This window comes from Embiotoca jacksoni, unplaced genomic scaffold (genome assembly GCF_022577435.1).
Source record: "Embiotoca jacksoni isolate LCO1_2020_lvr unplaced genomic scaffold, fEmbJac1.0.p SCAF_48, whole genome shotgun sequence".
NCBI lineage: Eukaryota > Metazoa > Chordata > Actinopteri > Embiotocidae > Embiotoca > Embiotoca jacksoni.
Window position 1 is genome coordinate 2,670,379 of NW_027185401.1, and position 61,073 is coordinate 2,731,451.

Here is a 61,073-nt window from a genome sequence, read left to right on the forward strand (position 1 = left end):
AGAACACAGAGCTGTGAATGAGTCCTGTCACTGTGATCAGACTCCTCCTTCTAATCCACCAACTGAGTGCTGATGAAGACTAAACAGAGATCTCAGCTTTCTTTATAGCTGCTGGAGCTCAGAAGTTCCTCAACGCTGCAGATATGACGCCTCTGTTCATCTCAGTGCTGCTGGCTGCTGTGTGTCTTGGTACGAACACAACTCTGTTTCATTGACATCAATCCAACACTGATGATTCTTTAACAGCACGCTGATACTGTTTGTTGGTGTTTTACAGAATGCAGAGAACAAAAAGACAACGTGCTGCAACCAGGAGGAGAAAAGACTGCTGCTGCAGGAGAGACAGTAACACTGGATTGTCAATATAAGAGCAGTACGACAACTAGTTATCTGTTCTGGTACAAACGGGATGGAAACAACAACCCAGAATTCATCCTCAGTAAATTTACATTTGGTGAAGGGAACACAGCAAATAAGTTCAGGGAGAGATTTTCATCCACATTGAATTCCTCCTTCACATCAGTTCCTCTGAAGATCCAGAAGCTTCATCCGTCTGACTCTGCTGTGTACTACTGTGCTCTGAAGCCCACAGTGACAGGAAACACCAAAACTCTGTACAAAAACCTTTGGAGCAAAGACAACAGAATAAACTCCACAACATCCACTAGAGGGAGACACACTGATAAACTTCTATGACATGTTTTGATGTTTTCAGACAGTCTGGAATAACTGTTTCTCAGACATATGAGATAAACATGTTTTTCTATGGCTCCGCCCACCAATGTTCAACTTAGACAATCAGAGTATTTCTGTCTGCAGCACTAAAAGTACAGTCAGCTTGATGTTGAGGAGGAGGGCTGTGCAGCAGACAGGACTAGTTGTATTTCCATTCTGTTGCAGAAGAACTTTGTTCATCTGCTGTCTGACTTCAACAACTGAAAACATGTTGCTTTACCTGTTGTTACTTTTCTTTCACTTCATAGGTGAGTGTTGAAACTGAGACAAATGTCTAATTATAACAGTATTTTGTCCCATTTTCTCAAATGAATCTCATTATGATCACATATGAAAGAAAAAGTTCAGACCTCTGTTGAGTCTCTTGATGTTTCAGTCTCTCTCAGACTAACTGACATGAAGAACTCATTTTGCAGCCTTGGTCTCCATGAACAGCATAAAGCCGGACAGAACTGAACAAGTTGTTGCAGAGAGAACAAACATCAATCTGACCTGTAAATATGACGGTGCTATCTACAACATCCAGTGGTATCAACAACACCAGAGATCCAGACCAGAGTTCCTGCTCTACATCACAGAGGATGGATCGATTCATCCAACTCGTTCTGATTTCACAGCTCACATTGACAAAACACAGAAACGTGTTGATCTGGAGATCATCTCATCTAAACTGAAGGACTCTGCTCTGTACTACTGTGCTGTGAGGCCCACAGTGACAGGAAACCCACAGTCTCTGTACAAAAACACAAACCTGAACTCCACTTTTTACCTCCACTAGAGGGCGACATCATCAAGTAGGCGGTGCACTACTTCTGCACTGAGTTCAACCATCCTGTCAATAAGAACTGCTGCTGTGAAGAGAACAACTGTCAGACTGAATGTTGAACATCAGCTAGTTTCTCCTGTTCATTTAAACCTTGTTGTACACATGGAACATTGGCTGTGGATTATTCTTGCTGCTCTTTTCTTTGGTAAGATAGAAAGATCAACGTGTTGATTGATTGTTCTGATTTAATCAATCATCTTTATTGATTCATGTCTTCCTCTGAATGTTCTGTTCTTCCTCAGAGTGTAAAGGAGAAGACAAAGTGAACCAGACATCAGGACATGTCTCTGCTACTGAAGGAGACACAGTTACACTTGATTGTACTTTTGAGACCACTGACACAACTCCTTATTTGTTCTGGTACAAACAAGAAGAAAATGACTTTCCAAAGTATATTTTGCGGCGTCAAACCTACGGAGAAGGAGTTAATGCTCCAGAGTTCAACAAAGACAGATTTGACGCTAAACTCAATAAGACATCAGTTCCTCTGAAGATCCAGAAGCTTCATCTGTCTGACTCTGCTGTGTACTACTGTGCTCTGCAGCCCACAGTGACAGGAAACACCAAAACTCTGTACAAAAACCTTTGGAGCAAAGACAACAGAATAAACTCCACAACATCCACTAGAGGGAGACACACTGATAAACTTGTGTTTTTTAAAACATTGGACTGACGACAAAAACATCAGAGAAATACAGCAGTAAAGATCAAAGACTGAGATACATTAGTACGAAGGTATTTTTGTATCTTTATTATGCAAGTAAAAAAAACTGTTTTGAAAGTAAATTTTTCACATTGAAATCAAAAATTAAGCTGTAAGTCAAAATATATGAAATGAGAATAAATTATTTGCGTTGCAAACAAATTTGCTCACAGTTTTGTTAGTTTTTCTTATGAAATGAGACTTTTTGGCTGCAAATCAAAAACCTTTTCTCCCAAATCAAAAACCGAGGAGTCGAGTTGGATGTAGTGGGCGGGGCATACGCTGGAGACGGAGTTTCTATTGGTGGATTGACTCGGACTCACGCAGCATGGACACACCCTGCTGCTTCTGGAAACACCTGACATTTCAGGACTGACTTTAACAACACGGAGTGATGTTTGTGTTATATTCATCTTTTCCTATTGAAACGCTTTTAACTTTGGCAGCACAGCATTCACTTTGGTTGTATTTCATGCTGCCATCAGCATGTTGATCCCTTCAGCGGGACACGTAGCGGTATGCTGCTCGTATTTCCACCGGGACATATCGTTTCCCGTCCCGCTGGATGAAGAGCAGCCTGTTAGGAAACGTTTGTGTCTGTGAAAAACGAGCGGCACATGTCCCTGAAAGGATCTGCACCACTTGTGGAAAACTACAGTTGTAATCTTGTTCACTTTAACGACGTCGGAGACGGTACGTGCCGGTGGAAATACCGGCAGCCTCCCACCATATACTGCTCACGGCACCGGCGCCGGCATTGACAACGTGACAGATAACCAAAGTGAAAGCCGAGCTGTCACGTTTTAAAGCATTTCATCAGAAAAGAGTGATTTAACGTTAGCGGACCTCTAATGTAGATCAACACACGGTCCTCTGCTGTCGGAGGCAGCGAGCTGTGAGTCTGCAGCCGTGCTGTGACTCCGAGTCAATCCACCAATAGAAACTCCGTCTCCAGCGCATGCCCCGCCCACTACATCCAACTCCAATCGTAGGGTTTTAATTAAAAAGCAAAGGTTTTTGATTTGAGAGCGAAGGTTTTTGACTTGCAGCCAAAAAGTCTATTTTCATAAGAAAAACTAACAAAACAGAAATGCAAATGATTTATTCTCAGTTTAAATATTTCTTTACTTTCAAACTTCATTTTTGACTGCATTTAGAAATTTGCTTTAAAAACTGTTTTTTTGCTCGCATAATAAAGACACAAAAGTAATTTCATTCTGTGGAAGCAGAAAAGAAATGTATTGTTTGAGTTCAAAATCTGAAAAGAAAAATGTAAAGTAATAGGCTCCGCCCACTGAACTTCAGCTCATCCAATGACATTATTTCTTCCTCAGTCTGCTGCAGTGGAAGAACTTTGTTCATCTGCTGTCTGTGTGGCTTCAACAACTCCAAAGACATGTTGCTTTACCTCTTTTTGTTTTTATCTCCCTTCATAGGTGAGTTTAACAACAGGGATTCAACTTTTCTTTAATCTGCTGCATTAATCAAATATACAGACTGGATTTCACAACTTTTCTGGTTCCTTTGTTTTGACACGATGAAAAATATGTTGAGATCATCTTATTAATTAAAAAGAGTTGATGTTGTGAATGTCCACAGAGTAACTCTGTACAGGGGACATTTTCCACTGTCTTCTCCTCTCAGCCTCACAGACAATGTTCATCTAATGGCTTCATGTTCTCTACTTTTTCTAGGACGAATATCTGGAAACACAATCTCTCATGAAAAAGATGAAGTCAGAGGAATAGAAGGAAAAAAAATCTCACTCAAATGTAACTATCAGACGACTTCCACAAACGTTTACCTTTACTGGTACAAACATGATTCTGACCTTCAGGCTCCTCAGTTTATTCTCTGGAAAGGAGCCAAAGACAACACAGGTAAACATATTCCTGATAATCGATACGAGTCCAAAACAACAGCTACATCAACTGAACTGACCATCAGTAAACCAACCCTGGAGGACACAGCTCTCTACTACTGTGCTCTAGAGACACAGTGATACAAAGTGTGGAAGAGGCTGTACAAAAACCTGAACACAGATATGTGACGACTCTTCAAAGAGGAGGGAAGTGGTGTTCAAACCACAGCTTCATATCAGATGGATGCTGCTAATTCCTGTTTTATCAGCGTCACCGTGGTTACAGCTGCTGATCAAACACTGTGGGAGGATTCACATGAGCAGCAAATCCACATCAACGACAAACGGACTGGATGAAGCTTCAAAACACACGTTACCATGGAAACTGACGGACACTGACTTACTCATTTAATCCTCATTCAACATTCTTGGCCAATCAGCTGCTTCCATTATTCTTCATCCTCCAACATGTAGATCTTCACTCCAAATAGACCAGTAGTTTATATTGTCAGACATCAAACAGTAAAATCCCATTTTAACAGCTGAAGTTTCAACACTTACAGATTTTAAGTTTCCACAACAAATCCTCCATCTTTGTATTTGACGTCTTTCAGCTGCAGACGACCAAAAGATGATAAAACTACAATTTACCTTCGAGAGGAAAGAAATTCTGAGAAGAACATTAGAAGTTGCATCTTGTTCAAACGTTCATCTTCAGTTTTCCTGCAGTCTTTCTGCAGAAACATTAAAATGGTCGAAGCAGGTTCACAACAATCATCAGATTTTATATGTTGGAGAACAAAGTGAATCTGCACCAGGTGGAAAACAGGAAACACGTCACCTGAAATTAAAATGAGGACTACGTACGAACCAAGTTGTTCTTGGAAAGGAGAGCGACACAGAGATGTGTTGAGTGTAAAGTTGTCAGTAGGGGGAAGAACACAGAGCTGTGAATGAGTCCTGTCACTGTGATCAGACTCCTCCTTCTGATCCACCAACTGAGTGCTGATGAAGACTGAACAGAGATCTCAGCTTTCTTTATAGCTGCTGGAGCTCAGAAGTTCCTCAACTCTGCAGATATGACGCCTCTGTTCATCTCAGTGCTGCTGGCTGCTGTGTGTCTTGGTACGAACACAACTCTGTTTCATTGACATCAATCCAACACTGATGATTCTTTAACAGCACGCTGATACTGTTTGTTGGTGTTTTACAGAATGCAGAGAACAAAAAGACAACGTGCTGCAACCAGGAGGAGAAAAGACTGCTGCTGCAGGAGAGACAGTAACACTGGACTGTCAATATAAGAGCAGTACGACAGATAGTTATCTGTTCTGGTACAAACGGGATGGAAACAACAACCCAGAATTCATCCTCAGTAAATTTACATTTGGTGAAGGGAACACAGCAAATAAGTTCAGGGAGAGATTTTCATCCACATTGAATTCCTCCTTCACATCAGTTCCTCTGAAGATCCAGAAGCTTCATCCATCTGACTCTGCTGTGTACTACTGTGCTCTGCAGCCCACAGTGACAGGAAACACCAAAACTCTGTACAAAAACCTTTAGAGCAAAGACAACAGAATAAACTCCACAACATCCACTAGAGGGAGACACACTGAGAAACTTCTATGACATGTTTTGATGTTTTCAGACAGTCTGGAATAACTGTTTCTCAGACATATGCTATAAACATGTTTTTCTATGGCTCCGCCCACCAATGTTCAACTTAGCCAATCAGAGTATTTCTGTCTGCAGCACTAAAAGTACAGTCAGCTTGATGTTGAGGAGGAGGGCTGTGCAGCAGACAGGACTAGTTGTATTTCCATTCTGTTGCAGAAGAACTTTGTTCATCTGCTGTCTGACTTCAACAACTGAAAACATGTTGCTTTACCTGTTGTTACTTTTCTTTCACTTCATAGGTGAGTGTTGAAACTGAGACAAATGTCTAATTATAACAGTATTTTGTCCCATTTTCTCAAATGAATCTCATTATGATCACATGTGAAAGAAAAAGTTCAAACCTCTGTTGAGTCTCTTGATGTTTCAGTCTCTCTCAGACTCACTGACATGAAGAACTCATTTTGCAGCCTTGGTCTCCATGAACAGCATAAAGCCGGACAGAACTGAACAAGTTGTTGCAGAGAGTACAAACATCAATCTGACCTGTAAATATGATGGTGATATCTACAACATCCAGTGGTATCAACAACACCAGAGATCCAGACCAGAGTTCCTGCTCTACATCACAGAGGATGGATCGATTCATCCAACTCGTTCTGATTTCTCAGCTCACATCGACAAAACAAAGAAACGTGTTGATCTGGAGATCATCTCATCTAAACTGAAGGACTCTGCTCTGTACTACTGTGCTCTGAGGCCCACAGTGACAGGAAACCCACAGTCTCTGTACAAAAATACAAACCTGAACTCCACTTTTTACCTCCACTAGAGGGCGACATCATCAAGTAGGCGGTGCACTACTTCTGCACTGAGTTCAACCATCCTGTCAATAAGAACTGCTGCTGTGAAGAGAACAACTGTCAGACTGAATGTTGAACATCAGCTAGTTTCTCCTGTTCATTTAAACCTTGTTGTACACATGGAACATTGGCTGTGGATTATTCTTGCCGCTCTTTTCTTTGGTAAGATAGAAAGATCAACATGTTGATTCATTGTTCTGATTTAATCAATCATCTTTATTGATTCATGTCTTCCTCTGAATGTTCTGTTCTTCCTCAGAGTGTAAAGGAGAAGACAAAGTGAACCAGACATCAGGACATGTCTCTGCTACTGAAGGAGACACAGTTACACTTGATTGTACTTTTAAGACCAGTGACAGAGCTCCCACCTTATTCTGGTACAAACAAGAAGTGAACAGTTATCCAAAGTACATGCTGAAATGTATCTCAGAAGATGTATATAAGGCTCCAGAGTTCAACAAAGAAAAATTTGACGCCAAAATCAACGAGAAATCAGTTCCTCTGAAGATCCAGAAGCTTCATCCGTCTGACTCTGCGTGTACTACTGTGCTCTGCAGCCCACAGTGACAGGAAACACCAAAACTCTGTACAAAAACCTTTGGAGCAAAGACAACAGAATAAACTCCACAACATCCACTAGAGGGAGACACACTGATAAACTTGGATGGTTTGTAAGGATCCAGCCTCCTCTAGATACTCTGCATTCTTTGTGGTGATCATAAAACATCAACAAAAGCTATAACTTAGTTAACTAGGTTGTAAATAAGTAAAAACCAAATATTGTTTAGAAGTGTGAGTTGAGGTAGGAAGAGATTCAGAGAAGAAATTTAGGATTCGTGAAAACTGGGTTATTACATGTGAAGTTCTGGTGTTCCAGCTCTTCCTTTAATTGAATAAACAGAGAATCAGTTGTTTCTTAACTTCTGTAAACCACCTCAAATAAAATGTGTCTAAACTGTCTGTTGATGTTCATCTTACTGCTCACAGAATCTGGAAAAATATTTGAATCTGAGTTTTCCTTTTATTATCATCTGACTCAAACAATTCTGTCATTGAGTCCTTGTGTTGGCCAACATTGATTAAAAAAAATGATCCATGTCTTTATTTTGTGTTATAAAACAATCATAAATAAACTAACCTCCCTCCTCACAGTGATTCAAAGTGCTGCTACCAGTCTGTTAACCAGGAAGAAGAGTAACTGAGAGAAGTGAAACTACAGTTCAAAGAGGAGATGGAGAGATTCAGGGAGGAGCTGAGCTTTTACTGAACTATAGAAGAGAGACAAACTTCCATTTTCAATACACAAACATGAACTGGAGTCAACATGGACTATTATGTACTTTCTCTACTGATCATCAACATTCTAACAGGTACTCTATAATCTGCATATTCAAGAAAAAGCAGCAAATGTTTTATGAAAATCATAATTTTTTACAGAATTTTATCAAATAGTATAAAACTGATTTCTCTTCTTTCAGGTGTCAGCTGTGAAGAACTCACTCCAGACAAGAATGAAGAGTCCAGTTTAGAAGGCAGCACTGTTCAAACCACAGCTTCATATCAGATGGATGCTGCTAATTCCTCTTTTATCAGCGTCACCGTGGTTACAGCTGCTAATCCAAAACTGTGGGAGGATTCACATGAGCAGCAAATCCACATCAACGACAAACCGACTGGATGAAGCTTCAAAACACACGTTACCATGGAAACAGACGGACTCTGACTTACTCACTTAATCCTCATTAAACATTCTTGGCCAATCAGCTGCTTCCATTATTCTTCATCCTCCAACATGTAGATCTTCACTCCAAATAGACCAGCAGTTTATATTGTCAGACATCAAACAGTAAAATCCCATTTTAACAGATGAAGTTTCAACACTTACAGATTTTAAGTTTCCACAACAAATCCTCCTTCTTTGTATTTGACGTCTTTCAGCTGCAGACGACCAAAAGATGATAAAACTACAATTTACCTTCGAGAGGAACGAAATTCTGAGAAGAACATTAAAAGTTGCATCTTGTTCAAACGTTCATCTTCAGTTTTCCTGCAGTCTTTCTGCAGAAACATTAAAATGGTCGAAGCAGGTTCACAACAATCATCAGATTTTATATGTTGGAGAACAAAGTGAATCTGCACCAGGTGGAAAACAGGAAACACGTCACCTGAAATTTAAAATGAGGACTACCTACGAACCAAGTTGTTCTTGAAAAGGAGAGCGACACACAGATGTGTTGAGTGTAAAGTTGTCAGTAGGGGAAAGAAAACAGAGCTGTGAATGAGTCCTGTCACTGTGATCAGACTCCTCCTTCTAATCCACCAACTGAGTGCTGATGAAGACTGAACAGAGATCTCAGCTTTCTTTATAGCTGCTGGAGCTCAGAAGTTCCTCAAGGCTGCAGATATGAAGCCTCTGTTCATCTCAGTGCTGCTGGCTGCTGTGTGTCTTGGTACGAACACAACTCTGTTTCTTTGACATCAATCCAACACTGATGATTCTTTAACAGCACGCTGATACTGTTTGTTGGTGTTTTACAGAATGCAGAGAACAAAAAGACAACGTGCTGCAACCAGGAGGAGAAAAGACTGCTGCTGCAGGAGAGACAGTAACACTGGACTGTCAATATGAGAGCAGTGCAGCAAATAGTTATCTGTTCTGGTACAAACAGGATGGAAACAACAACCCAGAATTCATCCTCAGTAAATTTACATTTGGTGAAGGGAACACAGCAAAAAAGTTCAGGGAGAGATTTTCATCCACATTGAATTCCTCCTTCACATCAGTTCCTCTGAAGATCCAGAAGCTTCATCCGTCTGACTCTGCTGTGTACTACTGTGCTCTGCAGCCCACAGTGACAGGAAACACCAAAACTCTGCACATAAAACTTCGGAGCAAAGACAACAGAATAAACTCCACAACATCCACTAGAGGGAGACACACTGACAAACTTCTATGACATGTTTTGATGTTTTCAGACAGTCTGGAATAACTGTTTCTCAGACATATGCCATAAATGTGTTTTTCTATGGCTCCGCCCACCAATGTTCAACTTAGCCAATCAGAGTATTTCTGTCTGCAGCACTAAAAGTACAGTCAGCTTGATGTTGAGGAGGAGGGCTGTGCAGCAGACAGGAGTTGTTGTATTTCCATTCTGTTGCAGAAGAACTTTGTTCATCTGCTGTCTGACTTCAACAACTGAAAACATGTTGCTTTACCTCTTGTTACTTTTCTTTCACTTCATAGGTGAGTGTTGAAACTGAGACAAATGTCTAATTATAACAGTATTTTGACCCATTTTCTCAAATGAATCTCATTATGATCACATATGTAAGAAAAAGTTCAGACCTCTGTTGAGTCTCTTGATGTTTCAGTCACTCTCAGACTAACTGACATGAAGAACTCATTTTGCAGCCTTGGTCTCCATGAACAGCATAAAGCCGGACAGAACTGAACAAGTTGTTGCAGAGAGAACAAACATCAATCTGACCTGTGAATATGACGGTGCTATCTACAGCATCCACTGGTATCAACAACACCAGAGATCCAGACCAGAGTTCCTGCTCTACATCACAGAGGATGGATCGATTCATCCAACTCGTTCTGATTTCTCAGCTCACATTGACAAAACACAGAAACGTGTTGATCTGGAGATCATCTCATCTAAACTGAAGGACTCTGCTGTGTACTACTGTGCTCTGCAGCCCACAGTGACAGGAAACCCACAGTCTCTGTACAAAAACACAAACCTGAACTCCACTTTTTACCTCCACTAGAGGGCGACATCATCAAGTAGGCGGTGCACTACTTCTGTACTGAGTTCAACCATCCTGTCAATAAGAACTGCTGCTGTGAAGAGAACAACTGTCAGACTGAATGTTGAACATCAGCTAGTTTCTCCTGTTCATTTAAACCTTGTTGTACACATGGAACATTGGCTGTGGATTATTCTTGCTGCTCTTTTCTTTGGTAAGATAGAAAGATCAACGTGTTGATTGATTGTTCTGATTTAATCAATCATCTTTATTGATTCATGTCTTCCTCTGAATGTTCTGTTCTTCCTCAGAGTGTAAAGGAGAAGACAAAGTGAACCAGACATCAGGACATGTCTCTGCTACTGCGGGAGACACAGTTACACTTGATTGTACTTTTGAAACAACTGACAGAACTCCCACCTTATTCTGGTACAAACAAGAAGTGAACAGTTATCCAAAGTACATGCTGAAATGTTTCTCAGAAGATGTATATAAGGCTCCAAAGTTCAACAAAGACAGATTTGATGCTAAAATCATCAAGAAATCAGTTCCTCTGAAGATCCAGAAGCTTCATCCGTCTGACTCTGCTGTGTACTACTGTGCTCTGCAGCCCACAGTGACAGGAAACACCAAAACTCTGTACAAAAACCTTTGGAGCAAAGACAACAAAATAAACTCCACAACATCCACTAGAGGGAGACACACTGATAAACTTGGATGGTTTGTTTTAATAAAACTATTTCCCTTAATAGTTTGTAATTTTAAGAGAAATCAATAAGAGTCAGTAAAACACACCAATGAATTTTCTTATCAACATCCCTCTGACTATTTAAAAACAAATCTGTCCTGTATTTTTTTTTCTCCGTAATAAAGGCGGAAATTATTTCAGATAACATTTTCTAAGTTAAATTTATTGATCGTCTTTTAAATCAATCAATTCACCAACAATTACTGTCTTCCTCTGCTTGTTCCGTTCTTCCCCACAATGTAAAGCAGAAGAAAAATTCTGTCTCAAATTACATAATTGAGGATATAAAAATGTTTTTTGTGGTTATTTTATTGAATCCTGTTGGTTTCACTATGTCACTGTTGCATCAAGAGGAGGAGGAGCTTCCTGAACAGTTGGGGGACGCCTGGCTGTCACCATCAGAAAGTGTTCAGACTTCACAGAGTTTAGTTTGAGAATTATTGAGCAGGTTTTGTTGAAACATGACGTTTTTAATATCAGTGCTGCTTCTCCATTTATTCACTGGTAAGTCAGATTTATTATTTATCACTTTCAGCTCTATTCAGTGGCAGGTACATTCATATCTGATCCTTTGATCACAGCTTCTTCAGTTACAGGACGTGAAAACTTGTTGACTAACTTAATGATTCAACTTCTTTCTTGTAGATGTCAGCTGTGAAGAACTCACTCCAGTCAACAATGAAGAGTCCAGTTTAGAAGGCAGCACTGTTACTCTGTCCTACAGATACTCCAAAGAAGCAGCTAGAAGTGATGCGTTTTACTGGTATAAACAAAATCCAGGAAAACAACCAGAGCTCCTGATATCTCATTTAGGAACAGGAGAACTAATGTCAGATCCAAACCCTCGACTGTCTGTTAAAGTAAATAAAAACCAAATGGATCTTCAGATCTCCTCTGCTGCAGTGAAGGACTCTGCCGTGTACTACTGTGCTGTGACGCCCACAGTGACAGGAAACCCACAGTCTCTGTACAAAAACCTTTGGAGCAAAGACAACAGAATAAACTCCACAACATCCACTAGAGGGAGACACACTGATAAACTTCTATGACATGTTTTGATGTTTTCAGACAGTCTGGAATAACTGTTTCTCAGACATATGCCATAAAAGTGTTTTTCTATGGCTCCTCCCACCAATGTTCAACTTAGCCAATCAGACTATTTCTGTCTGCAGCACTAAAAGTACAGTCAGCTTGATGTTGAGGAGGAGGGCTGTGCAGCAGACAGGACTAGTTGTATTTCCATTCTGTTACAGAAGAAGTTTGTTCATCTGCTGTCTGACTTCAACAACTGAAAACATGTTGCTTTACCTGTTGTTACTTTTCTTTCACTTCATAGGTGAGTGTTGAAACTGAGACAAATGTCTAATTATAACAGTATTTTGTCCCATTTTCTCAAATGAATCTCATTATGATCACATATGAAAGAAAAAGTTCAGACCTCTGTTGAGTCTCTTGATGTTTCAGTCTCTCTCAGACTAACTGACATGAAGAACTCATTTTGCAGCCTTGGTCTCCATGAACAGCATAAAGCCGGACAGAACTGAACAAGTTGTTGCAGAGAGAACAAACATCAATCTGACCTGTAAATATGACGGTGCTATCTACAGCATCCAGTGGTATCAACAACACCAGAGATCCAGACCAGAGTTCCTGCTCTACATCACAGAGGATGGATTGATTCATCCAACTCGTTCTGATTTCTCAGCTCACATCGACAAAACAAAGAAACGTGTTGATCTGGAGATCATCTCATCTAAACTGAAGGACTCTGCTCTGTACTACTGTGCTCTGCAGCCCACAGTGACAGGAAACCCACAGTCTCTGTACAAAAACACAAACCTGAACTCCACTTTTTACCTCCACTAGAGGGCGACATCATCAAGTAGGCGGTGCACTACTTCTGCACTGAGTTCAACCATCCTGTCAATAAGAACTGCTGCTGTGAAGAGAACAACTGTCAGACTGAATGTTGAACATCAGCTAGTTTCTCCTGTTCATTTAAACCTTGTTGTACACATGGAACATTGGCTGTGGATTATTCTTGCTGCTCTTTTCTTTGGTAAGATAGAAAGATCAACATGTTGATTGATTGTTCTGATTTAATCAATCATCTTTATTGATTCATGTCTTCCTCTGAATGTTCTGTTCTTCCTCAGAGTGTAAAGGAGAAGACAAAGTGAACCAGACATCAGGACATGTCTCTGCTACTGAAGGAGACACAGTTACACTTGATTGTACTTTTGAGAACAGTTATGGAACTCCTTATTTGTTCTGGTACAAACAAGAAGAAAATGACTTTCCAAAGTATATTTTGCAGCGTCAAACCTATGGAGGAGTTAATGCTCCAGAGTTCAACAAAGACAGATTTGATGCTAAACTCAATAAGACATCAGTTCCTCTGAAGATCCAGAAGCTTCATCCGTCTGACTCTGCTGTGTACTACTGTGCTCTGAAGCCCACAGTGACAGGAAACACCAAAACTCTGTACAAAAACCTTTGGAGCAAAGACAACAGAATAAACTCCACAACATCCACTAGAGGGAGACACACTGACAAACTTGGATGGTTTTTTTTAATAAAACTATTTCCCTTAATAGTTTGTAATTTTACGAGAAATCAGAAAGAGTCAGTAAAATACACCAATGAACTTTCTTATAAACATCCCTCTGAATATTTAATGAAAAAAAAAAATCTGTCCTGTATGTTTTTTCTCCGTAATAAAGCCGAAAATTATTTCAGACAACATTTACAAATTAAATTTATTGATCGTCTTTTAAATCAATCAATTCACCAACAATTACTGTCTTCCTCTGCTTGTTCCGTTCTTCCCCACAATGTAAAGCAGAAGAAAAATTCTGTTTCAAATTACATACTTGAGGATATAAAAATGTTTTTTGGGTTATTTTATTGAACTCTGTTGGTTTCACTATGTCATTGTGACATCATGAGGAGGAGGAGCTTCCTGAACAGTTGGGGGACTCCTGGCTGTCACCATCAGAAAGTGTTCAGACTTCACAGAGTTTAGTTTGAGAATTACTGAGCAGGTTTTGTTGAAACATGACGTTTTTAATATCAGTGCTCCTTCTCCTTTTATTCACTGGTAAGTCAGATTTATTATTTATCTCTTTCAGCTCTATTCAGTGGCAGGTACATTCATATATGATCCTTTGATCACAGCTTCTTCAGTTACAGGATGTGAAAACTTGTTGACTAACTTAATGAGTCAACTTCTTTCTTGTAGATGTCAGCTGTGAAGAACTCACTCCAGTCAACAATGAAGAGTCCAGTTTAGAAGGCAGCACTGTTACTCTGTCCTACAGATACTCCAAAGAAGCAGCTAGAAGTGATGAGTTTTACTGGTATAAACAAAATCAATGGAAAACAACCAGAACTCCTGATATCTCATTTAGGAACAGGAGAACTAATGTCAGATCCAAACCCTCGACTGTCTGTTAAAGTAAATAAAAACCAAATGGATCTTCAGATCTCCTCTGCTGCAGTGAAGGACTCTGCCTTGTACTACTGTGCTGTGAGGCCCACAGTGACAGCAAACCCACAGTCTCTGTACAAAAACCTTTGGAGCAAAGACAACAGAATAAACTCCAGAACATCCACTAGAGGGAGACACACTGATAAACTTTTATGAGGTGTTTTGATGTTTTCAGACAGTCTGGAATAACTGTTTCTCAGACATATGCTTCAGATGTGTTTTTCTATGGCTCCGCCCACCAATGTTCAACTTAGCCAATCAGAGTATTTCTGTCTGCAGCACTAAAAGTACAGTCAGCTTGATGTTGAGGAGGAGGGCTGTGCAGCAGACAGGAGTTGTTGTATTTCTATTCTGTTGCAGAAGAAGTTTGTTTATCTGCTGTCTGACTTCAACAACTGAAAACATGTTGCTTTACCTGTTGTTACTTTTCTTTCACTTCATAGGTGAGTGTTGAAACTGAGACAAATGTCTAATTATAACAGTATTTTGTCCCATTTTCTCAAATGAATCTCATTATGATCACATGTGAAAGAAAAAGTTCAAACCTCTGTTGAGTCTCTTGATGTTTCAGTCTCTCTCAGACTAACTGACATGAACAACTCATTTTGCAGCCTTGGTCTCCATGAACAGCATAAAGCCGGACATAACTGAACAAGTTGTTGCAGAGAGAACAAACATCAATCTGACCTGTGAATATGATGGTGCTATCTCCAACATCCAGTGGTATCAACAACACCAGAGATCCAGACCAGAGTTCCTGCTCTACATCACAGAGGATGGATCGATTCATCCAACTCGTTCTGATTTCTCAGCTCACATTGACAAAACACAGAAACGTGTTGATCTGGAGATCATCTCATCTAAACTGAAGGACTCTGCTCTGTACTACTGTGCTCTGCAGCCCACAGTGACAGGAAACCCACAGTCTCTGTACAAAAATACAAACCTGAACTCCTTTTTACCTCCACTAGAGGGCGACATCATCAAGTAGGCGGTGCACTACTTCTGCACTGAGTTCAACCATCCTGTCAATAAGAACTGCTGCTGTGAAGAGAACAACTGTCAGACTGAATGTTGAACATCAGCTAGTTTCTCCTGTTCATTTAAACCTTGTTGTACACATGGAACATTGGCTGTGGATTATTCTTGCTGCTCTTTTCTTTGGTAAGATAGAAAGATCAACGTGTTGATTGATTGTTCTGATTTAATCAATCATCTTTATTGATTCATGTCTTCCTCTGAATGTTCTGTTCTTCCTCAGAGTGTAAAGGAGAAGACAAAGTGAACCAGACATCAGGACATGTCTCTGCTACTGAAGGAGACACAGTTACACTTGATTGTACTTTTGAGACCACTGAAAAAAAATCGTTATTTGTTGTGGTACAAACAAGAAGAAAATGACTTTCCAAAGTATATTTTGCAGCGTCAAACCTATGGAGGAGTTAATGCTCCAGAGTTCAACAAAGACAGATTTGATGCTGAGCTCAAAGACCAATCAGTTCCTCTGAAGATCCAGAAGCTTCATCCGTCTGACTCTGCTGTGTACTACTGTGCTCTGCAGCCCACAGTGACAGGAAACACCAAAACTCTGTACAAAAACCTTTGGAGCAAAGACAACAGAATAAACTCCACAACATCCACTAGAGGGAGACACACTGATAAACTTTTATGACATGTTTTGATGTTTTCAGACAGTCTGGAATAACTGTTTCTCAGCCATATGCTATAAACATGTTTTTCTATGGCTCCGCCCACCAATGTTCATCTTAGCCAATCAGAGTATTTCTGTCTGCAGCACTAAAAGTACAGTCAGCTTGATGTTGAGGAGGAGGGCTGTGCAGCAGACAGGACTAGTTGTATTTCCATTCTGTTGCAGAAGAACTTTGTTCATCTGCTGTCTGACTTCAACAACTGAAAACATGTTGCTTTACCTGTTGTTACTTTTCTTTCACTTCATAGGTGAGTGTTGAAACTGAGACAAATCTCTAATTATAACAGTATTTTGTCCCATTTTCTCAAATGAATCTCATTATGATCACATGTGAAAGAAAAAGTTCAAACCTCTGTTGAGTCTCTTGATGTTTCAGTCTCTCTCAGACTAACTGACATGAAGAACTCATTTTGCAGCCTTGGTCTCCATGAACAGCATAAAGCCGGACAGAACTGAACAAGTTGTTGCAGAGAGAACAAACATCAATCTGACCTGTGAATATGACGGTGCTATCTCCAACATCCAGTGGTATCAACAACACCAGAGATCCAGACCAGAGTTCCTGCTCTACATCACAGAGGATGGATCGATTCATCCAACTCGTTCTGATTTCTCAGCTCACATCGACAAAACACAGAAACGTGTTGATCTGGAGATCATCTCATCTAAACTGAAGGACTCTGCTCTGTACTACTGTGCTGTGGAGACCACACTGACAGGAAACCCACAGTCTCTGTACAAAAATACAAACCTGAACTCCACTTTTTACCTCCACTAGAGGGCGACATCATCAAGTAGGCGGTGCACTACTTCTGCACTGAGTTCAACCATCCTGTCAATAAGAACTGCTGCTGTGAAGAGAACAACTGTCAGACTGAATGTTGAACATCAGCTAGTTTCTCCTGTTCATTTAAACCTTGTTGTACACATGGAACATTGGCTGTGGATTATTCTTGCTGCTCTTTTCTTTGGTAAGATAGAAAGATCAACGTGTTGATTGATTGTTCTGATTTAATCAATCATCTTTATTGATTCATGTCTTCCTCTGAATGTTCTGTTCTTCCTCAGAGTGTAAAGGACAAGACAAAGTGATCCAGACATCAGGACATGTCTCTGCTACTGAAGGAGACACAGTTACACTTGAGTGTACTTTGAGACCACTGAAAAAAATTCGTTATTTGTTCTGGTACAAACAAGAAGAAAATGACTTTCCAAAGTATATTTTGCGGCGTCAAACCTACGGAGAAGGAGTTAATGCTCCAGAGTTCAACAAAGACAGATTTGATGCTAAACTCAATGAGGAATCAGTTTCTCTGAAGATCCAGAAGCTTCATCCGTCTGACTCTGCTGTGTACTACTGTGCTCTGCAGCCCACAGTGACAGGAAACACCAAAACTCTGTACAAAAACCTTTGGAGCAAAGACAACAGAATAAACTCCACAACATCCACTAGAGGGAGACACACTGATCAACTGGTGTTTTTTAAAACATTGGACTGACGACAAAAACATCAGAGAAATACAGCAGTAAAGATCAAACACTGAGATACAGTAGTACGAAGGTATTTTTGTGTCTTTATTATGCAAGTAAAAAAAACTTTTTTGAAAGCAAATTTTTCGCATTGAAATCAAAAATTAAGCTGTAAGTCAAAATATATGAAATGAGAATAAATTATTTGCTTTGCAAACAAATTTGCTCACAGTTTTGTTAGTTTTTATTATGAAACGAGACTTTTTGGTTGCAAATCAAAAACCTTTTCTCCCAAATCAAAAACCGAGGAGTCGAGTTGGATGTAGTGGGCGGGGCATACGCTGGAGACGGAGTTTCTATTGGTGGATTGACTCGGACTCACGCAGCATGGACACACCCTGCTGCTTCTGGAAACACCTGACATTTCAGGACTGACTTTAACAACACGGAGTGATGTTTGTGTTATATTCATCTTTTCCTATTGAAACGCTTTTAACTTTGGCAGCACAGCATTCACTTTGGTTGTATTTCATGCTGCCATCAGCATGTTGATCCCTTCAGCGGGACACGTAGCGGTATGCTGCTCGTATTTCCACCGGGACATATCGTTTCCCGTCCCGCTGGATGAAGAGCAGCCTGTTAGGAAACGTTTGTGTCTGTGAAAAACGAGCGGCACATGTCCCTGAAAGGATCTGCACCACTTGTGGAAAACTACAGTTGTAATCTTGTTCACTTTAACGACGTCGGAGACGGTACGTGCCGGTGGAAATACCGGCAGCCTCCCACCATATACTGCTCACGGCACCGGCGCCGGCATTGACAACGTGACAGATAACCAAAGTGAAAGCCGAGCTGTCACGTTTTAAAGCATTTCATCAGAAAAGAGTGATTTAACCTCAGCGGACCTCTAATGTAGATCAACACACGGTCCTCTGCTGTCGGAGGCAGCGAGCTGTGAGTCTGCAGCCGTGCTGTGACTCCGAGTCAATCCACCAATAGAAACTCCGTCTCCAGCGCATGCCCCGCCCACTACATCCAACTCCAATCGTAGGGTTTTAATTAAAAAGCAAAGGTTTTTGATTTGAGAGCAAAGGTTTTTGACTTGCAGCCAAAAAGTCTATTTTCATAAGAAAAACTAACAAAACAGAAATGCAAATGATTTATTCTCAGTTTAAATATTTCTTTACTTACAAACTTCATTTTTGACTGCATTTAGAAATTTGCTTTAAAAACTGTTTTTTTGCTCGCATAATAAAGACACAAAAGTAATTTCATTCTGTAGAAGCAGAAAAGAAATGTATTGTTTGAGTTCAAAATCTGAAAAGAAAAATGTAAAGTAATAGGCTCCGCCCACTGAACTTCAGCTCATCCGATGACATTATTTCTTCCTCAGTCTGCTGCAGTGGAAGAACTTTGTTCATCTGCTGTCTGTGTGGCTTCAACAACTCCAAAGACATGTTGCTTTACCTCTTTTTGTTTGTATCTCCCTTCATAGGTGAGTTGAACAACAGGGATTCAACTTTTCTTTAATCTGCTGCATTAATCAAATATACAGACTGGATTTCACAACATTTTGTTGTTCCTTTTTTTTGACACGATGAAAAATATGTTGAGATCATCTTATAACTTAAACAGAGTTGATGTTGTGAATGTCCACAGAGTAACTCTGTACAGGGGACATTTTCCTCTGTCTTCTCCTCTCAGCCTCACAGACAATGTTCATCTAATGGATTCATGTTCTCTACTTTTTCTAGGACGAATATCTGGAAACACAATCTCTCATGAAAAAGATGAAGTCAGAGGAATAGAAGGAAAAAAAATCTCACTCAAATGTAACTATCAGACGACTTCCAGAAACGTTCGGCTTTATTGGTACAAACATGATTCTGACCTTCAGGCTCCTCAGTTTATTCTCTGGAAAGGAGCCAAAGGGAGAACAACTAAACATATTCCTGATAATCGATACGAGTCCAAAACAACAGATACATCAACTGAACTGATCATCAGTAAACCAACCCTGGAGGACACAGCTCTCTACTACTGTGCTCTAGAGACACAGTGATACAAAGTGTAGAAGAGGCTGTACAAAAACCTGAACACAGATATGTGACGACTCTTCAAAGAGGAGGGAAGTGGTGTTCAAACCACAGCTTCATATCAGATGGATGCTGCTAATTCCTGTTTTATCAGCGTCACCGTGGTTACAGCTGCTGATCAAACACTGTGGGAGGATTCACATGAGCAGCAAATCTACATCAACGACAAACCGGCTGGATGAAGCTTCAAAACACACGTTACCATGGAAACAGACGGACACTGACTTACTCACTTCATCCTCATTAAACATTCTTGGCCAATCAGCTGCTTCCATTATTCTTCATCCTCCAACATGTAGATCTTCACTCCAAATAGACCAGTAGTTTATATTGTCAGACATCAAACAGTAAAATTACATTTCAACAGCTGAAGTTTCAACACTTACAGATTTTAAGTTTCCACAACAAATCCTCCATCTTTGTATTTGACGTCTTTCAGCTGCAGACGAACAAAAGATGATAAAACTACAATTTACCTTCGAGAGGAAAGAAATTCTGAGAAGAACATTAAAAGTCACATCTTGTTCAAACGTTCATCTTCAGTTTTCCTGCAGTCTTTCTGCAGAAACACATTAAAATGGTCGAAGCAGGTTCACAACAATCATCAGATTTTATATGTTGGAGAACAAAGTGATTCTGCACCAGGTGGAAAACAGGAAACACGTCACCTGAAATTTAAAATGAGGACTACACCGCGTGTACAACTATTAGACAAGTTGTATTTTTTGAGGATTAATTTTATTATTGAACAACTACAGTGCTCTCGGTCAATCCAAATGTTAATAAACATCAAACCTGAATATTTACGAAAGTAAAAGTGAGGTTTTGGCTTTCTCAGAATATCAACTTATCAACAATTATTGGGCAACTAAATGAAAAACGAAAATTGTCCCATCTCACTTGCTTATTTTCAACTGTTAAAGGTGAGAATAAAAACAAAATGACTCAAAATGTACAAATAAACATTTAAATAAAAAAAATAAATAATAATAATAATTTAATAAATAAATCAGTGACCAATATAGCCACCCTTCTTTTCAATAACAGTAATAAACCTTCCATTAATGGATTCTGTCAGTTTCTTGATATGTTGACGATCAACTGTTTGTGCAGCAGCAACCACAACCTCCCAGACACTGTTCAGAGAGGTGGACTGTTTTCCTTCACCGTAAATCTCCCGTTTAAGAACGGCCCACAAGTTCTCAATAGGGTTTAGTTTCCAGTTGAGGAAGGGGGCCATGTCATTATTCTTTCATCTTTAAGGCCTTTACTGGCTAGCCGCCCAGTGGAGCACTTCAATTCATGCGATGGGGCGTCGTCCAGCATAAAAATCATGGTCTTCTTGAAAGATGCAGACTTTTTCCTGGACCACTGCTTGAAGAAAATGTCTTCTAAAAACTGGCAGCAGGTTTGGGAGTTGATTTTGAGTCAACCTTCAACCTGAAAAGGTCCAACTAGCTCATCTTTAAGAATACCAGCCCATACCAGTACCCAAACTCCACCGTGCTGGTATCTGAGTGGAAGTGGAGCTCTGTGCCCGTTACTGATCCGGCCACTGTCCCGTTACTGATCCGGCCACGGGCCCGTCCATCTGGTCCATCAAGAGTCACTCTCATCTCATCAGTCCAGAAAACCTTTGAACAATCTGTCTTCAGTATTTCTTGGCCCGGTCTTGACGTTTCAACTTAAGTGTCTGGTTCGGTGGTGGTCGGGTTTCAGCCTTCCTCACCTCGGCCATGTCTCCGAGCACTGAACACCTTGTACTTCTGGGGGCTCCAGGTAGGTTGCAGTTCTGAAATATGACAGAACTGGAGGATAACGGCTTCCTGGTAGCTTCACGTTTGATTCTTCTCAAATCTTTGGCAGTTAATCTGCGTCCTTTTGTCGCAACACGTTTCTTGCGACCCTGTTGAATATTTGCAACAAAACATTTGATGGTTCTGTGATCACGCTCCAATATCTTAGCAATTTCAAGAGTGCTGCATCCTTCTAAAATACTTTTTACAATTTTTGACTTTTCAGAGTCAGTTAAATCTCTTTTTTGGCCCGTTTTGCCTGAAGAAAAGAAGCTGCTGAATAATTATACACACCTTGATAGAGGGTGTTGATCTCCTTAGGCCACACCCTCCCTCAATACACAAATACACATCACCTGATATGCTTAAATCCAATAGGTATTCAAGTTTACACAGCCAGGAGTTGGAAAATATGCATAAAAATGATGATATGGAAAAAAATACTCACATTCCCAATAATTGTGAACACACGAGCCAAGTTGTTCTTGGAAAGGAGAGCGACACAGAGATGTGTTGAGTGTAAAGTTGTCAGTAGGGGGAAGAACACAGAGCTGTGAATGAGTCCTGTCACTGTGATCAGGCTCCTCCTTCTAATCCACCAACTGAGTGCTGATGAAGACTAAACAGAGATCTCAGCTTTCTTTATAGCTGCTGGAGCTCAGAAGTTCCTCAACGCTGCAGATATGACGCCTCTGTTCATCTCAGTGCTGCTGGCTGCTGTGTGTCTTGGTACGAACACAACTCTGTTTCATTGACATCAATCCAACACTGATGATTCTTTAACAGCACGCTGATACTGTTTGTTGGTGATTTACAGAATGCAGAGAACAAAAAGACAACGTGCTGCAACCAGGAGGAGAAAAGACTGCTGCTGCAGGAGAGACAGTAACACTGGACTGTCAATATAAGAGCAGTATGACAACTAATTATCTGTTCTGGTACAAACAGGATGGAAACAACTACCCAGAATTCATCCTCAATCGCTATAAACTGGATGAAGGGAACACGGCAAATAAGTTCAGGGAGAGATTTTCATCCACATTGAATTCCTCCTTCACATCAGTTCCTCTGAAGATCCAGAAGCTTCATCCATCTGACTCTGCTGTGTACTACTGTGCTGTGAGGCCCACAGTGACAGGAAACACCAAAACTCTGTACAAAAACCTTTGGAGCAAAAACAACAGAATAAACTCCACAACATCCACTAGAGGGAGACACACTGATAAACTTCTATGACATGTTTTGATGTTTTCAGACAGTCTGGAATAACAGTTTCTCAGACATATGCCATAAATGTGTTTTTCTATGGCTCCGCCCACCAATGTTCAACTTAGCCAATCAGAGTATTTCTGTCTGCAGCACTAAAAGTACAGTCAGCTTGATGTTGAGGAGGAGGGCTGTGCAGCAGACAGGACTAGTTGTATTTCCATTCTGTTGCAGAAGAACTTTGTTCATCTGCTGTCTGACTTCAACAACTGAAAACATGTTGCTTTACCTGTTGTTACTTTTCTTTCACTTCATAGGTGAGTGTTGAAACTGAGACAAATGTCTAATTATAACAGTATTTTGTCCCATTTTCTCAAATGAATCTCATTATGATCACATATGAAAGAAAAAGTTCAGACCTCTGTTGAGTCTCTTGATGTTTCAGTCTCTCTCAGACTAACTGACATGAAGAACTCATTTTGCAGCCTTGGTCTCCATGAACAGCATAAAGCCGGACAGAACTGAACAAGTTGTTTCAGAGAGAACAAACATCAATCTGACCTGTAAATATGACGGTGCTATCTACAGCATCCAGTGGTATCAACAACACCAGAGATCCAGACCAGAGTTCCTGCTCTACATCACAGAGGATGGATCGATTCATCCAACTCGTTCTGATTTCTCAGCTCACATCGACAAAACACAGAAACGTGTTGATCTGGAGATCATCTCATCTAAACTGAAGGACTCTGCTCTGTACTACTGTGCTCTGCAGCCCACAGTGACAGGAAACCCACAGTCTCTGTACAAAAACACAAACCTGAACTCCACTTTTTACCTCCACTAGAGGGCGACATCATCAAGTAGGCGGTGCACTACTTCTGCACTGAGTTCAACCATCCTGTCAATAAGAACTGCTGCTGTGAAGAGAACAACTGTCAGACTGAATGTTGAACATCAGCTAGTTTCTCCTGTTCATTTAAACCTTGTTGTACACATGGAACATTGGCTGTGGATTATTCTTGCTGCTCTTTTCTTTGGTAAGATAGAAAGATCAACGTGTTGATTGATTGTTCTGATTTAATCAATCATCTTTATTGATTCATGTCTTCCTCTGAATGTTCTGTTCTTCCTCAGAGTGTAAAGGAGAAGACAAAGTGAACCAGACATCAGGACATGTCTCTGCTACTGAAGGAGACACAGTTACACTTGATTGTACTTTTGAGACCAGTTCCGGAACTCCTTATTTGTTCTGGTACAAACAAGAAGTGAACAGTTATCCAAAGTACATGCTGAAATGTATCTCAGAAGATGTATATAAGGCTCCAGAGTTCACCAAAGAAAAATTTGATGCTAAAATCAATGAGAAATCAGTTCCTCTGAAGATCCAGAAGCTTCATCCGTCTGACTCTGCTGTGTACTACTGTGCTCTGAAGCCCACAGTGACAGGAAACACCAGAACTCTGTACAAAAACCTTTGGAGCAAAGACAACAGAATAAACTCCACAACATCCACTAGAGGGAGACACACTGATCAACTTTTAATTTTAGATTCAGTTGACTGATGGAACAGAAAACCATTTTATTGGTTGAGTTGAAAAGCTGAATATAATGTAAAGAAGTAATAGGCTCCGCCCACTGAACTTCAGCTCATCCAATGACATTATTTCTTCCTCAGTCTGCTGCAGTGGAAGAACTTTGTTCATCTGCTGTCTGTGTGGCTTCAACAACTCCAAAGACATGTTGCTTTACCTCTTTTTGTTTGTATCTCCCTTCATAGGTGAGTTTAACAAAAGGGATTCAACTTTTCTTTAATCTGCTGCGTTAATGAAATATACAGACTGGAATTCACAACTTTTCAGGTTCCTTTGTTTTGACACGATGAAAAATATTTTGAGATAATCTTATAAATTAAAAAGAGTTGATGTTGTGAATGTCCACAGAGTAACTCTGTACAGGGGACATTTTCCACTGTCTTCTCCTTTCAGCCACATAGACAATGTTCATCAAATGGCTTCATGTTCTCTACTTTTTCTAGGACAAATATCTGGAAACACAATCTCTCATGAAAAAGATGAAGTCAGAGGAATAGAAGGAAAAAAAATCTCACTCAAATGTAACTATCAGACGACTGACAGAAACGTTTACCTTTACTGGTACAAACATGATTCTGACCTTCAGGCTCCTCAGTTTATTCTCTGGAAAGGAGCCAAAGAGGAAACAGGTAAACATATTCCTGATAATCGATACGAGTCCAAAACAACAGATACATCAACTGAACTGACCATCAGTAAACCAACCCTGGAGGACACAGCTCTCTACTACTGTGCTCTAGAGACACAGTGATACAAAGTGTAGAAGAGGCTGTACAAAAACCTGAACACAGATATGTGACGACTCTTCAAAGAGGAGGGAAGTGGTGTTCAAACCACAGCTTCATATCAGATGGATGCTGCTAATTCCTGTTTTATCAGCGTCACCGTGGTTACAGCTGCTGATCAAACACTGTGGGAGGATTCACATGAGCAGCAAATCCACATCAACGACAAACCGACTGGATGAAGCTTCAAAACACACGTTACCATGGAAACAGACGGACACTGACTTACTCACTTAATCCTCATTCAACATTCTTGGCCAATCAGCTGCTTCCATTATTCTTCATCCTCCAACATGTAGATCTTCACTCCAAATAGACCAGCAGTTTATATTATCAGACATCAAACAGTAAAATCCCATTTTAACAGATGAATTTTCGACACTTACAGATTTTAAGTTTCCACAACAAATCCTCCATCTTTGTATTTGACGTCTTTCAGCTGCAGACGACCAAAAGATGATAAAACTACAATTTACCTTCAAGAGGAAAGAAATTCTGAGAAGAACATTAAAAGTCGCATCTTGTTCAAGCGTTCATCTTCAGTTTTTCTGCAGTCTTTCTGCTGAAACTTTAAAATGGTCGAAGCAGGTTCACAACAATCATCAGATTTTATATATTGGAGAACAAAGTGAATCTGCACCAGGTGGAAAACAGGAAACACGTCACCTGAAATTTAAAATGAGGACTACGTACGAGACAAGTTGTTCTTGGAAAGGAGAGCGACACAGAGATGTGATGAGTGTAAAGTTGTCAGTAGGGGGAAGAATACAGAGCTGTGAATGAGTCCTGTCACTGTGATCAGACTCCTCCTTCTAATCCACCAACTGAGTGCTGATGAAGACTAAACAGAGATCTCAGCTTTCTTTATAGCTGCTGGAGTTCAGAAGTTCCTCAACGCTGCAGATATGACGCCTCTGTTCATCTCAGTGCTGCTGGCTGCTGTGTGTCTTGGTACGAACACAACTCTGTTTCATTGACATCAATCCAACACTGATGATTCTTTAACAGCACGCTGATACTGTTTGTTGGTGTTTTACAGAATGCAGAGAACAAAAAGACAACGTGCTGCAACCAGGAGGAGAAAAGACTGCTGCTGCAGGAGAGACAGTAACACTGGACTGTCAATATAAGAGCAGTGCAGCAGATAGTTATCTGTTCTGGTACAAACAGGATGGAAACAACAACCCAGAATTCATCCTCAATCGCTATAAACTGGATGAAGGGAACACGGCAAATAAGTTCAGGGAGAGATTTTCATCCACATTGAATTCCTCCTTCACATCAGTTCCTCTGAAGATCCAGAAGCTTCATCCATCTGACTCTGCTGTGTACTACTGTGCTCTGAAGCCCACAGTGACAGGAAACACCAAAACTCTGTACAAAAACCTTTGGAGCAAAGACAACAGAATAAACTCCACAACATCCACTAGAGGGAGACACACTGATAAACTTCTATGACATGTTTTGATGTTTTCAGACAGTCTGGAATAACTGTTTCTCAGACATATGGTATAAATGTGTTTTTCTATGGCTCCGCCCACCAATGTTCAACTTAGCCAATCAGAGTATTTCTGTCTGCAGCACTAAAAGTACAGTCAGCTTGTTGTTGAGGAGGAGGGCTGTGCAGCAGACAGGAGTTGTTGTATTTCAATTCTGTTGCAGAAGAACTTTGTTCATCTGCTGTCTGACTTCAACAACTGAAAACATGTTGCTTTACCTGTTGTTACTTTTCTTTCACTTCATAGGTGAGTGTTGAAACTGAGACAAATGTCTAATTATAATAGTATTTTGTCCCATTTAGTCAAATGAATCTCATTATGATCACATATGAAAGAAAAAGTTCAGACCTCTGTTGAGTCTCTTGATGTTTCAGTCTCTCTCAGACTAACTGACATGAAGAACTCATTTTGCAGCCTTGGTCTCCATGAACAGCATAAAGCCGGACAGAACTGAACAAGTTGTTTCAGAGAGAACAAACATCAATCTGACCTGTAAATATGACGGTGCTATCTCCAACATCCAGTGGTATCAACAACACCAGAGATCCAGACCAGAGTTCCTGCTCTAGGTAGGTAGGTAGGTAGGTAGGTAGGTATATACTTTATTAATCCCTGAGGGGAAATTTTTTTCGCCACAGCAGCATACATACAGAAGCAATAATAGAAACAATAGAATAAAATAATAGAATAGAATATATAATAGAAAAGCAATCAAATAAAATAGCAGTAAATAGCAGTAAAAAATATAAATATAAAATATAAAATGCACAGTATATATACAGTACAGTATATATCTATATATATTATATACAACAAACCAATAAACACAGTCAACATATATATATATATATATATATATATATATGTATATATATACATACAGTTCAGTATATATCTATATATATATAATATACATACAATATACAAGCAACCAAGAAACACAGTCAACAGTGTTATTGTTACGTGATGGATTTTGCCAGGGGTGAGTTATTGTAAAGTCTTATGGCAGTGGGCAGGAATGATCTCCTGTATCTGTCCTTGTGACAGCGGAGCTGGAGAAACCTTTTAGAGAAAGTGCTCCTCTGTCCCTGCAGCTGGTGGTTGAGAGGGTGGACAGGATTATCCAAGATGGACAATAGTTTGTTCAGCGTCCTCCTCTCCACCACCTTTTCCAGTCAGTTGTGTACAAGGTGAACAGAAAGGGGGACAGAACAGTCCCCTGTGGAGCTCTAGTACCACTGACCACCGTATCAGACAGCACACTGCCCAGACGGACAAACTGTGGTCTGCCTGTCAGGTAGTCACTGATCCAGGAGACGGTGGGCGCGTCCACCCCCACCACCCGCAGCTTCTCACTCAGTAGCAGTGGTTGGATGGTGTTGAATGCACTGGAGAAATCAAAGAAAGTGATTCTCACAGATTCACCGGTTCCATCCAGGTGAGACTGAGCTCGTTGCAGCAAGTAGATGATGGCATCGTCCACTCCCACATGAGGCTGGTACGCAAATTGCAGAGGGTCCAGAGAAGATTTCACCAGCGGCCTGAGGTGGGCCAAGACCAGCCTCTCCAGCACCTTCATCACATGAGATGTGAGGGCAACCGGTCGGTAGTCGTTGAGGCCAGATGGAGTCTTCTTCTTGGGGACAGGAACCAGACAGGACGTCTTCCACAGCACCGGGACCTCCTCCTGCTTCAGGCTCAGGTTGAAGAGGTGTTGTAGGACCTCAGCCAGCTGGACGGCACAGGTCTTCAGGACCACGGGGCTGATGCCGTCAGGTCCTGCAGCCTTGCGCTGGTGGATTCTCTCCAGCTGTCTCCTAACCTGGCCAGTCGTCACAGAGAGGGGGGTGAGGGGTGTGTGTGGGGGGGTCGAGGTGTCGATGGAGGAAGAGCCCTTTGAGATTGAGGGCTCTATGCAGTTCACCAGGGGGCGCAGAGGGGGGAGGGGGGGAGGCAGCAGAGGTGTTTTGGAGGTGTGAGGTGTGGAGGAGACAGATGAGGGTGGTGAACTAAACCTGTTGAAGAAACAGTTTAGCTCATTTGACCTCTCCAGGGAGCCCCCTGGTTGTCTCTCTCGCCCCTTGAACCCAGTAATCTCCTTCATTCCGGTCCACACCTCCCTCACGTTGTTCTGCTGGAGTTTGGCCTCCAGCTTCCTCCTGTAGGAGTCCTTGCACTCCCTCATCTTCTCCTTCAGGTGGCGCTGCACTCTCCTGAGCTCCTCCCTGTCCCCAGACCTGAAGGCTGCTTTCTTCTTATTAAGAAGAACTTTCGTGGTGATCCACGGTTTATTATTGGGGGAGCATTTTACAGTCCGGGATGGTACGGTGGTGTGTTCACAGAATTTGATGTATTCTGTGATACAGTCCGCCATCACAAAGGATGGATCGATTCATCCAACTCGTTCTGATTTCTCAGCTCACATCGACAAAACACAGAAACGTGTTGATCTGGAGATCATCTCATCTAAACTGAAGGACTCTGCTCTGTACTACTGTGCTCTGCAGCCCACAGTGACAGGAAACCCACAGTCTCTGTGCAAAAACACAAACCTGAACTCCACTTTTTACCTCCACTAGAGGGCGACATCATCAAGTAGGCGGTGCACTACTTCTGTACTGAGTTCAACCATCCTGTCAATAAGAACTGCTGCTGTGAAGAGAACAACTGTCAGACTGAATGTTGAACATCAGCTAGTTTCTCCTGTTCATTTAAACCTTGTTGTACACATGGAACATTGGCTGTGGATTATTCTTGCTGCTCTTTTCTTTGGTAAGATAGAAAGATCAACATGTTGATTTATTGTTGTGATTTAATCAATCATCTTTATTGATTCATGTCTTCCTCTGAATGTTCTGTTCTTCCTCAGAGTGTAAAGGAGAAGACAACGTCATGCAGACATCAGGACATGTCTCTGCTACTGAAGGAGACACAGTTACACTTGATTGTACTTTTAAGACCAGTGACAGAGCTCCCACCTTATTCTGGTACAAACAAGAAGTAAACAGTTATCCAAAGTACATGCTGAAATGTATCTCAGAAGATGTATATAAGGCTCCAGAGTTCAACAAAGAAAAATTTGACGCCAAAATCAACGAGAAATCAGTTCCTCTGAAGATCCAGAAGCTTCATCCATCTGACTCTGCTGTGTACTACTGTGCTCTGAAGCCCACAGTGACAGGAAACACCAAAACTCTGCACAAAAACCTTTGGAGCAAAGACAACAGAATAAACTCCACAACATCCACTAGAGGGAGACACACTGACAAACTTTTAATTTTAGATTCAGTTGACTGATGGAGCAGAAAACCATTTTATTGGTTGAGTTGAAAAGCTGAATATAATGTAAAGGAGTAATAGGCTCCGCCCACTGAACTTCAGCTCATCCAATGACATTATTTCTTCCTCAGTCTGCTGCAGTGGAAGAACTTTGTTCATCTGCTGTCTGTGTGGCTTCAACAACTCCAAAGACATGTTGCTTTACCTCTTTTTGTTTGTATCTCCCTTAGTAGGTGAGTTTAACAACAGGGATTCAACTTTTCTTTAATCTGCTGCATTAATGAAATATACAAACTAGATTTCAAAACTTTTCTGGTTCCTTTGTTTTGACACGATGAAAAATATGTTGAGATCATCTTATAAATTAAAAAGAGTTGATGTTGTGAATGTCCACAAAGTAACTCTGTACAGGGGACATTTTCCACTGTCTTCTCCTCTCAGCCTCACAGACAATGTTCATCTAATGGCTTCATGTTCTCTACTTTTTCTAGGACGAATATCTGGAAACACAATCTCTCATGAAAAAGATGAAGTCAGAGGAATAGAAGGAAAAAAAATCTCACTCAAATGTAACTATCAGACGACTGACAGAAACGTTTACCTTTACTGGTACAAACATGATTCTGACCTTCAGGCTCCTCAGTTTATTCTCTGGAAAGGAGCCAAAGGATACACAACTAAACATATTCCTGATAATCGATACGAGTCCAAAACAACAGATACATCAACTGAACTGATCATCAGTAAACCAACCCTGGAGGACACATCTCTCTACTACTGTGCTCTAAGAAACACACAGTGATACAAAGTGTAGAAGAGGCTGTACAAAAACCTGAACACAGATATGTGATGACTCTTCAAAGAGGAGGGAAGTGGTGTTCAAACCACAGCTTCATATCAGATGGATGCTGCTAATTCCTGTTTTATCAGCGTCACCGTGGTTACAGCTGCTGATCAAACACTGTGGGAGGATTCACATGAGCAGCAAATCTACATCAACGACAAACTGGCTGGATGAAGCTTCAAAACACACGTTACCATGGAAACTGACGGACACTGACTTACTCACTTAATCCTCATTAAACATTCTTGGCCAATCAGTTGCTTCAATTATTCTTCATCCTCCAACATGTAGATCTTCACTCCAAATAGACCAGTAGTTTATATTGTCAGACATCAAACAGTAAAATTACATTTTAACAGCTGAAGTTTCAACACTTACAGATTTTAAGTTTCCACAACAAATCCTCCTTCTTTGTATTTGACGTCTTTCAGCTGCAGACGACCAAAAGATGATAAAACTACAATTTACCTTCGAGAGGAAAGAAATTCTGAGAAGAACATTAAAAGTCGCATCTTGTTCAAACGTTCATCTTCAGTTTTCCTGCAGTCTTTCTGCTGAAACATTAAAATGGTCGAAGCAGGTTCACAACAATCATCAGATTTTATATGTTGGAGAACAAAGTGAATCTGCACCAGGTGGAAAACAGGAAACACGTCACCTGAAATTTAAAATGAGGACTACACCACGTGTACAACTATTAGACAAGTTGTATTTTTTGAGGATTAATTTTATTATTGAACAACTACAGTGCTCTCGGTCAATCCAAATGTTAATAAACATCAAACCTGAATATTTAAGAAAGTAAAAGTGAGGTCTTGGCTTTCTCAGAATATCGACTTATCAACAATTATTGGGCAACTAAATGAAAAACGAAAATTGTCCCATCTCACTTGCTTATTTTCAACTGTTAAAGGTGAGAATAAAAACAAAATGACTCAAAATGTACAAATAAACATTTAAATAAAAATAATAATAATAATAATAATTAAATAAATAAATCAGTGACCAATATAGCCACCCTTCTTTTCAATAACAATAATAAACCTTCCATTAATGGATTCTGTCAGTTTCTTGATATGTTGACGATCAACTTTTTGTGCAGCAGCAACCACAACCTCCCAGACACTGTTCAGAGAGGTGGACTGTTTTCCTTCACCGTAAATCTCCCGTTTAAGAACGGCCCACAAGTTCTCAATAGGGTTTAGTTTCCAGGTGAGGAAGGGGGCCATGTCATTATTCTTTCATCTTTAAGGCCTTTACTGGCTAGCCGCCCAGTGGAGCACTTCAATTCATGCGATGGGGCGTCGTCCAGCATAAAAATCATGGTCTTCTTGAAAGATGCAGACTTTTTCCTGGACCACTGCTTGAAGAAAGTGTCTTCTAAAAACTGGCAGCAGGTTTGGGAGTTGATTTTGAGTCAACCTTCAACCCGAAAAGGTCCAACTAGCTCATCTTTAAGAATACCAGCCCATACCAGTACCCAAACGCCACCGTGCTGGTATCTGAGTGGAAGTGGAGCTCTGTGCCCGTGACTGATCCGGCCACTGTCCCGTTACTGATCCGGCCACGGGCCCGTCCATCTGGTCCATCAAGAGTCACTCTCATCTCATCAGTCCAGAAAACCTTTGAACAATCTGTCTTCAGTATTTCTTGGCCCGGTCTTGACGTTTCAACTTAAGTGTCTGGTTCGGTGGTGGTCGGGTTTCAGCCTTCCTCACCTCGGCCATGTCTCCGAGCACTGAACACCTTGTACTTCTGGGGGCTCCAGGTAGGTTGCAGTTCTGAAATATGACAGAACTGGAGGATAACGGCTTCCTGGTAGCTTCACGTTTGATTCTTCTCAAATCTTTGGCAGTTAATTTGCGTCCTTTTGTCGCAACACGTTTCCTGTGACCCTGTTGAATATTTGCAACAAAACATTTGATGGTTCTGTGATCACGCTCCAATATCTTAGCAATTTCAAGAGTGCTGCATCCTTCTAAAATACTTTTTACAATTTTTGACTTTTCAGAGTCAGTTAAATCTCTTTTTTGGCCCGTTTTGCCTGAAGAAAAGAAGCTGCTGAATAATTATACACACCTTGATAGAGGGTGTTGATCTCCTTAGGCCACACCCTCCCTCAATACACAAATACACATCACCTGATATGCTTAAATCCAATAGGTATTCAAGTTTATACAGCCAAGAGTTGGAAAATATGCATAAAATTGATGATAGGGTCAAAATACTCACGTTCCTAATAATTGTGAACACACGAGCCAAGTTGTTCTTGGAAAGGAGAGCGACACAGAGATGTGTTGAGTGTAAAGTTGTCAGTAGGGGGAAGAACACAGAGCTGTGAATGAGTCCTGTCACTGTGATCAGGCTCCTCCTTCTAATCCACCAACTGAGTGCTGATGAAGACTAAACAGAGATCTCAGCTTTCTTTATAGCTGCTGGAGCTCAGAAGTTCCTCAACGCTGCAGATATGACGCCTCTGTTCATCTCAGTGCTGCTGGCTGCTGTGTGTCTTGGTACGAACACAACTCTGTTTCATTGACATCAATCCAACACTGATGATTCTTTAACAGCACGCTGATACTGTTTGTTGGTGTTTTACAGAATGCAGAGAACAAAAAGACAACGTGCTGCAACCAGGAGGAGAAAAGACTGCTGCTGCAGGAGAGACAGTAACACTGGACTGTCAATATAAGAGCAGTGCAGCAGATAGTTATCTGTTCTGGTACAAACAGGATGGAAACAACAACCCAGAATTCATCCTCAGTAAATTTACATTTGGTGAAGGGAACACAGCAAATAAGTTCAGGGAGAGATTTTCATCCACATTGAATTCCTCCTTCACATCAGTTCCTCTGAAGATCCAGAAGCTTCATCCATCTGACTCTGCTGTGTACTACTGTGCTCTGAGGCCCACAGTGACAGGAAACACCAAAACTCTGTACAAAAACCTTTGGAGCAAAAACAACAGAATAAACTCCACAACATCCACTAGAGGGAGACACACTGATAAACTTCTATGACATGTTTTGATGTTTTCAGACAGTCTGGAATAACTGTTTCTCAGACATATGAGATAAACATGTTTTTCTATGGCTCCGCCCACCAATGTTCAACTTAGCCAATCAGAGTATTTCTGTCTGCAGCACTAAAAGTACAGTCAGCTTGATGTTGAGGAGGAGGGCTGTGCAGCAGACAGGACTAGTTGTATTTCCATTCTGTTGCAGAAGAACTTTGTTCATCTGCTGTCTGACTTCAACAACTGAAAACATGTTGCTTTACCTGTTGTTACTTTTCTTTCACTTCATAGGTGAGTGTTGAAACTGAGACAAATGTCTAATTATAACAGTATTTTGTCCCATTTTCTCAAATGAATCTCATTATGATCACATATGAAAGAAAAAGTTCAGACCTCTGTTGAGTCTCTTGATGTTTCAGTCTCTCTCAGACTAACTGACATGAAGAACTCATTTTGCAGCCTTGGTCTCCATGAACAGCATAAAGCCGGACAGAACTGAACAAGTTGTTGCAGAGAGAACAAACATCAATCTGACCTGTGAATATGACGGTGCTATCTACAACATCCAGTGGTATCAACAACACCAGAGATCCAGACCAGAGTTCCTGCTCTACATCACAGAGGATGGATTGATTCATCCAACTCTTTCTGATTTCTCAGCTCACATCGACAAAACAAAGAAACGTGTTGATCTGGAGATCATCTCATCTAAACTGAAAGACTCTGCTCTGTACTACTGTGCTCTGCAGCCCACAGTGACAGGAAACCCACAGTCTCTGTACAAAAACACAAACCTGAACTCCACTTTTTACCTCCACTAGAGGGCGACATCATCAAGTAGGCGGTGCACTACTTCTGCACTGAGTTCAACCATCCTGTCAATAAGAACTGCTGCTGTGAAGAGAACAACTGTCAGACTGAATGTTGAACATCAGCTAGTTTCTCCTGTTCATTTAAACCTTGTTGTACACATGGAACATTGGCTGTGGATTATTCTTGCTGCTCTTTTCTTTGGTAAGATAGAAAGATCAAGGTGTTGATTGATTGTTCTGATTTAATCAATCATTTTTATTGATTCATGTCTTCCTCTGAATGTTCTATTCTTCCTCAGAGTGTAATGGAGAAGACAAAGTGAACCAGACATCAGGACATGTCTCTGCTACTGAAGGAGACACAGTTACACTTGATTGTACTTTTGAAACAAATGACAGAACTCCCTCCTTATTCTGGTACAAACAAGAAGTGAACAGTTATCCAAAGTACATGCTGAAATGTTTCTCAGGAGATGTATTTAAGGCTCCAGAGTTCAACAAAGACAGATTTGATGCTAAAATCATCAAGAAATCAGTTTCTCTGAAGATCCAGAAGCTTCATCCGTCTGACTCTGCTGTGTACTACTGTGCTCTGCAGCCCACAGTGACAGGAAACACCAAAACTCTGCACAAAAACCTTTGCAGCAAAGACAACAGAATAAACTCCACAACATCCACTAGAGGGAGACACACTGATAAACTTGGATGGTTTGTTTTAATAAAACTAGTTCCCTTAATAGTTTGTAATTTTACAAGAAATCAATAAGAGTCAGTAAAACACACCAATGAACTTTCTTATCAACATCCCTCTGACTATTTAAAAAAAAAAATCTGTCCTGTATTTTTTTTTCTCCGTAATAAAGGCAGAAATTATTTCAGATAACATTTTCAAAATTACATTTATTGATCGTCTTTTAAATCAATCAATTCACCAACAATTACTGTCTTCCTCTGCTTGTTCCGTTCTTCCCCACAATGTAAAGCAGAAGAAAAATTCTGTCTCAAATTACATAATTGAGGATGTAAAAATGTTTTTTGTGGTTATTTTATTGAATCCTGTTGGTTTCACTATGTCACTGTTGCATCAAGAGGAGGAGGAGCTTCCTGAACAGTTGGGGGACGTCTGGCTGTCACCATCAGAAAGTGTTCAGACTTCATAGAGTTTAGTTTGAGAATTAGTGAGCAGGATTTGTTGAAACATGACGTTTTTAATATCAGTGCTGCTTCTCCTTTTATTCACTGGTAAGTCAGATTTATTATTTATCTCTTTCAGCTCTATTCAGTGGCATGTACATTCATACATGATCTTTTGATCACAGCTTCTTCAGTTACAGGACGTGAAAACTTGCTCACTAACTTAATGATTCAACTTCTTTCTTGTAGATGTCAGCTGTGAAGAACTCACTCCAGTCAACAATGAAGAGTCCAGTTTAGAAGGCAGCACTGTTACTCTGTCCTACAGATACTCCAAAGAAGCAGCTAGAAGTGATGAGTTTTACTGGTATCAACAAAATCCAGGAAAACGACCAGAGCTCCTGATATCTCATTTTGGAACAGGAGAACTAATGTCAGATCCAAACCCACGACTGTCTGTTAAAGTAAATAAAAACCAAATGGATCTTCAGATCTCCTCTGCTGCAGTGAAGGACTCTGCCTTGTACTACTGTGCTCTGAAGCCCACAGTGACAGGAAACCCACAGTCTCTGTACAAAAACCTTTGGAGCAAAGACAACAGAATAAACTCCACAACATCCACTAGAGGGAGACACACTGATAAACTTCTATGACATGTTTTGATGTTTTCAGACAGTCTGGAATAACTGTTTCTCAGACATATGGTATAAATGTGTTTTTCTATGGCTCCGCCCACCAATTTCAACTTAGCAAATCAGAGTATTTCTGTCTGCAGCACTAAAAGTACAGTCAGCTTGATGTTGAGGAGGAGGGCTGTGCAGCAGACAGGACTAGTGGTATTTCCATTCTGTTGCTGAAGAACTTTGTTCATCTGCTGACTGACTTCAAACACTGAAAACATGTTGCTTTACCTGTTGTTACTTTTCTTTCGCTTCATAGGTGAGTGTTGAAACTGAGACAAATGTCTAATTATAACAGTATTTTGTCCCATTTAGTCAAATGAATCTCATTATGATCACATATGAAAGAAAAAGTTCAGACCTCTGTTGAGTCTCTTGATGTTTCAGTCTCTCTCAGACTAACTGACATGAAGAACTCATTTTGCAGCCTTGGTCTCCATGAACAGCATAAAGCCGGACAGAACTGAACAAGTTGTTGCAGAGAGAACAAACATCAATCTGACCTGTAAATATGACGGTGCTATCTCCAACATCCAGTGGTATCAACAACACCAGAGATCCAGACCAGAGTTCCTGCTCTACATCACAGAGGATGGATCGATTCATCCAACTCGTTCTGATTTCTCAGCTCACATCGACAAAACACAGAAACGTGTTGATCTGGAGATCATCTCATCTAAACTGAAGGACTCTGCTCTGTACTACTGTGCTGTGGAGCCCACAGTGACAGGAAACCCACAGTCTCTGTACAAAAACACAAACCTGAACTCCATTTTTTACCTCCACTAGAGGGCGACATCATCAAGTAGGCGGTGCACTACTTCTGCACTGAGTTCAACCATCCTGTCAATAAGAACTGCTGCTGTGAAGAGAACAACTGTCAGACTGAATGTTGAACATCAGCTAGTTTCTCCTGTTCATTTAAACCTTGTTGTACACATGGAACATTGGCTGTGGATTATTCTTGCTGCTCTTTTCTTTGGTAAGATAGAAAGATCAACGTGTTGATTGATTGTTCTGATTTAATCAATCATCTTTATTGATTCATGTCTTCCTCTGAATGTTCTGTTCTTCCTCAGAGTGTAAAGGAGAAGACAAAGTGAACCAGACATCAGGACATGTCTCTGCTACTGAAGGAGACACAGTTACACTTGATTGTACTTTTGATACCAGTGCAACATATGTTTATTTGTTCTGGTACAAACAAGAAGAAAATGATTTTCCAAAGTATATTTTGCAGCGTCAAACCTATGGAGGAGATAATGCTCCAGAGTTCAACAAAGACAGATTTGATGCTAAACTCAACAAGACATCAGTTCCTCTGAAGATCCAGAAGCTTCATCCGTCTGACTCTGCTGTGTACTACTGTGCTCTGCAGCCCACAGTGACAGGAAACACCAAAACTCTGTACAAAAACCTTTGGAGCAAAGACAACAGAATAAACTCCACAACATCCACTAGAGGGAGACACACTGACAAACTTGGATGGTTTGTTTTAATAAAACTATTACCCTTAATAGTTTGTAATTTTAAGAGAAATCAAAAAGAGTCAGTAAAACACACCAATGAACTTTCTTATCAACATCCCTCTGACTATTTAAAAAAAAAAAATCTGTCCTGTATTTTTTTTTCTCCGTAATAAAGGCGGAAATTATTTCAGATAACATTTTCTAAATTAAATTTATTGATCGTCTTTTCAATCAATCAATTCACCAACAATTACTGTCTTCCTCTGCTTGTTCCGTTCTTCCCCACAATGTAAAACAGAAGAAAAATTCTGTCTCAAATTACATACTTGAGGATATAAAAATGTTTTTTGTGGTTATTTTATTGAACCCTGTTGGTTCCGCTATGTCACTGTGACATCATGAGGAGGAGGAGCTTCCTGAACAGTTGAGGGACGTCTGGCTGTCACCATCAGAAAGTGTTCAGACTTCACAGAGTTTAGTTTGAGAATTAGTGAGCAGGATTTGTTGAAACATGACGTTTTTAATATCAGTGCTGCTTCTCCATTTATTCACTGGTAAGTCAGATTTATTATTTATCTCTTTCAGCTCTATTCAGTGGCAGGTACATTCATACATGATCTTTTGATCACAGCTTCTTCAGTTACAGGACCTGAAAACTTGCTCACTAACTTAATGATTCAACTTCTTTCTTGTAGATGTCAGCTGTGAAGAACTCACTCCAGTCAACAATGAAGAGTCCAGTTTAGAAGGCAGCACTGTTACTCTGTCCTACAGATACTCCAAAGAAGCAGCGAGAAGTGATGCGTTTTACTGGTATAAACAAAATCCAGGAAAACGACCAGAACTCCTGATATCTCATTTTGGAACAGGAGAACTAATGTCAGATCCAAACCCTCGACTGTCTGTTAAAGTAAATAAAAACCAAATGGATCTTCAGATCTCCTCTGCTGCAGTGAAGGACTCTGCCTTGTACTACTGTGCTGTGAGGCCCACAGTGACAGAAAACCCACAGTCTCTGTACAAAAACCTTTGGAGCAAAGACAACAGAATAAACTCCACAACATCCACTAGAGGGAGACACACTGACAAACTTTTAATTTTAGATTCAGTTGACTGATGGAGCAGAAAACCATTTTATTGGTTGAGTTGAAAAGCTGAATATAATGTAAAGAAGTAATAGGCTCCGCCCACTGAACTTCAGCTCATCCAATGACATTATTTCTTCCTCAGTCTGCTGCAGTGGAAGAACTTTGTTCATCTGCTGTCTGTGTTGCTTCAACAACTCCAAAGACATGTTGCTTTACCTCTTTTTGTTTGTATCTCCCTTCATAGGTGAGTTTAACAACAGGGATTCAACTTTTCTTTAATCTGCTGCATTAATCAAATATACAGACTGGATTTCACAACTTTTCTGGTTCCTTTGTTTTGACATGATGAAAAATATGTTGAGATCATCTTATTAATTAAAAAGAGTTGATGTTGTGAATGTCCACAGAGCAACTCTGTACAGGGGACATTTTCCACTGTCTTCTTCTCTCAGCCTCACAGACAATGTTCATCAAATGGCTTCATGTTCTCTACTTTTTCTAGGACGAATATCTGGAAACACAATCTCTCATGAAAAAGATGAAGTCAGAGGAATAGAAGGAAAAAAAATCTCACTCAAATGCAACTATGAGACGACTTCCAATTATCCTGAACTTTACTGGTACAAACATGATTCTGACCTTCAGGCTCCTCAGTTTATTCTCTGGAAAGGAGCCAAAGGGAGAACAACTAAACATATTCCTGATAATCGATACGAGTCCAAAACAACAGATACATCAACTGAACTGACCATCAGTAAACCAACCCTGGAGGACACAGCTCTCTACTACTGTGCTCTAGAGACACAGTGATACAAAGTGTGGAAGAGGCTGTACAAAAACCTGAACACAGATATGTGACGACTCTTCAAAGAGGAGGGAAGTGGTGTTCAAACCACAGCTTCATATCAGATGGATGCTGCTAATTCCTGTTTTATCAGTGTCACCGTGGTTACAGCTGCTGATCAAACACTGTGGGAGGATTCACATGAGCAGCAAATCCACATCAACGACAAACCGACTGGATGAAGCTTCAAAACACACGTTACCATGGAAACAGACGGACACTGACTTACTCACTTAATCCTCATTAAACATTCTTGGCCAATCAGCTGCTTCCATTATTCTTCATCCTCTAACATGTAGATCTTCACTCCAAATAGACCAGTAGTTTATATTGTCAGACATCAAACAGTAAAATTACATTTTAACAGCTGAAGTTTCAACACTTACAGATTTTAAGTTTCCACAACAAATCCTCCATCTTTGTATTTGACGTCTTTCAGCTGCAGACGACCAAAAGATGATAAAACTACAATTTACCTTCGAGAGGAAAGAAATTCTGAGAAGAACATTAAAAGTTGCATCTTGTCCAAACGTTCATCTTCAGTTTTCCTGCAGTCTTTATGCTGAAACATTAAAATGGTCGAAGCAGGTTCACAACAATCATCAGATTTTATATGTTGGAGAACAAAGTGAATCTGCACCAGGTGGAAAACAGGAAACACGTCACCTGAAATTTAAAATGAGGACTACATACGAGCCAAGTTGTTCTTGGAAAGGAGAGCGACACAGAGATGTGTTGAGTGTAAAGTTGTCAGTAGGGGGAAGAACACAGAGCTGTGAATGAGTCCTGTCACTGTGTTCAGACTCCTCCTTCTAATCCACCAACTGAGTGCTGATGAAGACTAAACAGAGATCTCAGCTTTCTTTATAGCTGCTGGAGTTCAGAAGTTCCTCAACGCTGCAGATATGACGCCTCTGTTCATCTCAGTGCTGCTGGCTGCTGTGTGTCTTGGTACGAACACAACTCTGTTTGTTTGACATCAATCCAACACTGATGATTCTTTAACAGCATGCTGATACTGTTTGTTGGTGTTTTACAGAATGCAGAGAACAAAAAGACAACGTGCTGCAACCAGGAGGAGAAAAGACTGCTGCTGCAGGAGAGACAGTAACACTGGACTGTCAATATAAGAGCAGTGGGACAGATAGTTATCTGTTCTGGTACAAACAGGATGGAAACAACAACCCAGAATTCATCCTCAGTAAATTTACATTTGGTGAAGGGAACACAGCAAATAAGTTCAGGGAGAGATTTTCATCCACATTGAATTCCTCCTTCACGTCAGTTCCTCTGAAGATCCAGAAGCTTCATCCATCTGACTCTGCTGTGTACTACTGTGCTCTGAGGCCCACAGTGACAGGAAACATCAAAACAATGTACAAAAACCTTTGGAGCAAAAACAACAGAATAAACTCCACAACATCCACTAGAGGGAGACACACTGACAAACTTCTATGACATGTTTTGATGTTTTCAGACAGTCTGGAATAACTGTTTCTCAGACATATGAGATAAACATGTTTTTCTATGGCTCCGCCCACCAATGTTCAACTTAGCCAATCAGAGTATTTCTGTCTGCAGCACTAAAAGTACAGTCAGCTTGATGTTGAGGAGGAGGGCTGTGCAGCAGACAGGACTAGTTGTATTTCCATTCTGTTGCAGAAGAACTTTGTTCATCTGCTGTCTGACTTCAACAACTGAAAACATGTTGCTTTACCTGTTGTTACTTTTCTTTCACTTCATAGGTGAGTGTTGAAACTGAGACAAATGTCTAATTATAACAGTATTTTGTCCCATTTTCTCAAATGAATCTCATTATGATCACATATGAAAGAAAAAGTTCAGACCTCTGTTGAGTCTCTTGATGTTTCAGTCTCTCTCAGACTAACTGACATGAAGAACTCATTTTGCAGCCTTGGTCTCCATGAACAGCATAAAGCCGGACAGAACTGAACAAGTTGTTGCAGAGAGAACAAACATCAATCTGACCTGTGAATATGACGGTGCTATCTCCAACATCCAGTGGTATCAACAACACCAGAGATCCAGACCAGAGTTCCTGCTCTAGGTAGGTAGGTAGGTAGGTAGGTATATACTTTATTAATCCCTGAGGGGAAATTTTTTCGCCACAGCAGCATACATACAGAAGCAATAATAGAAACAATAGAATAAAATAATAGAATAGAATATATAATAGAAAAGCAATCAAATAAAATAGCAGTAAATAGCAGTAAAAAATATAAATATAAAATATAAAATGCACAGTATATATACAGTACAGTATACATCTATATATATTATATACAACAAACCAATAAACACAGTCAACATATATATATATATATATATATATATATATATGTATATATATACATACAGTTCAGTATATATCTATATATATATAATATACATACAATATACAAGCAACCAAGAAACACAGTCAACAGTGTTATTGTTATGTGATGGATTTTGCCAGGGGTGAGTTATTGTAAAGTCTTATGGCAGTGGGCAGGAATGATCTCCTGTATCTGTCCTTGTGACAGCGGAGCTGGAGAAACCTTTTAGAGAAAGTGCTCCTCTGTCCCTGCAGCTGGTGGTTGAGAGGGTGGACAGGATTATCCAAGATGGACAATAGTTTGTTCAGCGTCCTCCTCTCCACCACCTTTTCCAGTCAGTTGTGTACAAGGTGAACAGAAAGGGGGACAGAACAGTCCCCTGTGGAGCTCTAGTACCACTGACCACCGTATCAGACAGCACACTGCCCAGACGGACAAACTGTGGTCTGCCTGTCAGGTAGTCACTGATCCAGGAGACGGTGGGCGCGTCCACCCCCACCACCCGCAGCTTCTCACTCAGTAGCAGTGGTTGGATGGTGTTGAATGCACTGGAGAAATCAAAGAAAGTGATTCTCACAGATTCACCGGTTCCATCCAGGTGAGACTGAGCTCGTTGCAGCAAGTAGATGATGGCATCGTCCACTCCCACATGAGGCTGGTACGCAAATTGCAGAGGGTCCAGAGAAGATTTCACCAGCGGCCTGAGGTGGGCCAAGACCAGCCTCTCCAGCACCTTCATCACATGAGATGTGAGGGCAACCGGTCGGTAGTCGTTGAGGCCAGATGGAGTCTTCTTCTTGGGGACAGGAACCAGACAGGACGTCTTCCACAGCACCGGGACCTCCTCCTGCTTCAGGCTCAGGTTGAAGAGGTGTTGTAGGACCTCAGCCAGCTGGACGGCACAGGTCTTCAGGACCACGGGGCTGATGCCGTCAGGTCCTGCAGCCTTGCGCTGGTGGATTCTCTCCAGCTGTCTCCTAACCTGGCCAGTCGTCACAGAGAGGGGGGTGAGGGGTGTGTGTGGGGGGGTCGAGGTGTCGATGGAGGAAGAGCCCTTTGAGATTGAGGGCTCTATGCAGTTCACCAGGGGGCGCAGAGGGGGGAGGGGGGGAGGCAGCAGAGGTGTTTTGGAGGTGTGAGGTGTGGAGGAGACAGATGAGGGTGGTGAACTAAACCTGTTGAAGAAACAGTTTAGCTCATTTGACCTCTCCAGGGAGCCCCCTGGTTGTCTCTCTCGCCCCTTGAACCCAGTAATCTCCTTCATTCCGGTCCACACCTCCCTCACGTTGTTCTGCTGGAGTTTGGCCTCCAGCTTCCTCCTGTAGGAGTCCTTGCACTCCCTCATCTTCTCCTTCAGGTGGCGCTGCACTCTCCTGAGCTCCTCCCTGTCCCCAGACCTGAAGGCTGCTTTCTTCTTATTAAGAAGAACTTTCGTGGTGATCCACGGTTTATTATTGGGGGAGCATTTTACAGTCCGGGATGGTACGGTGGTGTGTTCACAGAATTTGATGTATTCTGTGATACAGTCCGCCATCACAAAGGATGGATCGATTCATCCAACTCGTTCTGATTTCTCAGCTCACATCAACAAAACACAGAAACGTGTTGATCTGGAGATCATCTCATCTAAAATGAAGGACTCTGCTTTGTACTACTGTGCTCTGAGGCCCACAGTGACAGGAAACCCACAGTCTCTGTACAAAAACACAAACCTGAACTCCACTTTTTACCTCCACTAGAGGGCGACATCATCAAGTAGGCGGTGCACTACTTCTGCACTGAGTTCAACCATCCTGTCAATAAGAACTGCTGCTGTGAAGAGAACAACTGTCAGACTGAATGTTGAACATCAGCTAGTTTCTCCTGTTCATTTAAACCTTGTTGTACACATGGAACATTGGCTGTGGATTATTCTTGCTGCTCTTTTCTTTGGTAAGATAGAAAGATCAACGTGTTGATTGATTGTTGTGATTTAATCAATCATCTTTATTGATTCATGTCTTCCTCTGAATGTTCTGTTCTTCCTCAGAGTGTAAAGGAGAAGACAACGTCATGCAGACATCAGGACATGTCTCTGCTACTGAAGGAGACACAGTTACACTTGATTGTACTTTTAAGACCAGTGACAGAGCTCCCACATTATTCTGGTACAAACAAGAAGTAAACAGTTATCCAAAGTACATGCTGAAATGTATCTCAGAAGATGTATATAAGGCTCCAGAGTTCAACAAAGAAAAATTTGACGCCAAAATCAACGAGAAATCAGTTCCTCTGAAGATCCAGAAGCTTCATCCGTCTGACTCTGCTGTGTACTACTGTGCTCTGAAGCCCACAGTGACAGGAAACACCAAAACTCTGTACAAAAACCTTTGGAGCAAAGACAACAGAATAAACTCCACAACATCCACTAGAGGGAGACACACTGACAAACTTTTAATTTTAGATTCAGTTGACTGATGGAGCAGAAAACCATTTTATTGGTTGAGTTGAAAAGCTGAATATAATGTAAAGGAGTAATAGGCTCCGCCCACTGAACTTCAGCTCATCCAATGACATTATTTCTTCCTCAGTCTGCTGCAGTGGAAGAACTTTGTTCATCTGCTGTCTGTGTGGCTTCAACAACTCCAAAGACATGTTGCTTTACCTCTTTTTGTTTGTATCTCCCTTAGTAGGTGAGTTTAACAACAGGGATTCAACTTTTCTTTAATCTGCTGCATTAATGAAATATACAAGCTAGATTTCAAAACTTTTCTGGTTCCTTTGTTTTGACACGATGAAAAATATGTTGAGATCATCTTATAAATTAAAAAGAGTTGATGTTGTGAATGTCCACAGAGTAACTCTGTACAGGGGACATTTTCCACTGTCTTCTCCTCTCAGCCTCACAGACAATGTTCATCTAATGGCTTCATGTTCTCTACTTTTTCTAGGACGAATATCTGGAAACACAATCTCTCATGAAAAAGATGAAGTCAGAGGAATAGAAGGAAAAAAAATCTCACTCAAATGTAACTATGAGACGACTTCCAGAAACGTTTTGCTTTATTGGTACAAACATGATTCTGACCTTCAGGCTCCTCAGTTTATTCTCTGGAAAGGAGCCAAAGACATCACAGATGAACATATTCCTGATGATCGATACGAGTCCAAAACAACAGATACATCAACTGAACTGACCATCAGTAAACCAACCCTGGAGGACACAGCTCTCTACTACTGTGCTCTAGAGACACAGTGATACAAAGTGTAGAAGAGGCTGTACAAAAACCTGAACACAGATATGTGACGACTCTTCAAAGAGGAGGGAAGTGGTGTTCAAACCACAGCTTCAAATCAGATGGATGCTGCTAATTCCTGTTTTATCAGCATCACCGTGGTTACAGCTGCTGATCAAACACTGTGGGAGGATTCACATGAGCAGCAAATCCACATCAACGACAAACCGACTGGATGAAGCTTCAAAACACACGTTACCATGGAAACAGACGGACACTGACTTACTCACTTAATCCTCATTAAACATTCTTGGCCAATCAGCTGCTTCCATTATTCTTCATCCTCCAACATGTAGATCTTCACTCCAAATAGACCAGTAGTTTATATTGTCAGACATCAAACAGTAAAATCCCATTTTAACAGCTGAAGTTTCAACACTGACAGATTTTAAGTTTCAACAACAAATCCTCCTTCTTTGTATTTGACATCTTTCAGCTGCAGACGACCAAAAGATGATAAAACTACAATTTACCTTCGAGAGGAAAGAAATTCTGAGAAGAACATTAAAAGTTGCATCTTGTTCAAACGTTCATCTTCAGTTTTCCTACAGTCTTTCTGCTGAAACATTAAAATGTTCGATGCAGGTTCACAACAATCATCAGGTTTTATATGTTGGAGAACAAAGTGAATCTGCACCAGGTGGAAAACAGGAAACACGTCACCTGAAATTTAAAATGAGGACTACGTACGAGCCAAGTTGTTCTTGGAAAGGAGAGCGACACAGAGATGTGTTGAGTGTAAAGTTGTCAGTAGGAGGAAGAACACAGAGCTGTGAATGAGTCCTGTCACTGTGATCAGGCTCCTCCTTCTAATCCACCAACTGAGTGCTGATGAAGACTAAACAGAGATCTCAGCTTTCTTTATAGCTGCTGGAGCTCAGAAGTTCCTCAACACTGCAGATATGACGCCTCTGTTCATCTCAGTGCTGCTGGCTGCTGTGTGTCTTGGTATGAACACAACTCTGTTTCATTGACATCAATCCAACACTGATGATTCTTTAACAGCACGCTGATACTGTTTGTTGGTGATTTACAGAATGCAGAGAACAAAAAGACAACGTGCTGCAACCAGGAGGAGAAAAGACTGCTGCTGCAGGAGAGACAGTAACACTGGACTGTCAATATGAGAGCAGTGCAGCAAATAGTTATCTGTTCTGGTACAAACAGGATGGAAACAACAACCCAGAATTCATCCTCAGTAAATTTACATTTGGTGAAGGGAACACAGTAAATAAGTTCAGGGAGAGATTTTCATCCACATTGAATTCCTCCTTCACATCAGTTCCTCTGAAGATCCAGAAGCTTCATCCATCTGACTCTGCTGTGTACTACTGTGCTCTGAGGCCCACAGTGACAGGAAACACCAAAACTCTGTACAAAAACCTTTGGAGCAAAGACAACAGAATAAACTCCACAACATCCACTAGAGGGAGACACACTGATAAACTTCTATGACATGTTTTGATGTTTTCAGACAGTCTGGAATAACTGTTTCTCAGACATATGAGATAAACATGTTTTTCTATGGCTCCTCCCACCAATGTTCAACTTAGCCAATCAGAGTATTTCTGTCTGCAGCACTAAAAGTACAGTCAGCTTGATGTTGAGGAGGAGGGCTGTGCAGCAGACAGGACTAGTTGTATTTCCATTCTGTTGCAGAAGAACTTTGTTCATCTGCTGTCTGACTTCAACAACTGAAAACATGTTGCTTTACCTGTTGTTACTTTTCTTTCACTTCATAGGTGAGTGTTGAAACTGAGACAAATGTCTAATTATAACAGTATTTTGTCCCATTTTCTCAAATGAATCTCATTATGATCACATATGAAAGAAAAAGTTCAGACCTCTGTTGAGTCTCTTGATGTTTCAGTCTCTCTCAGACTAACTGACATGAAGAACTCATTTTGCAGCCTTGGTCTCCATGAACAGCATAAAGCCGGACAGAACTGAACAAGTTGTTGCAGAGAGAACAAACATCAATCTGACCTGTAAATATGACGGTGCTATCGACAGCATCCAGTGGTATCAACAACACCAGAGATCCAAACCAGAGTTCCTGCTCTACATCACAGAGGATGGATTGATTCATCCAACTCGTTCTGATTTCTCAGCTCACATCGACAAAACACAGAAACGTGTTGATCTGGAGATCATCTCATCTAAACTGAAGGACTCTGCTCTGTACTACTGTGCTCTGCAGCCCACAGTGACAGGAAACCCACAGTCTCTGTGCAAAAACACAAACCTGAACTCCACTTTTTACCTCCACTAGAGGGCGACATCATCAAGTAGGCGGTGCACTACTTCTGTACTGAGTTCAACCATCCTGTCAATAAGAACTGCTGCTGTGAAGAGAACAACTGTCAGACTGAATGTTGAACATCAGCTAGTTTCTCCTGTTCATTTAAACCTTGTTGTACACATGGAACATTGGCTGTGGATTATTCTTGCTGCTCTTTTCTTTGGTAAGATAGAAAGATCAACGTGTTGATTGATTGTTCTGATTTAATCAATCATCTTTATTGATTCATGTCTTCCTCTGAATGTTCTGTTCTTCCTCAGAGTGTAAAGGAGAAGACAAAGTGAACCAGACATCAGGACATGTCTCTGCTACTGAAGGAGACACAGTTACATTTGATTGTACTTTTGAGACCACTGACACAACTCCTTATTTGTTGTGGTACAAACAAGAAGAAAATGACTTTCCAAAGTATATTTTGCAGCGTCAAACCTACGGAGAAGGAGAAAATGCTCCAGAGTTCAACAAAGACAGATTTGATGCTAAACTCAATAAGACATCAGTTCCTCTGAAGATCCAGAAGCTTCATCCGTCTGACTCTGCTGTGTACTACTGTGCTCTGCAGCCCACAGTGACAGGAAACACCAAAACTCTGTACAAAAACCTTTGGAGCAAAGACAACAGAATAAACTCCACAACATCCACTAGAGGGAGACACACTGATAAACTTGGATGATTTGTTTTAATAAAAATAGTTCCCTTAATATTTTATAATTTTATGAGAAATCAAAAAGAGTCAGTAAAATACACCAATGAACTTTCTTATAAACATCCCTCTGAATATTTAATGAAAAAAAAATCTGTCCTGTATGTTTTTTCTCTGTAATAAAGCCGAAAATTATTTCAGACAACATTTACAAATTAAATTTATTGATCGTCTTTTAAATCAATCAATTCACCAACAATTACTGTCTTCCTCTGCTTGTTCCGTTCTTCCCGACAATGTAAAGCAGAAGAAAAATTCTGTCTCAAATTACATACTTGAGGATATAAAAATGTTTTTTGGGTTATTTTATTGAACCCTATTGGTTTCACTATGTCATTGTGACATCAAGAGGAGGAGGAGCTTCCTGAACAGTTGAGGGACGCCTGGCTGTCACCATCAGAAAGTGTTCAGACTTCACAGAGTTTAGTTTGAGAATTACTGAGCAGGTTTTGTTGAAACATGACGTTTTTAATATCAGTGCTGCTTCTCCTTTTATTCACTGGTAAGTCAGATTTATTATTTATCTGTTTGAGCTCTATTCAGTGGCAGGTACATTCATATCTGATCCTTTCATCACAGCTTCTTCAGTTACAGGACGTGAAAACTTGTTGACTAACTTAATGATTCAACTTCTTTCTTGTAGATGTCAGCTGTGAAGAACTCACTCCAGTCAACAATGAAGAGTCCATTTTAGAAGGCAGCACTGTTACTCTGTCCTACAGATACTCCAACACTATAACTACTCGTGATGATTTCTTCTGGTATCGACAATATCCAGGAAAACCACCAGAGTTTCTCTACCACATCTCAGGACTTAACATTTCAACACCATCAGAGTCTCTGAAATCGACCACAAAGTTCTCAACTAAACTGTCTGGACAGAAACATGTGGATGTTCAGATATCCTCTGCTGCAGTGAAGGACTCTGCTCTGTACTACTGTGCTGTGAGGCCCACAGTGACAGCAAACCCACAGTCTCTGTACAAAAACACAAACCTGAACTCCACTTTTTACCTCCACTAGAGGGCGACATCATCAAGTAGGCGGTGCACTACTTCTGCACTGAGTTCAACCATCCTGTCAATAAGAACTGCTGCTGTGAAGAGAACAACTGTCAGACTGAATGTTGAACATCAGCTAGTTTCTCCTGTTCATTTAAACCTTGTTGTACACATGGAACATTGGCTGTGGATTATTCTTGCTGCTCTTTTCTTTGGTAAGATAGAAAGATCAACGTGTTGATTGATTGTTCTGATTTAAACAATCATCTTTATTGATTCATTTCTTCCTCTGAATGTTCTGTTCTTCCTCAGAGTGTAAAGGAGAAGACAAAGTGAACCAGACATCAGGACATGTCTCTGCTACTGAAGGAGACACAGTTACATTTGATTGTACTTTTGAGACCACTGACCCAACTCGTTATTTGTTCTGGTACAAACAAGAAGAAAATGACTTTCCAAAGTATATTTTGCGGCGTCAAACCTACGGAGAAGGAGAAAATGCTCCAGAGTTCAACAAAGACAGATTTGATGCTAAACTCAATAAGACATCAGTTCCTCTGAAGATCCAGAAGCTTCATCCGTCTGACTCTGCTGTGTACTACTGTGCTCTGCAGCCCACAGTGACAGGAAACACCAAAACTCTGTACAAAAACCTTTGGAGCAAAGACAACAGAATAAACTCCACAACATCCACTAGAGGGAGACACACTGATCAACTTGTGTTTTTTAAAACATTGGACTGACGACAAAAACATCAGAGAAATACAGCAGTAAAGATCAAACACTGAGATACAGTAGTACGAAGGTATTTTTGTCTTTATTATGCAAGTAAAAAAAACTGTTTTGAAAGCAAATTTTTCGCATTGCAATCAAAAATTAAGCTGTAAGTCAAAATATATGAAATGAGAATAAATTATTTGCATTGCAAACAAATTTGCTCACAGTTTTGTTAGTTTTTCTTATGAAACGAGACTTTTTGGTTACAAATCAAAAACCTTTTCTCCCAAATCAAAAACCGAGGAGTTGAGTTGGATGTAGTGGGCGGGGCATACGCTGGAGACGGAGTTTCTATTGGTGGATTGACTCGGACTCACGCAGCATGGACACACCCTGCTGCTTCTGGAAACACCTGACATGTCAGGACTGACTTTAACAACACGGAGTGATGTTTGTGTTATATTCATCTTTTCCTATTGAAACGCTTTTAACTTTGGCAGCACAGCATTCACTTTGGTTGTATTTCATGCTGCCATCAGCATGTTGATCCCTTCAGCGGGACACGTAGCGGTATGCTGCTCGTATTTCCACCGGGACATATCGTTTCCCGTCCCGCTGGATGAAGAGCAGCCTGTTAGGAAACGTTTGTGTCTGTGAAAAACGAGCGGCACATGTCCCTGAAAGGATCTGCACCACTTGTGGAAAACTACAGTTGTAATCTTGTTCACTTTAACGACGTCGGAGACGGTACGTGCCGGTGGAAATACCGGCAGCCTCCCACCATATACTGCTAACGGCACCGGCGCCGGCATTGACAACGTGACAGATAACCAAAGTGAAAGCCGAGCTGTCACGTTTTAAAGCATTTCATCAGAAAAGAGTGATTTAACGTTAGCGGACCTCTAATGTAGATCAACACACGGTCCTCTGCTGTCGGAGGCAGCGAGCTGTGAGTCTGCAGCCGTGCTGTGACTCCGAGTCAATCCACCAATAGAAACTCCGTCTCCAGCGCATGCCCCGCCCACTACATCCAACTCCACTCGTAGGGTTTTAATTAAAAAGCAAAGGTTTTTGATTTGAGAGCAAAGGTTTTTGAATTGCAGCCAAAAAGTCTATTTTCATAAGAAAAACTAACAAAACAGAAATGCAAATGATTTATTCTCAGTTTAAATATTTCTTTACTTACAAACTTCATTTTTGACTGCATTTAGAAATTTGCTTTAAAAACTGTTTTTTTGCTCGCATAATAAAGACACAAAAGTAATTTCATTCTGTAGAAGCAGAAAAGAAATGTATTGTTTGAGTTCAAAATCTGAAAAGAAAAATGTAAAGTAATAGGCTCCGCCCACTGAACTTCAGCTCATCCAATGACATTATTTCTTCCTCAGTCTGCTGCAGTGGAAGAACTTTGTTCATCTGCTGTCTGTGTGGCTTCAACAACTCCAAAGACATGTTGCTTTACCTCTTTTTGTTTGTATCTCCCTTAGTAGGTGAGTTTAACAACAGGGATTCAACTTTTCTTTAATCTGCTGCATTAATCAAATATACAGACTGGATTTCACAACATTTTGTTGTTCCTTTTTTTTGACACGATGAAAAATATGTTGAGATCATCTTATAACTTAAACAGAGTTGATGTTGTGAATGTCCACAGAGTAACTCTGTACAGGGGACATTTTCCTCTGTCTTCTCCTCTCAGCCTCACAGACAATGTTCATCTAATGGATTCATGTTCTCTACTTTTTCTAGGACGAATATCTGGAAACACAATCTCTCATGAAAAAGATGAAGTCAGAGGAATAGAAGGAAAAAAAATCTCACTCAAATGTAACTATCAGACGACTTCCACAAACGTTCGGCTTTATTGGTACAAACATGATTCTGACCTTCAGGCTCCTCAGTTTATTCTCTGGAAAGGAGCCAAAGGGAGAACAACTAAACATATTCCTGATAATCGATACGATTCCAAAACAACAGATACATCAACTGAACTGATCATCAGTAAACCAACCCTGGAGGACACAGCTCTCTACTACTGTGCTCTAGAGACACAGTGATACAAAGTGTGGAAGAGGCTGTACAAAAACCTGAACACAGATATGTGACGGCTCTTCAAAGAGGAGGGAAGTGGTGTTCAAACCACAGCTTCATATCAGATGGATGCTGCTAATTCCTGTTTTATCAGCGTCACCGTGGTTACAGCTGCTGATCAAACACTGTGGGAGGATTCACATGAGCAGCAAATCTACATCAACGACAAACCGGCTGGATGAAGCTTCAAAACACACGTTACCATGGAAACAGACGGACACTGACTTACTCACTTCATCCTCATTAAACATTCTTGGCCAATCAGCTGCTTCCATTATTCTTCATCCTCCAACATGTAGATCTTCACTCCAAATAGACCAGTAGTTTATATTGTCAGACATCAAACAGTAAAATTACATTTCAACAGCTGAAGTTTCAACACTTACAGATTTTAAGTTTCCACAACAAATCCTCCATCTTTGTATTTGACGTCTTTCAGCTGCAGACGAACAAAAGATGATAAAACTACAATTTACCTTCGAGAGGAAAGAAATTCTGAGAAGAACATTAAAAGTCACATCTTGTTCAAACGTTCATCTTCAGTTTTCCTGCAGTCTTTCTGCAGAAACACATTAAAATGGTCTAAGCAGGTTCACAACAATCATCAGATTTTATATGTTGGAGAACAAAGTGATTCTGCACCAGGTGGAAAACAGGAAACACGTCACCTGAAATTTAAAATGAGGACTACACCGCGTGTACAACTATTAGACAAGTTGTATTTTTTGAGGATTAATTTTATTATTGAACAACTACAGTGCTCTCGGTCAATCCAAATGTTAATAAACATCAAACCTGAATATTTACGAAAGTAAAAGTGAGGTTTTGGCTTTCTCAGAATATCAACTTATCAACAATTATTGGGCAACTAAATGAAAAACGAAAATTGTCCCATCTCACTTGCTTATTTTCAACTGTTAAAGGTGAGAATAAAAACAAAATGACTCAAAATGTACAAATAAACATTTAAATAAAAAAAAAAATAAATAATAATAATTAAATAAATAAATCAGTGACCAATATAGCCACCCTTCTTTTCAATAACAGTAATAAACCTTCCATTAATGGATTCTGTCAGTTTCTTGATATGTTGACGATCAACTGTTTGTGCAGCAGCAACCACAACCTCCCAGACACTGTTCAGAGAGGTGGACTGTTTTCCTTCACCGTAAATCTCCCGTTTAAGAACGGCCTACAAGTTCTCAATAGGGTTTAGTTTCCAGGTGAGGAAGGGGGCCATGTCATTATTCTTTCATCTTTAAGGCCTTTACTGGCTAGCCGCCCAGTGGAGCACTTCAATTCATGCGATGGGGCGTCGTCCAGCATAAAAATCATGGTCTTCTTGAAAGATGCAGACTTTTTCCTGGACCACTGCTTGAAGAAAGTGTCTTCTAAAAACTGGCAGCAGGTTTGGGAGTTGATTTTGAGTCAACCTTCAACCCGAAAAGGTCCAACTAGCTCATCTTTAAGAATACCAGCCCATACCAGTACCCAAACTCCACCGTGCTGGTATCTGAGTGGAAGTGGAGCTCTGTGCCCGTTACTGATCCGGCCACTGTCCCGTTACTGATCCGGCCACGGGCCCGTCCATCTGGTCCATCAAGAGTCACTCTCATCTCATCAGTCCAGAAAACCTTTGAACAATCTGTCTTCAGTATTTCTTGGCCCGGTCTTGACGTTTCAACTTAAGTGTCTGGTTCGGTGGTGGTCGGGTTTCAGCCTTCCTCACCTCGGCCATGTCTCCGAGCACTGAACACCTTGTACTTCTGGGGGCTCCAGGTAGGTTGCAGTTCTGAAATATGACAGAACTGGAGGATAACGGCTTCCTGGTAGCTTCACGTTTGATTCTTCTCAAATCTTTGGCAGTTAATCTGCGTCCTTTTGTCGCAACACGTTTCTTGCGACCCTGTTGAATATTTGCAACAAAACATTTGATGGTTCTGTGATCACGCTCCAATATCTTAGCAATTTCAAGAGTGCTGCATCCTTCTAAAATACTTTTTACAATTTTTGACTTTTCAGAGTCAGTTAAATCTCTTTTTTGGCCCGTTTTGCCTGAAGAAAAGAAGCTGCTGAATAATTATACACACCTTGATAGAGGGTGTTGATCTCCTTAGGCCACACCCTCCCTCAATACACAAATACACATCACCTGATATGCTTAAATCCAATAGGTATTCAAGTTTACACAGCCAGGAGTTGGAAAATATGCATAAAAATGATGATATGGAAAAAAATACTCACATTCCCAATAATTGTGAACACACGAGCCAAGTTGTTCTTGGAAAGGAGAGCGACACAGAGATGTGTTGAGTGTAAAGTTGTCAGTAGGGGGAAGAACACAGAGCTGTGAATGAGTCCTGTCACTGTGATCAGGCTCCTCCTTCTAATCCACCAACTGAGTGCTGATGAAGACTAAACAGAGATCTCAGCTTTCTTTATAGCTGCTGGAGCTAAGAAGTTCCTCAACGCTGCAGATATGACGCCTCTGTTCATCTCAGTGCTGCTGGCTGCTGTGTGTCTTGGTACGAACACAACTCTGTTTCATTGACATCAATCCAACACTGATGATTCTTTAACAGCACGCTGATACTGTTTGTTGGTGTTTTACAGAATGCAGAGAACAAAAAGACAACGTGCTGCAACCAGGAGGAGAAAAGACTGCTGCTGCAGGAGAGACAGTAACACTGGACTGTCAATATAAGAGCAGTGCAACAAATAGTTATCTGTTCTGGTACAAACAGGATGGAAACAACAACCCAGAATTCATCCTCAATCGCTATAAACTGGATGAAGGGAACACGGCAAATAAGTTCAGGGAGAGATTTTCATCCACATTGAATTCCTCCTTCACATCAGTTCCTCTGAAGATCCAGAAGCTTCATCCGTCTGACTCTGCTGTGTACTACTGTGCTCTGCAGCCCACAGTGACAGGAAACACCAAAACTCTGTACAAAAACCTTTGGAGCAAAGACAACAGAATAAACTCCACAACATCCACTAGAGGGAGACACACTGATAAACTTCTATGACATGTTTTGATGTTTTCAGACAGTCTGGAATAACTGTTTCTCAGACATATGCCATAAACATGTTTTTCTATGGCTCCGCCCACCAATGTTCAACTTAGCCAATCAGAGTATTTCTGTCTGCAGCACTAAAAGTACAGTCAGCTTGATGTTGAGGAGGAGGGCTGTGCAGCAGACAGGAGTTGTTGTATTTCCATTCTGTTGCAGAAGAACTTTGTTCATCTGCTGTCTGACTTCAACAACTGAAAACATGTTGCTTTACCTGTTGTTACTTTTCTTTCACTTCATAGGTGAGTGTTGAAACTGAGACAAATGTCTAATTATAACAGTATTTTGTCCCATTTTCTCAAATGAATCTCATTATGATCACATGTGAAAGAAAAAGTTCAAACCTCTGTTGAGTCTCTTGATGTTTCAGTCTCTCTCAGACTAACTGACATGAAGAACTCATTTTGCAGCCTTGGTCTCCATGAACAGCATAAAGCCGGACAGAACTGAACAAGTTGTTGCAGAGAGAACAAACATCAATCTGACCTGTGAATATGACGGTGCTATCTACAACATCCAGTGGTATCAACAACACCAGAGATCCAGACCAGAGTTCCTGCTCTACATCACAGAGGATGGATCGATTCATCCAACTCGTTCTGATTTCTCAGCTCACATTGACAAAACACAGAAACGTGTTGATCTGGAGATCATCTCATCTAAACTGAAGGACTCTGCTCTGTACTACTGTGCTGTGATGCCCACAGTGACAGGAAACCCACAGTCTCTGTACAAAAACACAAACCTGAACTCCACTTTTTACCTCCACTAGAGGACGACATCATCAAGTAGGCGGTGCACTACTTCTGCACTGAGTTCAACCATCCTGTCAATAAGAACTGCTGCTGTGAAGAGAACAACTGTCAGACTGAATGTTGAACATCAGCTAGTTTCTCCTGTTCATTTAAACCTTGTTGTACACATGGAACATTGGCTGTGGATTATTCTTGCTGCTCTTTTCTTTGGTAAGATAGAAAGATCAACGTGTTGATTGATTGTTCTGATTTAATCAATCATCTTTATTGATTCATGTCTTCCTCTGAATGTTCTGTTCTTCCTCAGAGTGTAAAGGAGAAGACAAAGTGAACCAGACATCAGGACATGTCTCTGCTACTGAAGGAGACACAGTTACACTTGATTGTACTTTTGAAACAACTGACAGAGCTCCCACCTTATTCTGGTACAAACAAGAAGTGAACAGTTATCCAAAGTACATGCTGAAATGTTTCTCAGAAAATGTAGAAAAGGCTCCAGAGTTCAACAAAGACAGATTTGATGCTAAAATCATCAAGAAATCAGTTCCTCTGAAGATCCAGAAGCTTCATCCGTCTGACTCTGCTGTGTACTACTGTGCTCTGAAGCCCACAGTGACAGGAAACACCAAAACTCTGTACAAAAACCTTTGGAGCAAAGACAACAGAATAAACTCCACAACATCCACTAGAGGGAGACACACTGACAAACTTGGATGGCTTGTTTTAATAAAACTATTTCCCTTAATAGTTTGTAATTTTAAGAGAAATCAAAAAGAGTCAGTAAAACACACCAATGAACTTTCTTATCAACATCCCTCTGACTATTTAAAAAAAAAAAAATCTGTCCTGTATTTTTTTTTCTCCGTAATAAAGGCGGAAATTATTTCAGATAACATTTTCTAAATTAAATTTATTGATCGTCTTTTCAATCAATCAATTCACCAACAATTACTGTCTTCCTCTGCTTGTTACGTTCTTCCCCACAATGTAAAACAGAAGAAAAATTCTGTCTCAAATTACATACTTGAGGATATAAAAATGTTTTTTGTGGTTATTTTATTGAACCCTGTTGGTTCCGCTATGTCACTGTGACATCATGAGGAGGAGGAGCTTCCTGAACAGTTGAGGGACGCCTGGCTGTCACCATCAGAAAGTGTTCAGACTTCACAGAGTTTAGTTTGAGAATTAGTGAGCAGGATTTGTTGAAACATGACGTTTTTAACATCAGTGCTGCTTCTCCATTTATTCACTGGTAAGTCAGATTTATTATTTATCACTTTCAGCTCTATTCAGTGGCAGGTACATTCATACATGATCTTTTGATCACAGCTTCTTCAGTTACAGGACGTGAAAACTTGCTCACTAACTTAATGATTCAACTTCTTTCTTGTAGATGTCAGCTGTGAAGAACTCACTCCAGTCAACAATGAAGAGTCCAGTTTAGAAGGCAGCACTGTTACTCTGTCCTACAGATACTCCAAAGAAGAAGCTAGAAGTGATGAGTTTTACTGGTATCAACAAAATCCAGGAAAACGACCAGAGCTCCTGATATCTCATTTTGGAACAGGAGAACTAATGTCAGATCCAAACCCTCGACTGTCTGTTAAAGTAAATAAAAACCAAATGGATCTTCAGATCTCTGCTGCAGTGAAGGACTCTGCCTTGTACTACTGTGCTGTGAGGCCCACAGTGACAGAAAACCCACAGTCTCTGTACAAAAACCTTTTGAGCAAAGACAACAGAATAAACTCCACAACATCCACTAGAGGGAGACACACTGATAAACTTCTATGACATGTTTTGATGTTTTCAGACAGTCTGGAATAACTGTTTCTCAGACATATGCTATAAATGTGTTTTTCTATGGCTGCGCCCACCAATGTTCAACTTAGCCAATCAGAGTATTTCTGTCTGCAGCACTAAAAGTACAGTCAGCTTGATGTTGAGGAGGAGGGCTGTGCAGCAGACAGAACAAGTTGTATTTCCATTCTGTTGCAGAAGAACTTTGTTCATCTGCTGTCTGACTTCAACAACTGAAAACATGTTGCTTTACCTGTTGTTACTTTTCTTTCACTTCATAGGTGAGTGTTGAAACTGAGACAAATGTCTAATTATAACAGTATTTTGTCCCATTTTGTCAAACGAATGTCATTATGATCACATATGACAGAAAAAGTTCAGACCTCTGTTGAGTGTCTTGATGTTTCAGTCTCTCTCAGACTAACTGACATGAAGAACTCATTTTGCAGCCTTGGTCTCCATGAACAGCATAAAGCCGGACAGAACTGAACAAGTTGTTGCAGAGAGAACAAACATCAATCTGACCTGTAAATATGACGGTGCTATCGACAGCATCCAGTGGTATCAACAACACCAGAGATCCAAACCAGAGTTCCTGCTCTACATCACAGAGGATGGATCGATTCATCCAACTCTTTCTGATTTCTCAGCTCACATCGACAAAACACAGAAACGTGTTGATCTGGAGATCATCTCATCTAAACTGAAGGACTCTGCTCTGTACTACTGTGCTGTGATGCCCACAGTGACAGCAAACCCACAGTCTCTGTACAAAAACACAAACCTGAACTCCACTTTTTACCTCCACTAGAGGGCGACATCATCAAGTAGGCGATGCACTACTTCTGCACTGAGTTCAACCATCCTGTCAATAAGAACTGCTGCTGTGAAGAGAACAACTGTCAGACTGAATGTTGAACATCAGCTAGTTTCTCCTGTTCATTTAAACCTTGTTGTACACATGGAACATTGGCGGTGGATTATTCTTGCTGCTCTTTTCTTTGGTAAGATAGAAAGATCAACGTGTTGATTGATTGTTCTGATTTAATCAATCATCTTTATTGATTCATGTCTTCCTCTGAATGTTCTGTTCTTCCTCAGAGTGTAAAGGAGAAGACAAAGTGAACCAGACATCAGGACATGTCTCTGCTACTGAAGGAGACACAGTTACACTTGATTGTACTTTTGAGACCACTGCCCCAACTCCTTATTTGTTCTGGTACAAACAAGAAGAAAATGACTTTCCAAAGTATATTTTGCAGCGTCAAACCTATGGAGGAGATAATGCTCCAGAGTTCAACAAAGAAAAATTTGATGCTAAAATCAACAAGACATCAGTTCCTCTGAAGATCCAGAAGCTTCATCCATCTGACTCTGCTGTGTACTACTGTGCTCTGCAGCCCACAGTGACAGGAAACACCAAAACTCTGTACAAAAACCTTTGGAGCAAAGACAACAGAATAAACTCCACAACATCCACTAGAGGGAGACACACTGATAAACTTGGATGGTTTGTTAGGATACAGTCTCGATTCATTTTCAGTTGAGCATAATCTAGACATAAGTACTAGTAAAGTCGATGTACTTGATCAGAAATTCATCAAAATGATAATAAACACCAAATGTCTGATTTTTCTACAGTATCTAAGCATGAACTTAAACTTTCAGTCAGAATTTGTGTGCAGGATTCAGTCAGGGCTTTTTGATTATTCTCAAAGGTTTTTCTCTCCTGATTTATTCAGGTTAGTTTTCTGCAGATTCCTCCGTCAGTCTGACCTTCTTGGATGATGATAACTGCAGCATCACTGTCATTTCTAAAACCTCCATCAGCCTGAATGGAAACAGACCACAGCAAGAGGAGGAGCTACACAACTGAATATGAAAAGCTTCATTTAGGAACTGAAGAGCTGCAGTGTTCTTTCTACTGTTCATTCAGTACAAGTGGAAATAATGTTGCTGCTTTTTATTTGGATGATGATCGTCTCCTTTCAAACTGGTAAGAACTAAAGTCAAATATTAAGATGGAGCACGTGATGGTAAATGAAACATTTTAATCTCCTTTGAGGTCATGAACTTTATAAATATTTTCCTCTATTCTATTTTATCTTTGTTTTCAGGATCCTCTGAAGATTTACTGACACTATCTGAAGATGTATTGACTGTTTTGGAAGGAGAAACTGTGAATCTCTCCTGCAACTATTCAGTCTCTGTTGACAACCTCTTCTGGTACCAACAGAAGTCCAGTTCATCTCCAAAACTTCTCGTCTCAGAATATTCAGAAAAAAAAGAAAGATTGTCTTTTGAACATGAAAAACAAACAAAGAAGTTCCACCTGGAGATCTCCTCTGCTGCAGTGAAGGACTCTGCTGTGACGCCCACAGTGACAGTAAACCCACAGTCTCTGTGCAAAAACACAAACCTGAACTCCACTTTTTATCTCCACTAGAGGGCGAAATCATGAAGTAGGCCAGGCCTGGCCAACCCGCTGCTCCCGAGCCGCATGCGGCTCTTTGCCTGGTTTCATGCGGCTCTTTTACGTTCATATCAACATTTGTGTTTGTGGTTTTTTTTTTGTGCGTGTTCGCTTCGCTTGAGTTCAATATGGTATTTTCGTCAAACGTGCATGCGCATGAGGTGAAATTCCGCAAAGCAGGAGGGGCAAACCCATTGGAGTAAACAATTACTGTCAATTTCGCTCTCAAAATGGCAGGGACAAAATGCACAGCTAAACGAAAATATGAAGATGAACACAGGACGTTTTTAACAGAGTGGGAAAGTTTATATTTTTTTGTTGAACGTAATGGCAAGCCATTCTGCCTGATATGTCAGACGTCATTAGCGCATTTCAAAGCTTCAAATCTTCAGCGCCACTTCAGCTCACTCCATGCTAACATCGACCAGGGATTTCCAAAAGGGACTGAATTTCGCAAGCACAAGTTGGACACTTTGAAAAGTCAGGCAGAAAAGCAGGTACAGTTTTTCCAAAAAATTACGAAGCACTCAGACTGTCACGCTTGCAACGTATCAACTGGCTTGGAACATTGCACGGGCTAAAAAGCCATACAATGAAGGGGAGTTCGTTAAAAAATGCCTCAG

At 40.6% G+C, this 61,073-nt stretch overlaps 2 protein-coding genes and 1 gene segment (V, D, J or C); all 3 read left to right on the plus strand.

The window, feature by feature from the left end:
• Positions 1-23,929: 23,929 nt before the first annotated feature.
• Positions 23,930-25,507, plus strand: LOC138210716 (uncharacterized). Its single transcript, XM_069170004.1, has 2 exons — positions 23,930-24,292; positions 24,864-25,507. Exons 1-2 carry the CDS (start codon positions 23,994-23,996, stop codon positions 25,219-25,221), a joined length of 657 nt encoding a protein of 218 aa, XP_069026105.1. The 5' UTR covers positions 23,930-23,993; the 3' UTR covers positions 25,222-25,507.
• An 8,503-nt stretch (positions 25,508-34,010) lies between these two features.
• Positions 34,011-36,986, plus strand: LOC138210717 (T cell receptor alpha variable 21-like). The segment is given in 4 exon segments: positions 34,011-34,184; positions 34,353-34,633; positions 36,289-36,387; positions 36,966-36,986. Coding segments are annotated over 4 exon segments (543 nt in total).
• Positions 36,987-37,515: 529 nt separating this feature from the next.
• LOC138210718 (uncharacterized) lies at positions 37,516-39,886 on the plus strand. Its single transcript, XM_069170005.1, has 3 exons — positions 37,516-38,007; positions 39,219-39,320; positions 39,484-39,886. Exons 1-3 carry the CDS (start codon positions 37,580-37,582, stop codon positions 39,884-39,886), a joined length of 933 nt encoding a protein of 310 aa, XP_069026106.1. The 5' UTR covers positions 37,516-37,579.
• The last annotated feature ends 21,187 nt before the right edge of the window (positions 39,887-61,073 follow it).

What these genes read in the sequence shown, in the direction of transcription:
- LOC138210716 (XM_069170004.1), top strand. Translation starts at nt 23,994, where the DNA reads ATGTTCTGTTCTTCCTCAGAGTGTAAAGGAGAAGACAAAGTGAACCAG. An exon ending in CATCCGTCTGACTCTGCTGT is followed by an intron (nt 24,293 to 24,863) that starts GTACTACTGTGC and finishes TTCTCCTTTCAG; the next exon opens with CCACATAGACAATGTTCATC.
- LOC138210718 (XM_069170005.1), top strand. Translation starts at nt 37,580, where the DNA reads ATGTTCTGTTCTTCCTCAGAGTGTAAAGGAGAAGACAAAGTGAACCAG. An exon ending in CACACTGACAAACTTGGATG is followed by an intron (nt 38,008 to 39,218) that starts GTTTGTTTTAAT and finishes TTTCTTCCTCAG; the next exon opens with TCTGCTGCAGTGGAAGAACT. An exon ending in GTTTGTATCTCCCTTCATAG is followed by an intron (nt 39,321 to 39,483) that starts GTGAGTTTAACA and finishes GAATGTCCACAG; the next exon opens with AGCAACTCTGTACAGGGGAC.